The following is a 72089-nucleotide window of genomic DNA, read 5'->3' as shown; positions in this document are numbered from 1 at the left end:
ACGTGTGTGTAGGTCGATATGATCTAGAGCACGGTTCGTGTACGTACGTGTAGGTCGACATGATCTATACCACGTTGAGTGTATGTACGTGTAGGTCGAGATGATCTATACCACGTTGAGTGTACGTGAGTGTAGGTCGATATGATCTAGAGCACGGTGAGTGTATGTACGTGTAGGTCGATATGATCTGTACCACGTTAAGTGTATGTACGTGTAGGTCGATATGATCTAGAGCACGGTGAGTGTATGTACGTGTAGGTCGAGATGATCTATAGCACGTTGAGTGTACGTACGTGTAGGTCGATATGATCTAGAGCACGGTGAGTGCACGTACGTGTAGGTCGAGATGATCTATAGCACGTTGAGTGTACCTATGTGTAGGTCGACATGATCTATAGCACGTTGAGTGTACGTACGTGTAGGTCGAGATGATCTATAGCACGTTGAGTGTACCTATGTGTAGGTCGACATGATCTATAGCACGTTGAAGATACGTACGTGTAGTTCGACATGATCTATACCACGTTGAGTGTACGTACGTGTAGGTCGACAGTAGCGTGATTGTTAAGCGTACGTGAGGGTCAAACCTGTTCCATTGCTATACGTCCATGTAGTTTGATGTGTTACAGGGGCTGTCGGGTAGCCTAGAATTTAAAACGTTCGCTCGTCACGTCGAAGACCCGAGTTCGATTACCGACATGGGAACAATGTGCGAAGCCCATTTCTGGTGTCCCCCACCGTGATATTGCTGGAATATTGCTAAAAGCGGCGTAAAACCATACTCACTGTATCTCTCACCCGAAGTGTTGCATCGCAGTTTGAGCTTGCATACGTGTAAGTCGATGTGTTCCTTACCATGGTGATCAGACATAAGTATATGTCGATGCGTGTTATAGCAGGGTAAGTAAACATACGTGAAGGTCGATATTATCTTTACGGGGGTGTTGGGCGGTCGTGAACTTTCTATGGTATCTAACGAGAATGAGTGTAGTATTCTCTATTTATTACCCACGTGGTGAAGATACAGATGGTAAGATACTGAATCCGTACGTTACACGTGTGTCGTACAAGGTTGACCTCGTTTTATTCGTTTTGATTGGATAATCGTGACCTCAGTCACACCGGGACTACTTTTTTCATTCATAAAAAATCGCGAGACGTCATTCATTTTGCAACTACAAGGCAGAACTGAAGCAATCTCATGAGAGCGAGAGATATTTACAAACACTTTATTAAACCAAACAAGATAGTCACACGCATCAAATTCGGTATGCACCCTATATAGGTTCAGCCTGGTTCCCTTGGTATGCTGCGCTGGCGCTACACTGACCCAGACAATGACTGCACAATGGCCGCCTCCACAAGTCGAACAAACATGACGGACACGATATGTATTTACTATAGAAAAAACGCTAGAACGGATGGTAATATTTTTTCTTAGCATTTTCAACACTGCTCTTGCAATGTATACGTCACCAGAATAACGTCCATTGTTACTTTTAGTGAAGGAAAACATTATTTAAGCTGTTTCGAGACTCGAAAGTGGTCGTCACATCAGTGAAATGTAAACAATGACACATACCCCATTTACGTTAATATTTCGTGTCAGCTCACTGTAGTCACGAAACCGTATACATAATACATTGAATTAAACGACCACGTTAATACAATACAGTTAGCATCTTTGTTTCAACAAATCTGTTGACGCAAATGTCGCCCACAGCCCCGTTTTCTCCACACTGTAAAGTGATGCTGAACGCCCAGTATGATAACTAGAAAAAAAACCAAACACTTTTGATCCGTAATAATGGTATTTAATGATAGGGTCTGTCATTGGTTCTGACATTTGGCCTTTGGATGTTATTCACATGAAAAGCCATATACGAGGCATTTGTTTTCTTATTACACAATGAAATTAATCATAAATAGATCTAATAAGTTTGGAAATATATTGGATTAATTTCAATCTAGTGTTTCTGAACTATAGTAAATACATCTTGTGTCCGCCATGTTTGTTCGTCTCGTGGAGGCGGCCATTGTGCAGTCATTGTTTGTTCACGACTGCATTACCAGATCACTCAAAGTGAACATTTCCGATACAAATCAATCGAAACTCCGTGGAAGTGTGCCTGATTTCTGGTTATGTGTCCCCAAATATCCCATGTGAACAATAATTCTGGTGGTGACCTTGCCCTTCGTTAGAAGCTGTCACTGACATGCATGCAGACTTGAGTTTGTTGATCACGTCTTCAGTATGGGGTGGTGCAGACGTGAATGGTACGGACATGATAATAATTCAGCTGATAGATCAAGGAAACCGAATCATTTTGATTGCACAGACGGGACACCGGCAGCGCGAGTGACCGACTGTTTGTCCGATATTCAAAGCGCGGCCCTTATGTGACTTTTCAAATTTTCTTATAGGTGTCCTGCGTACTAACAATATGGCGCTTGAATTACCATAAGTTGAAGAAATTCTTCCAAAAGGATCTTGAGCGTCGGAGCTGTTATGTTTGCAAACACAACTGCAGGCTCATGTCAATGTGTATGCATAGAAATGTCAACAATGCCCATATTTGGGCATATATTAATATTCATGCGCAACCAGATTTTGCAAACGATTTCAGTTTGGATTGTCAACGAACGAAAGTTGTTATGTTACACTTAAATATATATTTAACGTGGGTAATAAATAGACTTTCTAGTTACCATAGAAGGTCCACTCGATTCGTAAAAATGGTATCTAACGAGAATGAGTGTAGTATTCTCAGGCTATATACCCAGCGATATGAGCAAACGCGTTAAGCATGGCAATTGCGGTCATTTACGAGTATCACTTGAAACACCCACGTTTCTTAGAAGTGTCATGTTTACAGGGAATACCTTATAGTCCCAACGCAGTAAGCCCAGAAACCCCGCCTTCCGGTTTTCACTGCTGTGAATGTGCGCAGTACGTGAAACCTCGTTCGTCCAGGTCCCGATACTCAGGACACAACACCTTCAAGTCCATTACTGGTACGAATATGTAAAGTGAAACCTGGCTAGTTCGGATCCCGATACTCAGGACACAACACCATCCAGTCCATCAATGGTACACATATGTAAAGTGAAACCTTGCTAGTCCGGATCCCGATACTAAGGACACAACACCTTCCAGTCCATTACTGGTACAAATATGTATAGTGAAACCTGGCCAGTCCGGATCCCGATACTCAGGACACAACACCATCCAGCCTATTACTAGTACAAATATGTATAGTGAAACCTGGCTAGTCCGGATCCCGATACTAAGGACACAACACCTTCCAGTCCATTACTGGTATGAATGTGTACAGTAAAACCTGGCTAGTCCGGATCCCGATACTCAGGACACAACACCTCCCAGTCCATTACTGGTATGAATGTGTACAGTAAAACCTGGCTAGTCCGGATCCCGATACTCAGGACACAACACCTCCCAGTCCATTACTGGTATGAATGTGTACAGTGAAACCTGGCTAGTCCGGATCCCGATAGTCAGGACACAACACATCCCAGTCCATTACTGATATGAATGTGTACAGTGAAACCTGGCTAGTCCGGATCCCTATACTCAGGAAACCACTCCTTCTGGGTGGTATTGCTGGGGACGTATATGAACACACAAAGGATCATAACTTCGTATCCGTGGTTCCCTGTTCCGGAGGTTTAACTCTCAACCGTACCATCCTGATCAACAGGAGCTCGCTGTATAGTTACTCCAAAACTCTTTATATCATTCGTTTATATGTTGTTTGTGCCGGTACATAGACGAGCAACGAAAGTATGTACAGTAATGCGTACTTTCTTTCTCGATCATGTTCTATTCTAACCTTACAGCACAGCAACTCGTGTTATATCTTAAAAAAATAAATTAATCCAGCTAGGTAAACATGAAATGGAAAAAATTAATGGCACTCCACTTTGAGATAAAAATAAATAAATCATCAGATGAAAGCTGCGATTCTTAATGCAATACCGATGCAAAAACATGTTTCACCTTAGTGTTTCCTCAGAAAACTTAATGTGTCGGAAAAAATACGAAGAACATAATTAATAAAAATTATAAAATGGGTATTGATTTCTGTCACCTTTCAAGTTAAAGACTATTTTGAAGACGAGTCAGTTCTTATCAAAGCGCTTGTTCTGCCCAAATCCACAATAAAACACCTCGATTATGCTTGTTACAAATGAACAACAACCTGTTCATGCATGCAGACTTCCCCTTAAGCTTGTTTCAAGCATGTGTTTAAGGTAAAGTGGCTATTAAACAGTCTTAAGTTTGTTCTAACATGTTAAGCGTTACAATAGGCTCTTTCAGAAAACCCTAAGGGTTTAATTAGACAGAGGTGTCTCCCCGGAAAACTGTCACTTCTAGCGCGTATATTCGAAACAAAACATGACAGATGATGAATACGTGCCACTTGCTTATGGTTATCTCTTTATTCTTTGTATCGATGTTTCAGGGTCCCTTGGTTAGATGACCCGTAAAATGTATACATGTTGGTGTGTTTACATAAGGTGGAATTAATGTATAAAAATATCAATTTCATGACCATCCTGACCACGATATTCCCTGGCAACAAATACAACCTATTCATGCCAATATCAATCACCAGAAAAAAAGGAATCTGCAAGAAACTATTAAAATATAAACAAAGAAGCCAACCATTTACTGAGAACAGTGCCATTTTAATGTCATTTGAAATAATATATTATGAAAATTATTATCATCAATATCATAAGCGGGACACAATCATTAACTACTGAAATTTAGCGCAACATTTAGTTTTCTTATTTTTTTAAATTCATTTTTAACAATTTCCATCGTAAGAGTGAAATGAACGCTGCTAAACACATGATAAAACTAAAACTAAAATATCATCATGTCGAGGAACAAATGAGTGTCAAAGGACGAAAATGGCGTGACTTTGTATTTTCCCCACACCCCACTTTTGTTTTTGCAAGTATTAATAAGAGAACGTTGATGGGGGTTCAGGATATCTTTTTCAGAGGGTGTACCATATACCACCAATTACAACACGACATGGGAAATACATTGGACTATGGACTGCCATGTCGTCTAACCGTTGATAGGATTTGTGATGATAACAATCACCGGATATAATCATGAACACACAATGCCATTGAAAGTGGTCAAATGTAACAAATGTTAGATATTGGGATAACATTTCTTAGTAAAAGTACACATTCTAGTACTTTATAGGTACACTCAGGATCTCATAAGGGTGTGTGGTTGTAACAAGTGTAAATGACCATACAGAAGGTGGCTTTGGAATACCAAACAGTTTATTATCAGGGGCAACTAAGAGTGAATTATTTTGATTCCAATGTATAGACGGTGTCTTTTTTATTTTTATTCCTTTCTTTCCCTGTGGGGAGTCACTCAGCCAGTTTATGCATTCTATGTCAAAGACGACCAAACTAGACAGGGTTTATTATTTGTTTGTTGTTTAACGCCGCACTCAGCAATATTCCAGCTATATGACGGCCCAAAATTTTATAATGATGTATTTTAATATTCATAGGATTATAGTTTGCTAAATTGTTAATAAAACTGTAATATGACTTATTCTTATATTCAATGTGGGAAATGGATCATGAGGAATGTATTATTTTGCCATGTCAACATTGTTGTTCGAACCTTAACTTGAATAAAACTTCACTTTATTTCTCATGTTTGTTCTCACTGAACTTGGCGATGAATATTTTTCATTTCATATTCAATTTTTGTTGCACTAACAACAACACAAGTAATTGAATACCTTGTGATAAGAGGTGGTTGCAAATCGCACAAATAACAAAAAAACCGTAACATTCTTTGTCAGTTGGTCACACAGCAGTACTATCTACCACTCGTGATACACCAAGGTGTATTCTGCATCAGTTCACTTCTACACGAACAGCCCAAGACAAGGGATTAGAAGAGAAGTGATGCAAACTCACATATTGATGATACATGTGATCAAACAGGTTTATGTCTTAGAGAGGCATTTAGAAGTTGGAACAGTAATGTATTTATGTGTATCTAAAAGACACAAGTGAAAAACTTGATGCCGATGTTGTTGCTAGTTTAAATTTCCCTAGATGCATTTAGTCAGTTTCCAAGCGAGAAAAAAATCATAACATGTCCATTGAAAGTGCTGGAATCACACGCTCCGTAATCGGCTTCCAAAACAAAAATATTTGGGGGCGTGGCCTAAAGCTACCGGCGCGTCGGTAACAAATATTTTCATTGGCTGATATGTTTACCGTGTTTATCTATCTCGTGATTCTTAGTTGTTACTGTTTCTGCTATTTCTGATAGCTTCATTCGCGTTACGCCGACTTTCAGAAAAAAATTATTCGCGTTACGCCGACCAGCGGTTTTTCTTTGAAGATATGGGCGTGTTATGTTAACACACGAGGTTGTTACAAGCACGCAATATATGGTGTTCAGGACACATTCTAACAGTAGAAACATGATTTATGATTCATTTGTGTCGTTTATTCCACACATTATATTCCACACACAATATTGTATCAAAAATAGCGACATGATCAGGCAACAGTTTATACATTTCAATCTGGTACAACGAACAGAACATGATTTACATGAATAATAACATTTATTTTTTTTAACTTGATTAGAATGACTGATGCAACATCGGCATAGTGGATGATGTCGATTTCTTGCCTCTCGAACTCTCACCTTCAAATTTGCGATCTTGCGGTCGACTTCTAAGTATTTCTTCTTCTTGGGAGGTCTTTTCTGTCCTGCTTCGTACTGCACTCTGTGAAGTTCTGATGATTTCTGCTCTTTGGAAAGGAAGGTAATCATCTCGACAATGTTGGGATGTGCCTTTCCCACGATCTTCGACTGTGCCACCCCTCTAGGTGGTTGTTTGTACATGGCCCACCATTGTTCCACGACTGTGCCACCCCTCTAGGTGGTTGTTTGTACATGGCCCACCATTGTTCCACGACTGTGCCATCCCTCTAGGTGGTTGTTTGTACTTGGCCCACCATTGTTCCATGACTGTGCCACCCCTCTAGGTGGTTGTTTGTACATGGCCCACCATTGTTCCACGACTGTGCCACCCCTCTAGGTGGTTGTTTGTAGATAGCCCACCATTGTTCCACGACTGTGCCACCCCTCTAGGTGGTTGTTTGTAGATAGCCCACCATTGTTCCACGACTGTGCCACCCCTCTAGGTGGTTGTTTGTACATGGCCCACCATTGTTCCACGACTGTGCCACCCCTCTAGGTGGTTGTTTGTAGATAGCCCACCATTGTTCCACGACTGTGCCACCCCTCTAGGTGGTTGTTTGTACATGGCCCACCATTGTTCCACGACTGTGCCACCCCTCTAGGTGGTTGTTTGTACGTGGCCCACCATTGTTCCACGACTGTGCCACCCCTCTAGGTGGTTGTTTGTACTTGGCCCACCATTGTTCCATGACTGTGCCACCCCTCTAGGTGGTTGTTTGTACGTGGCCCACCATTGTTCCACGACTGTGCCACCCCTCTAGGTGGTTGTTTGTAGGTAGCCCACCATTGTTCCATAACTGTGCCACCCCTCTAGGTGGTTGTTTGTACGTGGCCCACCATTGTTCCACGACTGTGCCACCCCTCTAGGTGGTTGTTTGTAGGTAGCCCACCATTGTTCCACGACTGTGCCACCCCTCTAGGTGGTTGTTTGTACTTGGCCCACCATTGTTCCATGACTGTGCCACCCCTCTAGGTGGTTGTTTTTTACGTGGCCCACCATTGTTCCACGACTGTGCCACCCCTCTAGGTGGTTGTTTGTACGTGGCCCACCATTGTTCCACGACTATGCCACCCCTCCAGGTGGTTGTTTGTACTTGGCCCACCATTGTTCCACGACTGTGCCACCCCTCTAGGTGGTTGTTTGTACTTGGCCCACCATTGTTCCACGAATGTGCCACCCCTCTAGGTGGTTGTTTGTACGTGGCCCACCATTGTTCCACGACTGTGCCACCCCTCTAGGTGGTTGTTTGTACTTGGCCCACCATTGTTCCACGACTGTGCCACCCCTCTAGGTGGTTGTTTGTACGTGGCCCACCATTGTTCCACGACTGTGCCACCCCTCTAGGTGGTTGTTTGTACATGGCCCATCATTGTTCCACGACTGTGCCATCCCTCTAGGTGGTTGTTTGTACGTGGCCCACCATTGTTCCACGACTGTGCCACCCCTCTAGGTGGTTGTTTGTACGTGGCCCACCATTGTTCCACGACTGTGCCACCCCTCTAGGTGGTTGTTTGTACGTGGCCCACCATTGTTCCACGACTGTGCCACCCCTCTAGGTGGTTGTTTGTACTTGGCCCACCATTGTTCCACGACTGTGCCACCCCTCTAGGTGGTTGTTTGTACGTGGCCCACCATTGTTCCACGACTGTGCCACCCCTCTAGGTGGTTGTTTGTACGTGGCCCACCATTGTTCCACGACTGTGCCACCCCTCTAGGTGGTTGTTTGTACGTGGCCCACCATTGTTCCACGACTGTGCCACCCCTCTAGGTGGTTGTTTGTAGGTAGCCCACCATTGTTCCACGACTGTGCCACCCCTCTAGGTGGTTGTTTGTACGTGGCCCACCATTGTTCCACGACTGTGCCATCCCTCTAGGTGGTTGTTTGTAGGTAGCCCACCATTGTTCCACGACTGTGCCACCCCTCTAGGTGGTTGTTTGTACTTGGCCCACCATTGTTCCACGACTGTGCCATCCCTCTAGGTGGTTGTTTGTACTTGGCCCACCATTGTTCCACGACTGTGCCATCCCTCTAGGTGGTTGTTTGTAGGTAGCCCACCATTGTTCCACGACTGTGCCACCCCTCTAGGTGGTTGTTTGTAGGTAGCCCACCATTGTTCCACGACTGTGCCACCCCTCCAGGTGGTTGTTATCAGGACTATTCTGGCATTCGAACCTACAATGTATGAAATTCTGAACTGGGGCGCCTTAGAATGCTGACCTACGAGGGAGGATTGATAAGTTCCGAGCCTCACACAGAAAGACTTCACCTGAACACATTAAAACGATGAATGTTTCAACGTAATACCCTTCCACAATGATACACTACAACGATGTTGGAGGGGTTTGATTCCAGTTTCGTAAAAGTCTTTCTCTTGGCTGACCAAAAAGATTTGACGTCATCGTTCGACTCGATATGGATTGCGGCTAGAGCTTTCCTCATCTTTAAGGAACAGATGGCAGTCTGGCGGAGCCAGATCAGGGGAATAGGGTGGGAGCTTAAGAGTTGAAGGCCACACTCGTAGATTGTAGCCATGGCACTGACTAATTTTGCACACTGCCTTTGTACATTGTCCTGATGGAAGAGCACATATTTTCTCAGTTTCCCACGTCTCGTAGTCATAATATCAGCCTTGAATTGCCCTGAAAAGTGCAGCATGACATGCTCTGTTTATTATCTGGTCTTTTGGAAGATAGTCCACCATGATGACACCATCGGCATCCCAGAACCTTTCCATAACCTTTCCAGCTTCAGGGACAGTCTTTGCCTTCTTTGGTGGTGGTGATGTCAAATGATTCCGCTGTTTTGATTGTGTTTGGACCCAGGTTTCATCCATAGTAATAAATCGTTGCAAGAACCTTTTCGGATCAGCTTCAAACATAGCTTTATTATCACGAGACAGGTTGTGCCTGGTGCGTTTTCGATCATATGTCAGAAGCTTTGGAACCCACAGAGCTGATTTTGGTTTTCATTCCCAAGGTTTCTGGGACACTGGAATGAACTATCTCCTGGGAAATGCCTACTGAACTAGCGACATGCCGCCCAATCATTCGACACGGTCACCACATCGTGGATTCTCTGGATCCGTTCTGGTTTTGCTGACATGACAGGCCTTCCAGGAAGGGGTTCGCCTTCAAAGCTCTCCCTGCCAAATTTAAACCTCTTTACGGTGGAGGGGGCATCCTTTCCCCGTGTTATCTTCATTGGATGGTTTTTGGTGTTAAGCCTTTTTTTGTACAAGTATTTGATCACTGCACGTTCCTCAAGCTTTCCATTGTTCCATGGTGACAGGTCCCTGCTTATTTCACTGACGGGTCACAGCCAAAGAAATTGCTCAGTTGACTCAAGATGTTGTTGTTATCTCTATGGCATCATGTAATGTCCACAACAACCGATTTCACTATTTCAAAATACCTTCTGTTTGAATACGGAATCCCGAATGTGGTACGTGTTTGGTTTCACCAAAGTGCTAAACATCCAAATTGAATATATAAACACATTAAGCTGGCAGGGCGTGATATAGATAAAATACTGGTCAAAGAGGCGTTAAACGCAACTCACAACACTATCAACACTTTCAGTGTATAGCTTTATCCTTGAAATATTCATGTTGGGTATTTGCGATTAGACATATTGCTATTTCTAGCTAGAACCCGCTGGTGCGAATAAACGTTCTGTCCAATCAGCATTGATACTGTCTGGAAGCATGACACTTACATATAATGTGAATCATTTCTTATAAAATCATATTATACATATGTCACTCAAGATAAAACCAAATAGTCTGAGGACATATGTTTGCTGAATATAATATCATTGTTACGAAGAACAACCTTCGAAGATCAGAATAACATGTTTACCAGACTATAAAAACCCCCGGATCAATCAAATGTGTAACAAAATCCACAGAAGAAGAAAAAGATCAGACACGCGCCCGCAGTGATTCAGTGCAGCTTTTTTCAGAGGTACATATATATAGGACAGTTTCTGGGAATAAAGTTATCATGTTGGAGGCGCCGGTTTAAACCAATTTTTCACATTAAAAAACAAATACCTTAACCAAAACACAACAAACAAACCAACAGAAAAGCCCACTAAGGTGGGCTGAGTCTATATTTCTACCAGAGTAACAGTACACAGAATCACAAGTGAGGATGGTTTTTTTCATCCCGAAACAATAATCTTCGCAAATAACGAAGAGGACACTGTAATATCAACAGTAAAAAACGGAATGGCGTACGAAGGAGCATGTACATCACTTAATCTTTATACTAAAAATATAAGTTGAACTTCAAATACACCGTATAAACCAAGTGAACGAGATGCGTCGGACTTGGATAAGTGAAGAAGTGGAGAGAAAGGACTGACATGGATAAGTGAACGAGTGGAGAGAAAGGACTGACATGGATAAGTGAACGAGTGGAGAGAAAGGACTGACATGGATAAGTGAACGAGTGGAGAGAAAGGACTGACATGGATAAGTGAACGAGTGGAGAGAAAGGACAGACATGGATAAGTGAACGAGTGGAGAGAAAGGACAGACATGGATAAGTGAACGAGTGGAGAGAAAGGGCGGACATGGATAAGTGAACGAGTGGAGAGAAAGGGCGGACATGGATAAGTGAACGAGTGGAGAGAAAGGACTGACATGGATAAGTGAACGAGTGGAGAGAAAGGACAGACATGGATAAGTGAACGAGTGGAGAGAAAGGACAGACATGGATAAGTGAACGAGTGGAGAGAAAGGGCGGACATGGATAAGTGAACGAGTGGAGAGAAAGGGCGGACATGGATAAGTGAACGAGTGGAGAGAAAGGGCGGACATGGATAAGTGAAGAAGTGGAAAGAAAAGACTGACATGGATAAGTGAACGAGTGGATAGAAAGGGCGGACATGGGTATGTGAACGAGTAGAGAGAAAGGGCGGACATGGGTATGTGAACGAGTGGAGAGAAAGGGCGGACATGGGTATGTGAACGAGTGGAGAGAAAGGGCGGACATGGATAAGTGAACGAGTGGAAGAGAAAGGGCGGACATGGATAAGTGGACGAGTGGAGAGAAAGGGCGGACATGGATAAGTGAACGACTGGAAAGCAAGGATAGACATGGATAAGTGAACGACTGGAAAGAAAGGATAGACATGGATAAGTGAACGGGTGGAGAGAAAGGATTGACATGGATAAGTGAACGAGTGGAGAGAAAGGGCGGACATGGGTATGTGAACGAATGGAGAGAAAGGACTGACATGGATAAGTGAACGAGTGGAGGGAAAGAGCGGACATGGATAAGTGAACGAGTTGATAGAAAGGACAGACATGGATAAGTGAACGACTGGAGGAAAGGACTGACATGGATAAGTGAACGAGTGGAGAAAAAGGACAGACATGTATAAGTGAACGACTGGAGGAAAGGGACGGACATGGGTATGTGAACGAGTGGAGAGAAAGGACGGACATGGATAAATGAACGACTGGAGAAAAGGGACGGACATGGGTATGTGAACGAGTGGAGAGAAAGGGCGGACATGGGTATGTGAACGAGTGGAGAGAAAGGGCGGACATGGGTATGTGAACGAGTGGAGAGAAAGGGCGGACATGGATAAGTGAACGAGTGGAAGAGAAAGGGCGGACATGGATAAGTGGACGAGTGGAGAGAAAGGGCGGACATGGATAAGTGAACGACTGGAAAGCAAGGATAGACATGGATAAGTGAACGACTGGAAAGAAAGGATAGACATGGATAAGTGAACGGGTGGAGAGAAAGGATTGACATGGATAAGTGAACGAGTGGAGAGAAAGGGCGGACATGGGTATGTGAACGAGTGGAGAGAAAGGACTGACATGGATAAGTGAACGAGTGGAGGGAAAGAGCGGACATGGATAAGTGAACGAGTTGATAGAAAGGACAGACATGGATAAGTGAACGACTGGAGGAAAGGACTGACATGGATAAGTGAACGAGTGGAGAAAAAGGACAGACATGTATAAGTGAACGACTGGAGGAAAGGGACGGACATTGGTATGTGAACGAGTGGAGAGAAAGGATGGACATGGATAAATGAACGACTGGAGAAAAGGGACGGACATGGGTATGTGAACGAGTGGAGAGAAAGGGCGGACATGGGTATGTGAACCAGTGGAGAGAAAAAACGGACATGGGTAAGTGAACGAGTGGAAAGAAAGGGCGGACATGGGTAAGTGAACGAGTGGAGAGAAAGGGCGGAAATGGATAAGTGAACGAGTGGAGAGAAAGGGCGGACATGGGTAAGTGAACGAGTGGAGAGAAAGGGCGGACATGGGTATGTGAACCAGTGGAGAGAAAAAACGGACATGGGTAAGTGAACGAGTGGAAAGAAAGGGCGGACATGGGTAAGTGAACGAGGGGAGAGAAAGGGCGGAAATGGATAAGTGAACGAGTGGAGAGAAAGGGCGGACATGGGTAAGTGAACGAGTGGAGAGAAAGGGCGGACATGGGTAAGTGAACGACTGGAGAGAAAGGACGGACATTGGTATGTGAACCAGTGGAGAGAAAAAACGGACATGGGTAAGTGAACGAGTGGAAAGAAAGGGCGGACATGGGTAAGTGAACGAGTGGAGAGAAAGGGCGGAAATGGATAAGTGAACGAGTGGAGAGAAAGGGCGGACATGGGTAAGTGAACGAGTGGAGAGAAAGGGCGGACATGGGTAAGTGAACGAGTGGAGAGAAAGGGCGGACATGGGTATGTGAACGAGTGGAGAGAAAGGGCGGACATGGGTAAGTGAACGAGTGGAGAGAAAGGGCGGACATGGGTATGTGAACGAGTGGATAGAAAGGGTGGACATGGATAAGTGAAGAAGTGGAAAGAAAAGACTGACATGGATAAGTGAACGAGTGGATAGAAAGGGTGGACATGGGTATGTGAACGAGTGGAGAGAAAGGGCGGACATGGGTATGTGAACGAGTGGAGAGAAAGGGCGGACATGGATAAGTGAACGAGTTGAGAGAAGAGCGGACATGGATAAGTGAACGAGTGGAAGAGAAAGGGCGGACATGGATAAGTGGACGAGTGGAGAGAAAGGATTGACATGGATAAGTGAACGAGTGGAGAGAAAGGACGGACATGGATAAGTGAACGACTGGAGGAAAGGGACGGACATGGGTATGTGAACGAGTGGAGAGAAAGGGCGGACATGGGTATGTGAACGACTGGAGAGAAAGGACGGACATTGGTATGTGAACCAGTGGAGAGAAAAAACGGACATGGATAAGTGAACGAGTGGAAAGAAAGGGCGGACATGGGTAAGTGAACGAGTGGAGAGAAAGGGCGGACATGGGTATGTGAACGACTGGAGAGAAAGGACGGACATTGGTATGTGAACGAGTGGAGAGAAAAAACGGACATGGGTAAGTGAACGAGTGGAAAGAAAGGGCGGACATGGGTAAGTGAACGAGTGGAGAGAAAGGGCGGACATGGGTAAGTGAACGAGTGGAGAGAAAGGGCGGACATGGGTAAGTGAACGAGTGGAGAGAAAGGGCGGACATGGGTAAGTGAAGAAGTGGAAAGAAAAGACTGACATGGATAAGTGAACGAGTGGAAAGAAAGGACGGACATGGATAAGTGAACACTATCATACCAACACTATGTAAAACTAAATAAAACAATTAATATCCCGTATTAACACTCAAATATTATTCCCATGGGTCATAATCACTTCAACGGTGTAAAACTTGATAAATGTGATCTTTAAACAAATAAGAAGTGGTGATTTAAAAGCCTACCGGAATACTCAAGACAAATAAACTTAAACATGATGTCAGTACTGTGACAGCTTCTAATTGAGGTCTTACCACATTTACTGATTATAGCTACCGTACGTATGAGGTCTGGCTATCGAATCCATTATATGTACATTGAGGTTGGCAGCAAAGTAAATTCATCTTTCATGGTGATGTTTGTGTATACTGACGGAAAAAACTGTGCTTCATATCAAGTGGTGTAAATGATATGTAATAATATTGTAAATAACAACATAATATTTGGATATTCGTCTGATTAGAGGTTTATCATAACAACTTAATTGACAAAAGCCATACCTGGTAAGGCCGTAATCAGTTACAACCACGTCAGTATCGGGTGTGACCGCCATACATGTCTGCCTTGATACAGGCGGGGCAGCGGCGGCGCAGTGAAGACGAATGATGACAGAAAACAGTATTGCGGATGTTGTTCCAAATGTCAACCAAAGAGTGGCCCAACTCAGTTAATGTTTCCGGCTATGAGTCTTAAATAATTCCAGTACATTTAGTCCATTTTCATTTATAGTTCCGAACGTTCGTGTGACAGTAAAAGGCAAAGTCATAATCTTAAACAGATTCTTTTAGGGCTTCTTTCTCAAAAGGAAAACAAGGATGTAAAACAGTAAAAAAGTGTAATAGACCTAACTGTGGCACTTGTCCTCGTGTCTTACAATGATGTTCTTTTATATTCAAAGACGGAAAAACTTTCTAAGTCCGTGAAAATATGAATTTTGCTTCCAAAAACTTTATTAATGTCCTACACTGTGCAGATGCAAATCCGAATACATTGTATAGACGGGTGACACCCTAAGAGCGAGAGTGAGAGTCCACCACCAACAGATACAGGACCCCTCTTGCCGGTGTATCCCACTCAGATAACACATTGATGAATGTTCCGGAAATAAAGCACCACCCTAAGAGCGAGAGTGAGAGTCCACCACCAACAGATACAGGACCCCTCTTGCCGGTGTATCCCACTCAGTTAACACATTGATGAATGTTCCGGAAATAAAGCTCCAAGTTTTGTGATATTCCCCTTTCGCAAATGTGAAAATGATGCACTAAGAAAGATAACAGAATACTATTTTATTAATATTTTCAAACCAAAATAAAATGGCCACAAATAACTGAATAATTCTATACAATTATTGAACATTTTCCTGTCACTACAACACTTTTGGCCAAACAATTGTAACACTTGACTGATTTAACTTATAAACGCTGACAAAAAAATTCTTGCAGATATATTTATCACATAATGTTGAAAATGCATAAATTTAACATCGAATGCACTCGATCGATTTAACTTATAAACGCTGACAAAACAATTCTTGCAGATATATTTATCACATAATGTTGATGCCTTAAAACGTTAATATGTAAATGCTGACGATCACATTCTCAATTTTTTTTTGCCCTTTAAGATGAAGGTAACGTAACCGATCAGTCACAACACAAAACAACATAATTAACCCAGACCAAAGCGGTTTCACTCCTGGCCGCTCAACCTTAGATAACCTCGCCCGATTAGAGCAGGCATTAAAACAGGCCAACTCAACGAACAATATACAACAGGCATCTTTCTAGACTTCTCCAAAGCATTCGACATGGTCTGGCACAACGGGCTAATACAAAAACTTTAAAAAAATTGACTTAAAGGACAAATAATAAACTACATCCAACAAACCGTAAAATTCCCGTGGGTATAGACCAAATGCTATCGGACCAATGTCCCCTAGCAAATGGCACTCCCCAGGGCAGCATCCTAAGCCCCACTCTCTTCAATATTATGATTAATGATCTCTTCGAGGGACTATCCCCCAAAGTAAACACCTTAAAATTCGCGGATGATGGAGCCCTCTTGATCCGCACTAAAAGCATAAAAATGACCCCAAACTTACTTCAAAAATCACTAAATAAAATTCAACAATGGGCTGACAAATGGGACTTCTCCCTAAACTCAGAAAAAACAACAGGAATAGTATTTAAACACAAAAATATGCAACCAACTAAATAACTCAATCAAATTCCAAAAACAAACCAGATTCTTAGGACTAATCTCCGATGAGCATCTCACCTGGGATGCTCACATTAAAGACCTCGTAACCAGATGCAGCAAAGATAAAAAACCACCCTACTATCACTATACATATCACTAATTCGATCAAAATTAGACTGCAGCAGCGCCATATACAACACCTTAAACAACCCTCTAAATTAAAAACTCTATCTTGTATCAGGCCCTTAAACTCATCACCCGACCTCAACATGGTACCTCCAGCACCTCACTCCAAGCTTCTATGGGAGAAATCCCACTAGAATTACGCAGGGAGCAATTAACCCTAAACTTCTGGGCCGCATCCCAATCTAACTCCCTAATCCAAAACATCTTAAGAAACAACATAAGCCCAAAAAAACAAAGCGCTAGCCAGGAAAAACCCTCTACTCACCCCAATCTCACAAAGAATAACAAACTACTTAAAGGAACACAATCTAAAAAATCACAAACAAAACACACACAAAATCCAATATCTTCACCCCTAAACTTCAAATACCTAAAATAGACACTATAGTCACTAACCGACACACTAACCGACACACTAAATAAACAAACTGACCCCAACATAGCTAAAACTACCACACTAGCATACATACACGAGAAATGGCCAAATTGGTGCCACATATACACAAACGGATCTTCAGATCCGATCTCTAAACACACAGGTTTCGGAGTCCACATCGCACAACCAACTAAAGAAACCAAATCATACCGACTCCCAAACAACCAATCCATATTTACGGCCGAACTTATTGGCATGGCCTCAGCCCTAAACAACCCAAAAACTAAAATCCATAAAAGAATCCTCATCCTCACCGACTCCCTCAGTGGTCTCCAGGCCCTCAAAAATAAAAACACTAAAAACCGCCCCAAACCAATTTAAATCAAATACTAAAAAGCTCAAACGAACTAACTAAGGCAGGAAAAAACATAGAATTTCTCTGGATCCCCGCCCATGTAGGAATCTTCGGCAATGAAAACGCAGACAAAGCAGCCAAACTATCCCTAAAACTACCAGACATAGGCCTAGACCTTCCAATCTCTAAGTCAGAAATCAAAAGTGTCACGAAACAAAAAATCTAAACAAAATGGCAAACCAACTTCCAAAATTCAAATTGTAAAAATCCTAAAAATCCTAAAAAGCCCCTAACCGAACCAAAAGTGTAACACCCATCCAAAAACATGGACAGAATCATGACTAAGCTACAGACAGACCATACCAAACTAAACAATCAACTAAACTTAGCTGAACGACACGTTACAGGAACCTGCCCACACTGCACCCGACAAGAAACCCCAGAACACGCCCTCATACACTGCACACACTACCAGACACACAGAACAACACTACAAACCACTCTAAACTTAAACAAGGGACTGACTCTAGAGTCAACCCTAAACCCCATAAATAACTCATAAAACGTCAACGCCATGGGCTTATTCCTAATTAAAACAGGTCTAATTAACCGTATCTAAAAACCACACAATACACCTATAAAACCAAATCCACATAAACCAGCAATCACACACCACACACTCCCCACCTTGGCAGCTATTCCATATTTCAAAAACTCAAAATAACAATATAAGCAGCCCCTAAAACCCCCCTCCCGGGTTGCACCCTCCTTTTATTTTCCCATTTCGAAACAACACTAAATGGTCTGGCGGGCCCGTGTGCGACATACGCTCACGGTCGGATAGCGCGCGTTAAATCTCTAACTTAAGTAAGTAAGTAAGGTCGGTCACAATATATTATGATCAAGTACACATTCTTGCTAAATCTGATCACGAGAAATACATGAACAACGCATAATTTGATGTGTCGTTGTAGTAGTTATTCATGGGTCTCGGTTCATGAAAGCATGAATCGTGCAAGCAATGTTCTTAATGAGTAGTTCAGAGTTCGGATTTCATGTCCTTGTGTTGAACGTGACAACTTCCGGATGGGCAAAGTCGGAGTGAGGTACACAATACATTTGAAGACCCACGGTGAATAACGTACGTCATGCACATTGATCAGCGGTCAGCGCACAATCTTGCCTCAGATCAGGGCACAGAAGGCAACATTCGTGTTAAAATAAATTGTATTTAATTATCCCTTCTCTCAGTGTGAATTAACCATACCTCCATCTACTGTTATGTGAGTCAGGCCGTGTGGCCAGACACCGTTAAGCTGTGGGGAAGTTTCCAGTACTCTGTGGACGTGAGAAGTGGGATGTCGGTACACTCTTACTTCCGAGCTTAAACGATGCATGCGCTGGTGTTAAGTGACTGAACACATAACAAGGTACCTAGAAGACTATTACAAACACTGGAACAGGCTGTATATTTTCAGTTATCGATGCAGTCACGAAAACAGCGGTCTTGCAATTCCACGAGTAAATTATAACGTGTAAAACATGATTGTGTGTCTGCATTGACCGTGTGAAGATATATTTGTTATGCGATTAATATACTCTTTCTCACATACTGGCCATTGCCTACAAACGTGTTTACAGTATCAACTCGCGTGGATTGAACTCATTCCACGGTATAAATTCTGAAATCATGTTCAGTCACGCTTATCATCGCTTGGTTGAAAGCAAAATTGCTGTTCAATGTTTTTAAAAACTTTAAAAGTAAAGTGGGTGAGACAAAAGGGAGAGTTCAAACGTCCACACTTCTCGAAGATTAATGTAAGGGCCTACCATTTGACCATTTGATATGGGGGAGGGGTTAGTGTGGGGTTGGGGCTGGGGTTGTGTATAAATAATAGATATGTTTTCAGCTACAGCTGGAGAACCTGATATTTTTTATTATAACGATGAGCAAAAATAAATGATAAAAAAACATCTTAAAGCAGTGAACTTTTTATAAAAAAATATTTGTTTATATATTTATTATTTTATTTTTGGGGTGGGGTGGGGGAACTTTTATTATTACGACTGTTATTAATCTAGGGTTTCGAATAGAATCTTGGTAAATGTATGTACTACTCTTCATCGACTAGTCAAAACATATACTTGTAATAGATCCTTTTACTGAGACCGCCTCCGTGGTCTAGTGGTAGAGCGTCCGCCCGGAGAGCGCGCTCGGCATTAAGGGGCTAAAACAGGGACTGGTCGGATCGGAGTCAGTATACTGTGTTTGAGTGGGGTATTCATGTTAAACTGCGGCATGGTATCTCAGTGAGCAAGCACTATAAATCGGCATCAGTCCGGACTAGTACAAGCAGCCACACACACATACACGCGCATGCACCTCACCTCACGTTCCACGTGTGCACCTTTCAGCAACATCCGTAGTCGTGGTCGGACACGATGGAATACCAAAAGAAGTGAATGTTACATGAAACGTTCTGATGCTGTCAGAACCGTCATATGCATAATTTTGACACTTGATAACTTCGATTGAACAGTAGTTTTTAGCTGGTTCCTTTTCATGTTCGATATCAATACCCAGACGTAATTATGAATTAACAGGACAATATCACTGGGAAAAGGGTTCTTTCTTAAAGGGCTTTATACAATGAAATGCCTTGGCTCTTTTAAGATCACATCACGTTTTTTGAACCGCAAAGCAAATTATGTTTTTTTCTGAATCCTGTAGTCCTCATCGAGTGAATATATGTACACAGGATTTTATTCTTTGACGTTCTCACATCCTTTGATTTTGAGCATGGCCCTAATGTACTGGCTCGCAAAAATACCTTCCGAAAAGAGCTCTTTAGTTATGGATTTTCACTGTTGTCGGTCGATGCCGCGCAAAACCGTCCGCCGAGATGGTCAACACTCGTCCCTTTCAGTGAGGACAAATGACAGTCTGTATGATCCCCAGTCTGCAATTTCCGTTGTTCTTGGACATTGTCCGAGGACTATTGTCATATGTGACTAGATGGAGGCCAGGGAAATATTAATTAAAACCAATGAAAAGGAAAGACACAATGATATGAACTTCCATATATACGTGCAACCTTCGTGAACATCGCGACATATGTATCTGACAATTGACATCTCAATTATGACGTGAGCAATTCTTCTCTTTTTTTTCAGTCACCGAACAATATGACATATGCAAACTAATCGGTCGTATATAAGGATGTGATATAGTCACCCAACAATATGACATATGCATATTTATCGAACGTATATAAGGATGTCATATAGTCACCCAACAATATGACATATGCAAACTAATCGGTCGTATATAAGGATGCGATATAGTCACCCAACAATATGACATATGCAAACTAATCGGTCGTATATAAGGATGTGATATAGTCACCCAACAATATGACATATGCACATTTATCGAACGTATATAAGGATGTCATATAGTCACCCAACAATATGACATATGCAAACTAATCGGTCGTATATAAGGATGTGATAAAGTCACCCAACAATATGACATATGCAAACTAATCGGTCGTATATAAGGATGTGACATAGTCACCCAACAATATGACATATGCACATTTATCGAACGTATATAAGGATGTCATATAGTCACCGAACAATATGACATAGGCAAACTAATCGGTCGTATATAAGGATGTGATATAGTCACCCAACAATATGACATATGCAAACTAATCGGTCGTATATAAGGATGTGATATAGTCACCCAACAATATGACATATGCACATTTATCGAACGTATATAAGGATGTCATATAGTCACCCAACAATATGACATATGCAAACTAATCGGTCGTATATAAGGATGTGATATAGCCACCCAACAATATGACATATGCACATTTATCGAACGTATATAAGGATGTCATATAGTCACCCAACAATATGACATATGCAAACTAATCGGTCGTATATAAGGATGTGATACAGTCACCCAACAATATGACATATGCAAACTAATCGGTCGTATATAAGGATGTGATATAGTCACCCAACAATATGACATATGCAAACTAATCGGTCGTATATAAGGATGTGATATAGTCACCCAACAATATGACATATGCACATTTATCGAACGTATATAAGGATGTCATATAGTCACCCAACAATGTGACATATGCAAAATAATCGGTCGTATATAAGGATGTGATATAGTCACCCAACAATATGACATATGCAAACTAATCGGTCGTATATAAGGATGTGATATAGTCACCCAACAATATGACATATGCACATTTATCGAACGTATATAAGGATGTCATAAAGTCACCCAACAATATGACATATGCAAACTAATCGGTCGTATATAAGGATGTGATATAGTCACCCAACAATATGACATATGCAAACTAATCGGTCGTATATAAGGATGTTATATACTCACCCAACAATATGACATATGCAAACTAATCGGTCGTATATAAGGATGTGATATAGTCAACCAACAATATGACATATGCAAACTAATCGGTCGTATATAAGGATGTGATATAGTCACCGAACAATATGACATATGCAAATTTATCGGTCGTATATAAGGATGTGATATAGTCACCCAACAATATGACATATGCAAACTAATCGGTCGTATATATGGATGCGATATAGTCACCCAACAATATGACATATGCACACCAATCGGTCGTATATAAGGATGTGATATAGTCACCCAACAATATGACATATGCAAACTAATCGGTCGTATATAAGGATGTGATATAGTCACCCAACAATATGACATATGCACACTAATCGGTCGTATATAAGGATGTGATATAGTCACCCAACAATATGACATATGCACACCAATCGGTCGTATATAAGGATGTGATATAGTCACCCAACAATATGACATGTGCAAAATAATCGGTCGTATATAAGGATGTGATATAGTCACCCAACAATATGACATATGCACATTAATTAAATGTATATAAGGATGTGATATAGTCACCCAACAATATGACATATGCAAACTAATCGGTCGTATATAAGGATGTGATATAGTCACCGAACAATATGACATATGCAAACTAATCGGTCGTATATAAGGATGTGATATAGTCACCCAACAATATGACATATGCAAACTAATCGGTCGTATATATGGATGTGATATAGCCACCCAACAATATGACATATGCACATTAATTAAACGTATATAAGGATGTGATATAGTCACCCAACAATATGACATATGCAAACTAATCGGTCGTATATAAGGATGTGATATAGCCACCCAACAATATGACATATGCACATTAATTAAACGTATATAAGGATGCGATATAGTCACCCAACAATATAACATATGAATATTAATCGAACGTATATAAAGATGTGACATAGTCTACCAACAATATGACAAATGCACACCAATCGGTCGTATATAAGGATGTGATATAGTCACCCAACAATATGACATATGCACACTAATCGGTCGTATATAAGGATGTTATATACTCACCCAACAATATGACACATGCAAACTAATCTGTTGTATATAAGGATGTGATATAGTCACCCAACAATATGACACATGCAAACTAATCGGTCGTATATAAGGATGTGATATAGTCACCCAACAATATGACATATGCACATTAATTAAACGTATATAAGGATGCGATATAGTCACCCAACAATATAACATATGAATATTAATCGAACGTATATAAAGATGTGACATAGTCTACCAACAATATGACAAATGCACACCAATCGGTCGTATATAAGGATGTGATATAGTCAACCAACAATATGACATATGCACACTAATCGGTCGTATATAAGGATGTTATATACTCACCCAACAATATGACACATGCAAACTAATCTGTTGTATATAAGGATGTGATATAGTCACCCAACAATATGACACATGCAAACTAATCGGTCGTATATAAGGATGTGATATAGTCACCCAACAATATGACATATGCACATTAATTAAACGTATATAAGGATGCGATATAGTCACCCAACAATATAACATATGAATATCATTCGAACGTATATAAAGATGTGACATAGTCTACCAACAATATGACAAATGCACACCAATCGGTCGTATATAAGGATGTGATATAGTCAACCAACAATATGACATATGCACACTAATCGGTCGTATATAAGGATGTTATATACTCACCCAACAATATGACACATGCAAACTAATCTGTCGTATATAAGGATGTGATATAGTCACCCAACAATATGACACATGCAAACTAATCGGTCGTATATAAGGATGTGATATAGTCACCCAACAATATGACATATGCACATTTATCGGTCGTATATAAGGATGTGACATAGTCTACCAACAATATGACAAATGCACACCAATCGGTCGTATATAAGGATGTGATATAGTCAACCAACAATATGACATATGCACACTAATCGGTCGTATATAAGGATGTTATATACTCACCCAACAATATGACACATGCAAACTAATCTGTCGTATATAAGGATGTGATATAGTCACCCAACAATATGACACATGCAAACTAATCGGTCGTATATAAGGATGTGATATAGTCACCCAACAATATGACATATGCACATTTATCGGTCGTATATAAGGATGTGATATAGTCACCCAATAATATGACATATGCACACTAATCGGTCGTATATAAGGATGTGATATAGTCACCCAACAATATGACATATGCAAACTAATCGGTCGTATATAAGGATGTGATATTGTCACCCAACAATATGACATATGCACACTAATCGGTCGAATGTACGTACGAGTCACCGAACAATACGTTAATGTGAGCGCGCATGTAGTGTTTAATACATCATGTAGTAGTAGTACCTGTGGTGTTAAATACCTCGTGTAGTAATGCACTTGTTTAATACGTCATGCAGCAGTGCCTGGTGTGTTTAATACATCATATAGGAATGCGTGTGGTATTTAATACGTAGGAGTACTTGATACATGTTATTGGAGTGCGTCCTTTAGGAGTCACTTTGTGTTTCATGCGTATTATTGAAGTACGTCCTTTATGAGTGCCTGTGGTGTTTACGTCACACAGGAGTACACGTAGTGTTTACAATGCCCTATACGATTGCCTGTAGTGTTTAATACTTCATGTGGGGGCACGGGTGACCCAGTCGTCTAAGGCGCCGCGATTCGCTGTGCAGAGTTGCGTCCCTTGGACACACCAGAAACCTATGATTGTGGGTTCGAATCCCGGTTCGCCCTGACTATGTTTCTAGGTTTGTCAGCACCATACCCGTGCTCGTGGGTTTCGCCGAAGTGGTAAACGTCTGAGACCTGCATCACTTCGGGCTTTCCTCCCACATTAAGCTGACACGCTGTGATAAAACTGGAATATTGTTAAAAGCGGCGTTAAACCCAACTCACGCACTAATTAATACTTCATGTATAAGTTGGAGCGCATGAAGCACCTACGGTTTTTGAATAGTGTCCGAGAAAATATACATCGTTTATTGCAGCGCTGCTAAACCGAACTCGCCTCAGACACCAGCACCAGTAGATGACGTTCGCGGGCGGTCGGTCGTTACCATCACTGCTTGATGCACAAACTTAAACTTTAATGCAGCGGTAAGCCAAGGTATAAATGCATCGTGACTTGTAGCATATGAGATTTCTTACACATTGCTGTATACCCTTTACACGTGTACTATTGGCTGCTGTGCCATGATCACCTTTGATTTCAGAGTTAGAGCCCTGTTGTTTAACTGCCTCAGTTCTTTTCTAAGTACTTATACTGATGAGAAAGAACATCTGACATTTAACCATCGATGAAAGACAGTTGTGTGTGACATGGTACTTGGAGAGCTTTATGTGATCTATCGAAGGGTTATTATCATACTAGATTAGACGGAAGACAAGGAGAGATCAGCTAATGCCAAGACGAGTTATTGTATCATTTGAAAGTATTTGTCTTAAAGGAAGACGGTGGTCGGCGTCTTGAGCTGATGGTTGGTCGTCGCCTTGAGTTGACGGGCAGTAGTCGTCTTGAGTTGATGGTTGGTCGCCTTGGGTTGATGGCTGGTCGCCTTGGGTTGATGGGAGGTCGACGCCTTGAGTTGACGGGCAGTAGTCGTCTTGAGTTGATGGTTGATCGCCTTGGGTTGATGGGAGGTCGACGCCTTGAGTTGATGGTTGGTCCTCGTGGTGTTAACGATGTTGTTGGGTTCCTAGCTGTCCCTGCTTGAACGCCCTATTGATAGTGATGCTGATGTAATAGACTGTTGCCAGGACCCAAGGTACATACGCCTTCTGCTACACGTTCACCTCCTCCAAATAAGCCTATGCATTTGTATTTCATTGTGTTACTCCCAGATGAACTTAAGTTGCTGAGAGTAATTTCATCCTTATCACGGCGAATGTGCTTCACACATTGCATCCACGTGAGGGATCGAACCCGAGACTTCGGTATGACATAGAAATGACAAGAAATTATGGTCAGGAACATCTCGGAATCGATGAAAGATAAACTGCTCATGAAACAGCTGCTTACTTATACCACACATGAACCCATGTGCTTGGGTCAGACGCATGGTGTGTTTTATACATGTAATGTCTGACACGTGTTGAGATGAGTTGATCCCGTACTCCTTAGAACAAAGAATCAGAGCTTAACGTCATCATACAATTTACACTGTGCATTAATGACGTAGCGCGCTCTCTCTCTGTATATCATAAGGAGAATTCCCACACCTCAGTGATAGTAATGAAGTAGCTTCTCTTTAAAACAAGGTACCAAGGATCAAGACATTAATTCAAAATTGCAGAATAATGGGCCAAAGTTGGGTTTTCATCGTGGATGCGCTGAGGCATTGTCATGTGCAAATGCCGAACTTTTAAAAAGCCGTGGGAAATCGTACATACATCACGCTGTCACAAAAGCTGATCAGTCTGTCGGGATGGTCAGATATAGGTCGCAGTAGCAGCCTTGTGGAAAACAGAACCTCTGGAATAATGTTGGATGTCGAGACAATCACAGAGAAGCCTTGAAGAGTGTCAGAGTCGACCTGTTTCCGAGAAGAAGGTGCTAGCAGTCAAAAATGCATCTGGAGAGAAGAGGATTACGTAATCAGAAGGCGGAGGGTCAAATGTTAAACTATGACAAAACCGAACATCTCTAGATGTTGAAACCATTTTGAAATAATTAACAGATCTCGGTGCCATACAATTATGTGTGTACGCTGAAAGCACAACGGTATTCCCTAAGTAACCTGGAGATCAACCTGATGGTACCTACCGTTTGGCCGCCTCGAAGTTATGGAATAAATAGAAAATATAGTTATTTTAAATATTTTGTGGTGTTTGAAAAATAGAGATGTTTTGTAACACATTCTTACAAGGTCGGTGAACTTAAAATAGAAATAAGATATAGATAGAAACGTGATTGATTCAATCAGCTGATATATACATCAGTACACCACATCGCTATACAGGTGATCACGGGGAACTCGTTGAAGAGGAACGAATGAATCACATGTATTTCGGTCGACCATAAACCTATTTAAGAAAGGCACACGCACCAGCAGATGGAGGACATATGTCACCTGTCGTGTTATTGTTTACGTGCTACGCTTTCGCGGAATACGCTTTTCCAAGATGTCATAACATGACGTCACCGGTTCCTGCGTACGCCACTGTAACGCAGTCAGAAATAAACTCTATGAACGGCAAGACGTGTTTTCACTGAGTTAGCTGGAAGTAGATTTTCAACACATAACATCGCCCATAAAACCTTATACTGGAATGGAGAAACCGCATGCTAACTTTCTGTGTAGAGGGCACAATAAATTAAAGAAGAAGTAAACCTCAGTTTGAAGAGACTACTACAACTACAACAACTATTATTACTACATCCGCTGTTGGTACTACTACTACTACTACTACTACTAATACTACTACTACTACTACTACCACTACAAACATAATATATAAATTGTTTTTTGAAAATATGTTGATCATGCCGTTTTTATGTCAAGGAGAAGAATTAAACCTCGGTTTAAAGAAATGCCATTTAAATAAAACATGGACAAATTATGTCTATCGGAGCCATCGTTTTGAAGGTATTAGTAAGCGTTGGGAATCTATTCAGTCGGTTAATAAAAATGTAAATGCTTGGGTGTAACGTTGCTTGGAACAACATTTAGTCACATATCATGGCGTTCTGTGGTGGTGGACACAAATTATGCACAAAACATAACTTACGTGAGTGGGTCAGATTTTCGCCGCTTAAAAGGTAGTTCAGTTATAAATATTCACAAAGTGGCGGTTTATGTGGGAAGAGAGCAAAATAACGCCGTTGATATTGACGTTTACTATTTCGGTGAATACGGTGCTGACAGACCAAGATCTAACACGGATTCGAACCCTCAACCAAAGTACCCTAGAAGATAAGGGAGACAATTCTGCGCAGCACAGTATATTGCGTTAGGCTATAATCAAGGGGTCCCCGGTCACAACTCTTATATCACCACCCAATGTATACATTATTGTGTTATCAGTCTATAAGTTGATCATAAAACTAATTACGCAATGTCGATATGCCAGTTTTCGTATTTAATAAGATAGAATATTAAATGTACATGTTCAGTAATTTAACAATTATCTTGTTAAACCGTCTGTGAGCGAAATGAAACGGCGGTCAAAGGGAGGCTACTCTATTTCTTGGACGGGAAGTTGAGAGGCAGCCATTAGAGGCAGGGAAAGGTCGGTGTGCAGGGTGACATAATTTGACATGGGTACACATCCCTCTCCATCACGATTATTTCGTTAATTCATTGCAAACTGTTGAGCCGTGTTTTTGTCATGCTTCATGCAAAGTATATTGATGTTTGAGTGGAGTAGTGTTTACTGTGAGACGGAAGATCATGCAGTCGTGAAGGTCGTCACGATCCTCAGACATGAACATATAATTTCGTGATAATAAATTATGGAGGGAAGATTCACATTGATAGTGTTGACAACATTTAGCTTGGAGTCGTCCTAACTGCAAACAATACTGCATATGAAGCCTGAGTGCGTCAAATATACGAGGAAATTGTAGAGATTTGCTGTTGTCACAGAGTACGTGAATCATCTTACCGGTGTATTTATAGCGATGATCCTGATATTGTAAAGACATTATGAGTTTACTGTAGAGTCTTTGCCCTTTTCATATCTAATTGTCATTGGCTATTTACATACTCCACTATGTACAATGCACCGCCATATAACTGAAATGTTGAGCGTGCAGCGTTGACTAACAAACCCACAAACTCCAAGTGCCATGTGATCACGCATACCTCTTAGCAGTACAGTTATACAAATGACATTTGTTTTATACTCTCTGGTGTCATCAGTGATGACCTTAACATATTTCAATCTTTATTGTGAATAAGAAATTTTATTTTTGAATTTGTTGCCTATTGGCAGTTTCGCAGAAATATGCAGCCAGTGCTTTCTGGCTGAACTATTGGAGCACCTTTAGAATACAGTACCACAACTTCTTGTGAGGATGATTACTTCTGTAGGTCACATGTCTCAAAGTCAAGCAACCAGTTTTTGTGAGAATCTATTGGACGCGAACTTGCGACCTTCGGATTGTTAGCCCAACAGCTAACTGACTGAGCTACGTCCACACTGTGAAACTAACTGCAAATTTACCTAGTGATGCCTATGACGTAACGGAACTGAACGAAAAGAGTCGGTTGACAGACACAAAGGTTATGAGTAGGCATGGTGTCTCGTAACCTTAGTCTACGGACACTTACGAATGATCCCGATGCCATTTGGCATACTCGTTCAATTCCGTATATATCAAAAATAAAAGTGCTTCCGTAAACTAACGCATGCTCTGAAATGCGCGGCTGCAAGCTATATTTAGTAAACAAATAATAAAAACTCTCCACACAGCTGGGTGTATTCAGTAACATTGCGTGTAGAGATGATAGATCACTGGGAGGAGCTTATGCACACTGGCAACAAAATACTGCAAATTACGTCATAGGGTATTGTCACATGTTTGAAAAGTAGGGAGTAGTGCACTTTACCGGGTTCACTTTTTCAGATCCAATTAGCGCTGTGGGGGCTCGAAAGCGCTTCACCGGCTCTGCTAATTAATGCGTTAATTAGCCGACGCTCTACCACTGGACCACAGGCGCTATCACATGTAATCAGTGCTCGTTTAACAGGTCATTAGAATCCCCATTGACATGCATGCGTAATTCAGTAAACAATGAATTGCGCATGCGTGTGACGTCACTGCCCGCACTCCCATTCATCTTTTCTTGAAATCACACCCGCAATTGTTTATGTCAACATGACCGACCAATGGGATTAACTGGATTAACGCTTGAAAGGTAAGAATTTATGGCTAACCCTTGCCCAAAGCCAGCTGACCCTAATGACCGAAAAGGGGTTTTGGATCGTAAAGACGTGTAAGTTTCCCTAAGACCGAAAACGGGTGTTGGATCGTAAAGACGTGTAAGTTTCCCTAAGACCGAAAAACGGGTGTTGGATCGTAAAGTTGTGTAAGTTTCCCTAAGACCGAAAAACGGGTGTTGGATCGTAAAGTTGTATAAGTTTCCCTAAGACCTAGAACGGGTGTTTGATCGTAAAAATGTGTAAGTTTCCCTAAGACCGAAAACGGGTGTTGGATCGTGAAGCGAGAGTCACCAGAGCGTGAGGCACGGTAATGGTATAACGAGACAGCGGTGGCACTATAGCACGGTAATTGAGCGGATGGTAGAGCTCGGGCCCCGCTCGGTAAACTGCATTGTTGCCGTAAAGTATGTGGTACTGTATTCTAAAGGTAGGCCGAACTATCCTAGTGCATCGATAGAAACTAACATTTGTAGTCCACTAGGCCTTATATTGATAACATATAGCAAAACCCTTAAAAAGGTCAAATTTCTACTAGTCCTTGTGATACCTTAACTACTGGGCACTTTGGCAAGTATTACAGGACTAGTGCCAATTTCAAACACTGGCCTAGTGCAATCCAAAGGTTTTTAAGAAGGGACCTTTCATCTAGTTTTGGATGATAAACAAGAGACTTTATAAGCTATTTCCCTTTAACTGATATGGTAAATAATTGTTTCACTCACCAGGCAATTTTGTTCGTATCAAATCCAAGAGCAGATATGATAATACTCTTGACTCTTACTGGTAGGGATGAAAGTGAACAGGTAGCATGCCTGTAGCATGTTGTACACAACTGAATTTATGTTACAGCCAAACTGAAACCGGTTTCATGCATTGTTAATTTAGATTCCTAACTCCCATGCTGTACATATTGCCAAGTTGGCTTGCATTTGTGTTAGGGCTGGGACGAGTCCAAATTTACTACCCGGGTACCAGGCCACCTATTACCCATGATCCCAAAAGATAAGGGGTATGGGTTGGTAGGTAGGGTGTACAGTGATATTTGAACACCTGAAACAAGGGTATCATTCACTTACTTTACTTTACTTTCATGTGTACTGTACATGCTGTAAGCAAGTTAGAATGTATGGGTGAAATGTTCCCCCCAGTGTTCTGTGTAGTGCTTGCTCTGCTTGCAGGTGAAGCAGTGTTGTCAACATGAGCAAGGCTTGGCTGATAGAGGAACCTGCTACACTCTGACTGAATTCTAGGTAATTAAGGTGAGACCAAACAAAACAGTAATATTTCCAGTATTTATCTTGTTTCAGCACTACACTTTCTAAGGGGTGTTGAGATGGCTGATTAGTTAGGGTGTTTTTTTATCATAACAGGAACACTGGCATGTCTGCCAATATTAGTATCCCTGTTGAGGTAGTGCTGGTGTCCTCTGTTGAGGTAGTGCTGGTGTCCTCTGTTGAGGTGGTGCTGGTGTCCTCTGAGGTAGTGCTTGTGTCTTCTGTTGAGGTAGTGCTAGTGTCTTTTGTTGAGGTGGTGCTCGTGTCCTCTGTTGAGGTAGTGCTGGTGTCCTCTGTTGAGGTGGCGGTGGTGTCCTCTGTTGAGGTAGTGCTGGTGTCCTCTGTTGAGGTAGTGCTTGTGTCCTCTGTTGAGGTAGTGCTGGTGTCCTCTGTTGAGGTAGTGCTAGTGACTTCTGTTGAGGTGGTGCTGGTGTCTTCTGTTGAGGTAGTGCTGGTGTCCTCTGTTGAGGTAGTGCTGGTGTCCTCTGTTGAGGTAGTGCTTGTGTCCTCTGTTGAGGTAGTGCTGGTGTCCTCTGAGGTAGTTTTGGTGTCCTCTGAGGTAGTGCTGGTGTCCTCTGTTGAGGTAGTGCTGGTGTCATCTGAGGTGGTCCTCGTGTCCTCTGTTGAGGTAGTGCTGGTGTCCTCTGTTGAGGTGGCGCTGGTGTCCTCTGAGGTAGTGCTGGTGTCTTCTGTTGAGGTAGTGCTTGTGTCTTCTGTTGAGGTGGTGCTGGTGTCCTCTGTTGAGGTAGTGCTTGTGTCCTCTGAGGTAGTGCTGGTCTCTTCTGTTGAGGTAGTGCTGGTGTCTTCTGTTGAGGTAGTGCTGGTGTCCTCTGTTGAGGTAGTGCTGGTGTCTTCTGTTGAGGTGATGCTGGTGTCCCCTGTTGAGGCAGTGCTGGTGCCTTCTGTTGAGGTAGTGCTGGTGTCCTCTGAGGTAGTGCTGGTGTCCCCTGTTGAGGTAGTGCTGGTGTCTTCTGTTGAGGTAGTGCTGGTGTCCTCTGTTGAGGTAGTGCTGGTGTCTTCTGTTGAGGTAGTGCTGGTGTCCTCTGTTGAGGTAGTGCTGGTGTCCTCTGTTGAGGTAGTGCTGGTGTCCCCTGTTGAGGTAGTGCTGGTGTCTTCTGTTGAGGTAGTGCTGGTGTCCTCTGAGGTAGTGCTGGTGTCTTCTATTGAGGTAGTGCTGGTGTCCTCTGTTGAGGTGGCGCTAGTGTCCTCTGTTGAGGTAGTGCTGGTGTCCTCTGTTGAGGAAGTGCTGGTGTCCTCTGTTGAGGAAGTGCTGTCGTCCCCTGTTGAGGTAGTGCTGGTGTCTTCTGTTGAGGTAGTGCTGGTGTCCTCTGAGGTAGTGCTGGTGTCCCCTGTTGAGGTAGTGCTGGTGTCTTCTGTTGAGGTAGTGCTGGTGTCCTCTGAGGTAGTGCTGGTGTCCCCTGTTGAGGTAGTGCTGGTGTCTTCTGTTGAGGTAGTGCTGGTGTCATCTGTTGAGGTAGTGCTGGTGTCTTCTCTTGAGGTAGTGCTGGTGTCCTCTGTTGGTGTTTTCTGTTGAAAAAATAATCTTTAATCACTGTAATGGTCTACCAAGCACTATCATCAATACATATCTATGAAAATAACATATTAATACATTAATTCTTGCACTAATGTAGCAAAATAAAAATGCATTGCAAGTCATTACAATCAAGGTTGCCTTTGTGTGAATTAATCACACATGTAAGCAATGACTGCATTTTGATCAGAGAAGAAATACTGATACCCAGAGAGTTAATAAACTATTGTTAGATAAAGTATGCAACTGAGTCATCTTATCACCATGATAGAAAAAGTACCATTGTTCCACATTTACATCATGTTTTGAAGAATTCATCCCTGACTCTTCTGATTATCTACACAGGTATTGGATGAGGATTAACCTGCCGTGATGAACCAGAGCCAGGTGTCAGAGTCCCTCAGGCAATACCTGACAGTCAGTGATGGGGGCAGGCAGGTGCTCTATGTTCCCGAGGGCTCGTACAAGGGATGGATTCCCCGAGCTCTGTACACATTTGATTTGGACGAGCTGTACCTTCCTTTCCTGAAGCTCCTGTCTTTCCCAGTAGGACATCATGCCCTAGGTACACTGAAGGATATGTTGGTGTTCCAGGCCATTGGGAATTACCTAATCAAATTGCCTTCCTCATTTGCTGAATGTACAAAGCTGGTGCATCTGAACCTAGGATTTAACCATTTTGTTGAAATTCCTCATGCTATATACAGCCTGGTGAATCTTGAGGAGTTGGACTTGGCAGAGAATGACATTCAATCAATGTCTGAAGACATCGGTAATCTTGGAAACCTGCGTGTATTGAACCTCAGTGGAAACAACCTACAAAATGTCCCAGTGCAATTATATAGATGTAAGAAAATTCAGAGACTATACATGTCTGGCAAGTTTTACCCCAGAGGACAGCTAAAGATTGTTCCAGAGGGGGTGTATCGCCTCTCTGAACTGCTGGAACTGGACATGAGTTGGCAGTCTATAGAAACTATACCAGATGGAATTGGTAATCTCCACAAGTTGAGAAGTTTCAATCTGAAGGGCAACAGCCTTATCTATGTATCAAAAGACATTCAGTATTGTAGGAAACTTCACACACTTAATCTTACTGGAGCGCTAAGGTATTGCTCAGTTGTACCCAGTGCAATATTCATGATTGAGGAGCTTCAGTGTCTGTATCTAAGTGGCAACTATTTTACTGAGATCCCCAGTGAGGTATGTGGTTTGAAGAAACTCAAAACACTGCATATCCAGAGGAATGCATTGTTAAGACTCCCTGAAGAACTTTTTAATTTAAAGAACCTAGAGCATATAGACCTAAGTGAGAATTACATAGACAATATTCCTCCTGGTATATCTAAGCTACATAGGCTGTTCTACCTTGGTCTTGAAAGAAACAAATTAACTTCGATTCCAAAAGAGTTGTGCAATTGTAGGAGCCTGCAACATCTGTTGCTGGGTTCAAATCAGCTGACCAATATTCCTGAGAAAATCTGCAAGTTGATGAACCTGACAGAGCTGACCCTTGATAACAACCAACTCACTGAGATTCCTCTGTTGTTGGACAACCTGCAGGGGCTGCTGCAGTCAGGAGTTTTGTATCTGTACAACAACAACCTGAAGAAACCACCACAGGCAATCTGTGATCAAGGAGTTGTCCCACTCTTTCATTTCTTGAAAGAGTTAAGGATCAGTGAGGCTAAGCACAGAAGAAAGATGATACTCATTGGAGCAGTGAAAGCAGGGAAAACAAGTTTGAAACACGCGCTGGTTCTGGGTCATTCCAAGCTGACCCTAGAGCATGAACGGACATGGGTACTTGAACGACATTTATGGGAACCTGAGTCACAGCTGAGAGTTCAGATTCTGGACTTTGGTGGACATCATATCTATTCGGCAGCGCACCACATGTTTCTTACGCCAGAAGCCTTACATGTTCTGGTCTTTGATTTTACTAAGTACAACATGGACTTGTATGATGCATTGATTGGGGACTGGCTGGATGCTATCATGGACAGAGCACCTGGGGCAACCATCATGGCAGCAGGAACTCATGCTGATCTGTGCAGTGATGAAGACATCAATGACAAAACTGAAGATATCCTGCGGAAGATGCATCGAGATGAGAATGCAAAGATTGAAGAGCTGACACAGGAGATTGAGAAGATGAGGAAGATCCTTGAGAAGCCTGAAGTCAAGGATGGAGGAGGAGGAAAGTTCAGTGATATTGGAATTGAACGTCTTCAGGAAAAGATGTACCATATGCAGAAGATGCTGAACACCAGGTCCAAGCTGCCAAGTTGTATCTTTGCTGTCAGCTGTGCTGAAGATTTACTAGGTATGGAAGGATTTAAAGAAAATCTCATAACTCGGTTGAAGGAGACTGAAGAGAAACCTTTACCTGAATCTTGGCACAAGTTCCTTTTGTCTATTCAAAATCATCCAGATAGGATTTTGCCCTTAGAAGAAGCTCTGGACAAATTCATGAACATCATGTCTTCTTTGAATCAGTCAATGATAAGCCTAGGAGGCTCACCTGATCTCAGTCTAGGCATGGTCCTCAAGTACCTCCATTCCACAGGGGAGATTGTTTGGTACCATGAAAATCAGAAGCTCAAAAGTATAGTCTTTCATCGACCAGAAACACTGATTGAAATGCTGAGGGCAGTATTTAGACATGACTTTGAAGAAATAGTCGTCTATGTTGAGGAACATGGCAAAGCTGCAGGTCTGTCACCGAACAAATTTGATATTCTTAAACAAGACTTTATCAGAAAGGGTTTAATGGCATATGAACTTCTCCACTACACACTGTGTCATTTCCAGCTGTCTGCTGATGCACTAGATACCTTTGTGTCACTGATGCTTAAGTTTGAACTTTGCTATGAGGTTCCTAAATCACCTTCTGCACCCTCCTTGATTGGGTCCTCCCGGATTCTCCAGTTCCCTTGGTTTTTCCCAGCAGAGGTTCCAGATTCGCTTGCTACAAGATGGCCAGCAGTCACGCCGCCTAACCAGTTTGAACTTCGTTACACCTTGTCCTTCCCGAGCAAAGGTCCACCTTACTTCTTTGAAAAGTTCTCTGTACGACTTCAGACCCATGTTTCCGATCGCATCAACTGGAAGTTTGGCATTCTTGCGCGGAAAAATCTCAGCAGGTTGTTGATACGTAAAGAGCGAATCTTTGAGCAGGATGTGGTTACCTTGGCCTTCAGGGGGACTGACCTTCAGGAGCTGTGGCAGCTTGTGATACAGACACGGTCCGATCTGCTTGGTCTCCTCCAGGAGTGGCCATTCATCCGGTTTGAGCTGCTGCTGGTGTGCTCCCACTGTATCCTCAAGAACTGTGATGATCCCTACCTGTTCCCAGGAGAGGTCCTGGAGTTCACAGTGCCCAAGGACACTGTGTGGGAGAACTGGTGCCGAAAACACGAGGATGAACTGATGCCGGCATGCTTTGTCTACCCTCTTGATCCAGGTCAGCTAAAATATTATTTCTCCAGATAAACTTTATTGACAAGAATTAGCTGTTTTGTCCCAAATATTTCATGTTGATAAATTGAAACTGTAAATATTAACCTTTGCAAAATCACTCATGAAATAACCATGCTATTAAACTGTTATGGTCATCTCCCACACAAATCTCTCCCCATTTACCAACTTTGACCCATCTCAATGTCTTTTCTCATACACCCTTCCTTCCCCAACAACCACTTCCGAAAGTAGCTTCAGGTCTTTTCTGAGAATGTGAAGTTGACAATGAATTATCTGTGGGGGAGTGGAAGCTTATGATTATCTTCTGTTGCAGACTACCAGGATGACCTGCCTCGTCACATGCAGGCTGCTACAGAGTTCCTGCAGAACTGTGGTGATACAGTGGATGGGGGAGGTAATCAAGCAGTTTGTCATTGCTTCAACGTGGTCAATGTAGTCAATGAGTTCCATTGTTCTGTGCTTCTGTTTATCATACTTCTTAGTCTTAAACTTATGCATGGAACCAGATCTGGGACAGCTGTGTTGGGTCATTGCACTATCGAGGACAATCTTCCACACATGTTTCTCAATTTAAGACTGCTATCGCATGCAGATAAATGCAGATAAATTCCAACCAGACGGCACGACAGAGTGGCAAGTCTAATATGGTGCTAGTTTGGTTTGAAAAGTTGTTAGGCCAGATAATTGGGTCATGATCTACATGCCACTCATGCTAGAAGTTTACGTCCTTTATTTTATGAACTACCCCCTCAAAGTAAATCATCTGTCCAATGATTAGACATGCACTTTTTAAAAGCTTACCTTCCAAGACAAAAAACAGCCCATCTTGGAATGTAGGGCAGGTAGTTATTTTATACACTTTAAATACTGAAGCTTTTTATAGTAACTATCCTATCAAAATATTGAAAGTAGGTGATAGAAAAATTCATTGATTCAAAAGAATTCTGCTATATATTAGAAATTAGTGTTTCATCAGTAGTTTCTACATGTTGTGTTTATATTTATGGGGGGGTACAGAGGATATTTCATGTGTCAAGTAAAATACCATGTTTCTCTCTCGTCGAGTGACGAGGGGAAAGGAGGTATGATATCTCCTTTTCCCCCGTCATGAGATAACATACAGTTCATACATTTAGATATGATTTTATACAAAACCAACTTTAACAAAATAATATTCTTGATAACTAGGAGACCGCTGTTTGAAGTGAAAGAATACACGCTGGTCAAGTAACAAAAATTGCGCTTTGCGAAATTAGAAATTTACAGTTTATAATGAAACATTAGAGAGAATAACGAATGGCAAGAAGTGATATCAACTCCACAAATGACCATCTGTCATTATTTTGCTTTGTCAATGTGGAACTAACATAAAAAGGATGTCAACAGTTGGTGTACATGCTACAGGTTACACATAACCAAATGTTTTTCCATAGACTTCTATAGTAGTGTTATATTTAGAAAAAAATTAACTAAGCATTTAACAGCTGTTACCTGTACATGTGTGCACAGTTTGGCCTTAGAGCAGCAATAAAAACCAAAAAAATGACTAGCTTAGGCAGCTCCTTTTCCGAGTACCGGAAGCTAAACACACCACCCTCAGTTCCGCACCAAATGTCACCTACTTGAAAATATCTGTGGTCACATTCAGCATAAGTCATCATGTTGAAAAAGACAGTACTAAATATAGAAAACATGGTCAGTTTTAATAACTGGATGGATGTACATTTAAAAAACATAAAAATCTTACACAATATGCTCCAATCACAGCCTGCAAATATCTCTCGATCTGCACTGAAGGCTCCCTTTGAAAATGCACTGTCCCAACTGGATCTGATTTGGTGTAGTGGAACCTAAACACTTACGATAAAGGGAGACTATTTAAGGGGAGGTAACTCTTGTATGACAATAGTTCTGTGAAAGTGTTATGTTCACTGCAGTGAAATATCAAGAGTTATTTTCATTGCAATGAAAATATCAAGTGTTATGTTCACTGTAATAAAAATATCACTTTTCTCAACTTCAGAAAACTCAGTTTTTCACACTAAAGTATATAATGAGTGAGTGAGTTTGATTTACGCCGCTTTTAGCAATATTCCAGCAATTTCATGGTGGGGGACACTAGAAATGGGCTTCACACATTGTACCCATGTCGGGAATCGAACCCGGGTCTTCAGCGTGACGAGCGAACGCTTTAACCACTAGGCTACCCGACGGCCCCTAAAGTATATAATAAAAGAGTCACTTGTTTACCCATCCAGGATCTGGCATAAGGGGCATGGCAGGGAAGAATTACTCGTTTCTCTCAGCTGACAGAATTGTCTGATCTTGGGTTTGAGTCCCAACTTCACCCTGATTACTGCTCATGGACTGGGTCCCATTCTAGAGATGCATTCCACCCAGGCATTCAGCTTGTCCACAGACACTTAAAATACAAAAATCTAGTTGTTTTACATTTTCACATACCAGAGTAGATGTATTAAATGCAGCAGACATGTGCACAATGAGTTCTAAACACAGGTTCTTCAGAGAAGATAATCTCTACCAGTGCTAGTCCCTGAACATCTCATCGTCTCTTTCAGGTTTACTGTCTGATGCTGGCCTGGGCTACATTGCATCTCGTCTGGGCTTTGAATGGACACTGATAGCCCTACAACTTGGTCTGAGTCAGGCTCAGATTGAACAGATCCAGATGAAGCACCCACAGAGGCCCTACCACCAGATACACGAGGCTTTGTCCACATGGAGGAATAGGGAGAACGTGGGCAGTGTGGAGGACAGGCTGGCCCAGCTGCTCACTGTGCTGGAGAGCGAGGAGATCGGCCGCAATGACTTAGCTGAGACTCTCAGAGAACGTTTTCATCTATGAACTCCACAATGGCTAGAATAGAAACAATCTCCTCAAGTCGTCTGTTGTACTAGGATCGCAATACTTATCCGGGTTTCTGTTACAAGGATAAGGAGATAACAGTATTCCTCATAATCCTAGATTTGATAGAGTTTTATGCCAAACTAGCATGTATCACTGCCCTGATGAAAGTTCTGTGAGACTGTGTTATTTATTGTTTTTCATTGCATGTATGGTCCTGCTGCAGCATGACGGGTTCATCAGGGTGATTTTACACCACATGGACAATGACAGTTGGACATTCGAGAGATGTCTTGGGTCGTTGTCGGCACGGGTACTACAAATATGTACCCCAGGTATGTTTCTGTATACAGAAATGTACCCTAGCGATCATCAGAATACATAACAGTACCTGGTGACCTATACAGCGGACTGGTCCATATTCCTCAACCCCAAAACAAAACCGGTTCATGTTGTAGTTTCGGTTCGTCAAGTTAAGAGTGCATGCTGGGTAATGCTGTGCGCAGCGGAATATAAGAGTACTATATGTACTTCACTGTGTATGCTCTGTTTGTATATAGTATGCTGGAATGCATACAAGAGTATTACAGTTCCTATCCACAAATTGAGGAAAATCTTCCAAGCTCAGAGAATCGGTTAAGCGCACTGCGCTGTGTGGAATGGTCTTGTCCAGGGGTACCTTTCTATATTCTGATTATCGCTAGGATACATTTCTGTATACAGAAACATACCTGGGGTACATATCTGTAGTACCCGTGCCGGCCAAATTCAGTGACATTACTTTAGTATCCCGGGATGGAGTCTGCATAATATCATTAATGACAGAGCTGTATTGAAAGTGGAAAGAATTGTTAGCCATTACCTTGAGCACACTCTCTGTGCTTTATGTGCCTGGTCATTGTTCATTCAAAACTGGTTGAAATTAAAGCCTGTCACAGTACATAGACACGCTCTCACTCTCTCCAGGGACAGACTGTGCACAACATTGATCCATCAGCCATGTTATAGCTTAGGCATGTCAAGTGAAAAAATCATGCTATGCTACAAACTGGAATGATTAGAATGGCTGGTTCATATAGCTTTCTTCAAATAGAGATTCGACCAGGTCATAATTCTGTAATTGCTCAGACAGAATAAGCAGTGGTGTTGGTGCTTGTATAATAATGTGAATCAAAGGTGACAAGGGGTTTGTGCCTGGACCTTGTGTAGTGTTGGCACACCAGTGGATGGACACCTCGTGCCCCAAGCCAAGGCTTGCTCATCATGCTGCCATGGTGCTGACAGAGGGAGGCCACTTCACTACTTCCAGGTTGAATCCATGCCATCTAAATAGTCATGTACAGAATGGAATTCACTGTGTCTACTTACAAAGTAGTCAAGGTGGTTTGCAGTATGTTACTATGGGCATTCGTTTCTAGTAGACCAGATCTTTGATTTGTAATTCCCTCATGCTGTTTGTTTTCTGTTGATATTAGCACTGCAATAGATGATGCGTTTATTTGTTTGTTTGACGCAGCATACATCTTACTGGTATCTTTCTACTGATGGAAGTTTTTTTGACTGTCATTTAAAGTCAGTGTGTGTCTAAAGTTTATTGTGCAATGCAACAAATAGTAGTGGAGCAGTAAGGGAGGATCATGTGTGAATTATCTCCCTTTGAGTATGTCCTTATCATGCCTTGAACAAAATTCCCTGTTCCATATTTTCTGTTGGGTTGTTTTCTGTACATATCTTTCTTGCTTCCTGTAATTGTGTTGTCAAAATTCACTGCAGGCAGTTGTCTCATATTTGTCACACTGAAAGTGGGGGCACTGGTAGCCCAGTTGTCTATCTCACTGTGATTCGCTGTGCAGAGTTGCGTTCCTTGGGCCCGCCAGAAACCTATGATTGTGGTTTCGAGTCCCGGTTCGCCCCGATTATGTTTCTAGGTTTGTCAGCACCATACCCGTGCTCGTGGGTTTCACCGAAGTGGTAAACGTCTGAGACCTGCATCACTTCAGGCTTTCCTCCCACATAAAGCTGACATGCTGAGATTTAACTGGAAAAAGCAGTGTTAAACCCAACTCACTCACTCACTCACACTGAAAGTTCTTAGCTTTAAAGTTGCTGTGTTGTAAATAAACACAGGTTCTTTTTAGTAACTGAAGATGGTTAATTGCATCATATCTGGTGTCAAATGAACAATATTTCTCTTATGGAGACTTAGGAACACAGCTGTATTCTGGGAATCAACACTGGATCCAACATCACTTGTCTGTGTACTTGTAGATCAAACACCTGCTTTTGTCACCCCTGTGTTAGGCTGCTACTTTTATGTACAAACTTTGAATTTGTAATGTCACCAGTTCATTGTTCATGTAGAACATACTGCCATATCTGCCAAAGTAACTGTGGTCCAGGCAAATGATTGTGATTGTGAATCAACGTGTACAAGTTCATACTTAGCATAAGTATACTGATAGAAATAAATAAGGGAAAACTTTGTTTAAGACACAGTAAATGTTATGGTGTGGGTTCCCAGCCTTGCCTACCAAATACATGTTGGAAACAATGCACACAAACACATCTCAACTTTGAAGTTGAATTTGTATGACACTATTTAAAATGTACTCACAGTAAAGCTTATTTCCTTATTTTTGTTCCTTTTTCATTTTCATCAGTAAACTACATGAGTGAGTATTTGCAACATTATTTTTATATGTTTGTATGTGTGGAAAGCAAAGTTACCTTTCTTAAAATTATTAGACTACTGAAAATTCTTTTCCACGCATTTGATATCAGCAGATGTGCTTTTTGTTTATGATCCAAACAAAAAGGAATTATATTCTTGATTACATAGTTTACTGATCTTTTTTCCAAAATTGTAAGCATGTTAAGGTCTTTGGTCAGAATATCTCACAAACATTTTTTAAGTACTCTCTTTAAAGATTGTTGGATGACATGAAGAAAAATATTAAGAATATTCTGATACTTTTACGTTTCTCCAAGCACATCCGTGTACCAAGTAATTAATCAAAAATGGCCAATGCACAAAAGAAGTGTAAACGAAGAACTTCATAAATCATGATTAGTGCTATTGATAGATATGCCATAATAAAATGCTGTTGTAGAATTATTGATTTACCGATGTAAGAGATCTTATGTTCATTCCACAAGACAATCCTAGCTTCACAATGACTCCTCTACTTCACATGGACACATGATATTGAGTGCCGTAGTGCTGTGATCCCTTTGTCGGCCGACCTGAATACTGTAAATCTTGAAATTAATGCGAGCGGGAATTAAATGTGCAAAATGCAAGTTGTCTTTGCTCGCATTATCAAACATCGCATTCATATCAACAATAAGACATTTTGGATAGCAGAAATACCAACTTAGACATACACTGAAAACAAACAACTATGTATTCCACATCACTGTTTATTCAGTTTATTAATGTAAGGTTGGATTAAGGTGAGGATTCTCCTTATTATAAACCGGACATAAATCCACTGATGCTTGAGAGAAGTGGGTGTCGCAGTCATATTGTCGCATTTTTGGCAAGGGGGCAGTGGTTGCATTCTTTTGGAGATGTATTTATTTATTATAAGTATGCAACCAAGCAGAGGACTGAGTAACACAGTTGTGTCAGGGGCTGCTGGAGTATGTGAGGTCAGGAGGATATGGTAGCAACATATTGACTGACCTGAATATGCAACCAAGCACAGGACTGAGTAACACAGTTGTGTCAGGGGCTTGGCAGGGTCCTGCAATCTTGTTTTGAATGCTAGATTTGCCCTGTTTTCCGTGTTTATCTGCACCACACCTGTGCTCAGGGTGTCTCACCAGTTGTGGTGGCATGGAAGGCCCAAACATTTATATGATTCTTAGGAAATGGGAGGGAGTCCCAGATTCACCAAGATTGTGATCCTTGCTTTGTTGGCAACTAGCTTCCATATAAAGTCGACCTGTGATGTAACTGAAATACTATTTGAAATGATATCAAGTCAACTCACTCACACACACAGTCAAAATGCAAGAGGACATCTTGGCAGTTTATTGAGATTCCCATCATATGTAGAGTACCACACCTCCCTTTGCATATGTGGATATTTTACCACATTTTTCATCTGTTGAGACTGTCAATGTGACCCATCGCATTCACTATCTCTTTGTGTAGTCATTCCCAGAGAATGTGTGTGGTTTGTAGCACTATCTCTGAAGGAGTGTTGCACTGAAGGTTGGCAAGGAATGCTGGTGTTAAGACTTGATGAGATTAACATTTGCTGACGACACCTGTTTGAGCCAGTCACAATGAGGATTCTTATGTATAATTCCTGACCACATTCTTTTCAAATTTTTACCAAGTATGCTGTAGATTTACTGCCTTTGAAATCGTGGTAGATTGGACAAATGTTGCTTATTGAATCATGGTCTGTGCACACTATGATAGCATGTAGAAACCTTTAGGAATAAAATACAGTTGTAAGTATTAAGCTGATGTAGGCAGATTAAGGTTCTAAAGATTTGTCTGTCTGCATTTGTCAGGTGTGAAAGTGTCCAACCAACACTTGTCAAGTTATTTCCCATCTCAAAAGCAGACAGTCTGTGTAACCTGCCTGGGGGGGACAAGTTTGTTGAATCTTCAACTCTGATACTGATCCTAGCATTGGCTGTATTGTCAACAAAGAATCCACTCCCATAACAAGCTGGCTGCATGCTGATATGATTGTAATTTGTAGTGGGGGTAATGCAGTAGTCTCTTGCTTGTTTTCTACATGTAGTTTATGCAATACCAGTTGATAGGTATAGATGTATCATGTTTTATTGATGGAAAGACTTTGTTTTGTGTGTTTTCTACTCAGTGCTGGTGATATTGTTACGTGTGATTTCCGACCGAGATTTAACCCAGTAGTATTTTGTCAGCAGGTACATGTTACATAGTGTACATAAGCATAATGCTATAATCTGAATAAACTATATACATCCTCATGTCATTGTGTCCCTCCTTGATGCACACTCCGGGCAAGTGACATGTTACATAAGGAGCCATTGTCAAGCCAATAAAATGGATTCCCCTCAATATATGTCCCAACAAGAAGTAAACCTCTTTCCAACTCATTCTGGTCATAGGAACTTATCACCTTTGATGAAACCCTGTAGTGATACTATATTCTCAACATCCTATAGGTCATGAGAGATTGTTTTGTGTACATGACACCGGCAATGGTACTGTTGTTGACACACATACCTGGCCACTTTGGGTCAGTCTTACCCTGCATAAGGAGTTGGGTGGTCCACAGTACCCAATGTTTGTACAGATGGGGATAGGGTGGTCCTCGGCACCCTATGCTTGTACAGGTTAAGATGCGGATAGGGAGGGCTCAGTACCCCATGCTTGTACAGGTTAAGATACGGATAGGGAGGTCCTCATCACCCCATGATTGTACAGGTTAAGATGGGGATAGGGAGGTCCTCATCACCCCATGCTTGTACAGATGGGGATAGGGTGGTCCTCAGCACCCCATGCTTGTACAGGTTAAGATGGGGATAGGGAGGTCCTCATCACCCCATGCTTGTACAGGTTAAGATGGGGATAGGGTGGTCCTCATCACCCCATGCTTGTACAGGTTAAGATGGGGATAGGGTGGTCCTCAGCACCCCATGCTTGTACAGATGGGGATAGGGTGGTCCTCAGCACCCCATGCTTGTATAGGTTAAGATGGGGATAGGGTGGTCCTCATCACCCCATGCTTGTACAGGTTAAGATGGGGATAGGGTGGTCCTCAGCACCCCATGCTTGTACAGATGGGGATAGGGTGGTCCTCAGCACCCCATGCTTGTACAGGTTAAGATGGGGATAGGGAGGTCCTCATCACCCCATGCTTGTACAGGTTAAGATGGGGATAGGGTGGTCCTCATCACCCCATGCTTGTACAGGTTAAGATGGGGATAGGGTGGTCCTCAGCACCCCATGCTTGTACAGATGGGGATAGGGTGGTCCTCAGCACCCCATGCTTGTATAGGTTAAGATGGGGATAGGGTGGTCCTCAGCACCCCATGCTTGTACAGATTAAGATGGGGATAGGGAGGCCCTCAGCACCCCATGTTTGTACAGGTTAAGATGGGGATAGGGTGGTCCTCGGCACCCTATGCTTGTACAGATGGGGATAGGGTGGTCCTAAGTACCCCATGCTTGTACAGATAGGGATAGGGTGGTCCTAAGTACCCCATGCTTGTACAGATTGGGATAGGGTGGTCCTCAGCACCCCATGCTTGTACAGGTTAAGATGGGGATAGGGTGGTCCTCATCACCCCATGCTTGTACAGATGGGGATAGGGTGGTCCTCAGCACCCCATGCTTGTACAGATGAGGATAGGGTGGTCCTCAGCTCCCCATGCTTGTACAGGTTAAGATGGGGATAGGGTGGTCCTCAGCACCCCATGCTTGTACAGATTCAGATGGGGATAGGGAGGCCCTCAGCACCCATGTTTGTACAGGTTAAGATGGGGATAGGGTGGTCCTCGGCACCCTATGCTTGTACAGATGGGATAGGGTGGTCCTCAGCATCCCATGCTTGTACAGATGGAGAGAGGGTGGTCCTCCGCACCCTATGCTTGTACAGATGGGGATAGGGTGGTCCTCGGCACCCTATGCTTGTACAGGTTAAGATGGGGATAGGGAGGTCCTCAGCATCCCATGCTTGTACAGGTTAAGATGGGGATAGGGTGGTCCTCGGCACCCTATGCATGTACAGATGGGGATAGGGTGGTCCTCGGGCACCCTATGCTTGTACAGATTAAGATGGGGATAGGCTTGTCCTCGGCACCCTATGCTTGTACAGGTTAAGATGGGGATAGGGTGGTCCTCGGCACTCTATTCTTGAACAGATGGGGATAGGGTGGTCCTCGGCACCCCATGCTTGTACAGATGGGGATAGGGTGGTCCCCGGCTCCCCATGCTTGTACAGATTGTGATAGGGGGTCCTCAGCACCCCATGCTTGTACAGATGGGGATAGGGGGTCCTCGGCACCCTATGCTTGTACAGATGGGATAGGGGGTCCTCAGCACCCCATGCTTGTACAGATGTGGATAGGGAGGTCCTCAGCACCCTATGCTTGTACAGGTTAAGAAGCGGATAGGGAGGGCTCCTACCCCATGCTTGTACAGGTTAAGATGCGGATAGGGAGGTCCTCAGCACCCCATGCTTGTACAGGTTAAGATGGGGATAGGGTGGTCCTCAGCACCCCATGCTTGTACAGATTAAGATGGGGATAGGGAGGCCCTCAGCACCCCATGCTTGTACAGGTTAAGATGAGGATAGGGTGGTCCTCGGCACCCTATGCTTGTACAGATGGGGATAGGGTGGTCCTCAGCACCCCATGCTTGTACAGATGGGGATAGGGTGGTCCTCAGCACCCCATGCTTGTACAGATGAGGATAGGGTGGTCCTCAGCACCCCATGCTTGTACAGGTTAAGATGGGGATAGGGTGGTCCTCGGCACCCTATGCTTGTACAGATGGGGAGAGGGTGGTCCTCAGCATCCCATGCTTGTACAGAGCGAGAGAGGTTGGTCCTCGGCACCCCATGTTTGTACAGATGGGGATATGGTGGTCCTCGGCACCCTATGCTTGTACAGGTTAAGATGTGGATAGGGAGGGCTCAGTACCCCATGCTTGTACAGGTTAAGATGTGGATAGGGAGGTCCTCATCACCCCATGCTTGTACAGGTTAAGATGTGGATAGGGAGGTCTTCAGTACCCCATGCTTGTACAGGTTAAGATGGGGATAGGGAGGCCCTTAGCACCCCATGCTTGTACAGGTTAAGATGGGGATAGGGAGGCCCTTAGCATCCCATGCTTGTACAGGTTAAGATGGGGATAGGGTGGTCCTCGGCACCCTATGCTTGTACAGATGGGGATAGGGTGGTCCTCAGCACCCCATGCTTGTACAGGTTAAGATGGGGATAGGGTGGTCTTCAGCACCCATGCTTGTACAGATTGGGATAGGGTGGTCCTCAGCATCCCATGCTTGTACAGATGGGGATAGGGTGGTCCTCAGCACCCCATGCTTGTACAGATGAGGATAGGGTGGTCCTCAGCACCCCATGCTTGTACAGATTAAGATGGGGATAGGGAGGCCCTCAGCACCCCATGTTTGTACAGGTTAAGATGGGGATAGGGTGGTCCTCAGCACCCTATGCTTGTACAGATGGGATAGGGTGGTCCTCAGCATCCCATGCTTGTACAGATGGAGAGAGGGTGGTCCTTGGCACCACATGTTTGTACAGATTGGGATAGGGTGGTCCTCCGCACCCTATGCTTGTACAGATGGGGATAGGGTGGTCCTCGGCACCCTATGCTTGTACAGGTTAAGATGGGGATAGGGAGGTCCTCAGCATCCCATGATTGTACAGGTTAAGATGGGGATAGGGTGGTCCTCGGCACCCTATGCATGTACAGATGGGGATAGGGTGGTCCTCAGGCACCCTATGCTTGTACAGATTAAGATGGGGATAGGCTTGTCCTCGGCACCCTATGCTTGTACAGGTTAAGATGGGGATAGGGTGGTCCTCGGCACTCTATTCTTGTACAGATGGGGATAGGGTGGTCCTCGGCACCCCATGCTTGTACAGATGGGGATAGGGTGGTCCCCGGCACCCCATGCTTGTACAGATGGTGATAGGGGGTCCTCAGCACCCTATGCTTGTACAGGTTAAGATGGGGATAGGGTGGTCCTCAGCACCCCATGCTTGTACAGATGGGGATAGGGAGGTCCTCGGCACCCTATGCTTGTACAGATTAAGCTGGGGATAGGGTTGTCCTCGGCACCCTATGCTTGTACAGGTTAAGATGGGGATAGGGTGGTCCTCAGCACCCTATTCTTGTACAGATGGGGATAGGGTGGTCCTCGGCACCCCATGCTTGTACAGATGGTGATAGAGGGTCCTCAGCACCCTATGCTTGTACAGGTTAAGAAGGGGATAGGGTGGTCATGGGGAGAAACCCGCAAAATGGGAAGTTATTCTGATAAATATGGAGCAAACTTATCTTTATTTACTGTCGTATCCATTTTGCCAGGCCGAATGAAAGAATTTTTAGATTTGGGATTTAATCATGTCTTCAACCAATCAGATTGCAGCACAAATTCTTTCATTACACAATACCCACTACATTTGTTTGTACGACAGCTGTCATGTGGATGACTGGTCCACACATTCTCCAGCTTGTCATCATTATTCAAAGAGCCTTTCTCTAGCCCCCCAAACTTACCAAATAAACACTTGTATATTGTTTAGTGTAGTCTGCTATATCACACTGGCCTGTTAAGTATCAAGTCTTGGCCAGGCAAAAGAGTGGTCGATAGTATGATAAATGTTCCACACCATTTGTGGTCCAATGGTTGAAGTAAGTGAGAGAATATTGCACCACAAAGCAGTGTTCAAGCTTTGGGTATCCTGGAGCAGTAGGGTGTATCACAGTAACCTCTGCCAAGCCAGTGAGTGGCTGATGACACAACCAATGATCAAGTCCATAAAGGTATGATGACTCACAACTCGTTATTCAGTCATTGTGTCCACATTGCCCTCACTGTATGTAACTCTTCAGACAAACATGGGGTGTGCCCAGGGTGGCAGTAACCACGGTGCAATAGAAATGTGTCAATAAGCTACCAGAATCAGCTGATGGAGTGCCAGCCTTTGTTCAAAGGCCTTGGACAGCAGAATGGTGGTGGTTCAATCCCTGGACAAGTCAAGCCAAAAGACATTAAAAGATGGTACTTGTTGTAACCCTGTCTGACACTCAGCATTATGGTGCTAACTCATTGACTAGCACTATACAACTGCCACTATAAACCAGACTTGTACCAGCAGACACACACTCACACACACAGGTATGTCCATCGCCATATCACAAGTGTAATAATCTTGAAACACGATGGTAACCACCAATTCACCTTTTCGTTCATTGACCTAAATGGGAAAGTATATTGATTCTATTTTCAAGTTTTCTGGATATTATTACCAAAGCTTCACATAGAAGATCAGGTTATTTATTTAATTAATTGAGCAAAGCATAATTGAAAAATTGTAACAGAATAATGTATTCTCAAGATATGTACATTTGTGCCACATTTTGTGATTAACAATATAAACAAAGTGATATAGATTGATGTACCTCATCAGAAACCTGGGAATAGGTACATGAGGAGACAAATAAATACCTCTCCAGCCAAATATTCAACATATACCCAGTCAAATTCATAGCATGTGTCAGACCCAATAAGACCTAACTGATACACCATAATAATAGATGATCCATAAAAAAATATATCCTTTGTCAGATGGTCCATAGGACCTATAGATTCTACATACCTCACCATGACAATATGCCATTTGAGGACATATTCAGCTAATGAATAAAACATGTGTATCTAAGATTCCCTATCGAGATCTGAATTATACCTTTGTAAAGTAGGTATTTAATCAAAAGAAAAAATCCAGTTTCCAATACGCAAAAACTCGTGCAACCATTTAATGTGATTCACACACTCCCCTGAAGACCCTCAGACGTTACCTTAACGTTGTTACACAGCTGTAAACAGAAGAACAGATCAATAACAAAGCAGATAGTACATGGAGCCAAAATACGCTGAACCATTTCCCAAGGCATCGATCACTTCATCGAGGATAACAAACTAAACTATTGGCCAATTTTAATGTCCTCTGTTCAGAGTTCAAAGTTCACCTAGTCTATCTCTTTACCACCGCAATTTTCCGGGACAAAACTTCTCGACAAGTTCGCTGTAATATGGCAGAATACTGTCAACATCTGGCATGTCTGGTGACTTTGTGTACAGGTCGAACTGGTTGAATTCGTTGACCCATTTCATCATGTCAATGTCCTTGTTGCTGCACAGGTGTCTGTAGGCACCGCACGAATGCCAGGGATAAAAGGAATGAAAGCGAATCATGTACAGCGCTTCCTCGGGCAACGTGCATCCGTTAGCTTTGAGGACACGATACAGATATTCGTCGTGGCCCCATGACATGGTCACGTTGGCTAGTCCACAGTTTTCAGAGTAGATTCCAAGTTTCGTGTTCAGCTTGTCATTCTTCATGTCGGGGTTCTTGCTGAAACTTTCTAACCCGAACACAATGGACTCGTCCGGTAAACATCCAACGGGAAAGGTGTCCCCCACCACCGCCCACTGAGGCTCACCCCAGAGTGCCATCATCTTGCCGAGGTCGTGAATCAAACCCGTCACTTGGAACCATGTGTTGGTCGGGTGCTTTTGTCGTATTGCCTCGGCTGTCTGAAATGCGTGTAGCGAATTTGGAAAATCAACATCAGGATCGCTCTCATCGACCAGTCCATTGAGAGCCTCGATCGCTTCTAAGATTGTCATTTCTGCATGGTTAAATTTTGTCCAGCTCTCGAGGCGGTTTTTAGCATATTCAAGTGTCTGGTTTGTGTGCATCAAATCGTAAGTCCTGAATACTCTTTCGGGGACGGTGTGAATACGAAAATCTCTGAAATCACTTTCCTTCTTGTTCTCAGGTCGATATTCAGAGGGATCAATTAATGGAATAGGCTCAACTGCGACCGACATCATGAAATATTCCCACGTTATAGTCTATACACAATATCAAGCTCTACTGGGTAGGTCTTGACCGAGCGACAGTCCGTAACCAAGTGAATCATTCTCGATTACGTGCCAACTTTTATACCTGCTGACTAGATCTATATGATCCAGCTGGAACTGGTTTTCGTGGGTTTGAGAGTACCACCGATGCACGACCCCTTGTGTATCGGAACTAAAGGACATATATATATATATATTGGCTGGCGCTTTCAACGAGTCTCATCAGGCCATAACTGAATAAAGGACATGAAGTAGTAACATATATATAACTTTAGGTGACGTCATAACATTAAGGAGATCTCTATATATTATAGGCCATAATATGTGCAAGAAATGATTTGCTGAGACCGTATTTATATTAAAACATATTCTTATTTATAAACAATTTGGAACATAAGTTTCTTTTGACGCGTGGACAAGAAGAAGCTCAACCGCGTTTCTGTTAATTGTGTATGGGATATTTCCGCTCTCAAGCATCACGCACCATTGCACCCTCGCACATTGCGCTTTCGTACTGACCTACTTTAGGTGTTTACAGTTTGGAGGGTCTAAATGGGTAGGATTGACATGTTAGGGTGTTATTTTTAAGATTCATTTCGCTTGTTGGCTGAGCGTACACACAATAAATAATTGCAAGTCATCCCGTGGCATTTGGTTGGATAACAATGCAAAAATAAAGAATATTTCAGGCCACCGTTAACAAACAATACTGTTTCCTTACAGATAACAGAATGGCGGGGCTTGTGTTCCATTATTGCTAAGTAAGGATAAGAATGTATGGGTGACCAACTTCTTTATTACAGTAAGAGCGACGTTTCGGTGTAGGTTCTAACACCGTTATCCATTATTGCTCTCAACGATATGTCACTGATTTTGTATTGTTGTCAACAGCGTTTTTGTTCGTGTTAATCATTCAATGTGCAGTCCGTGAAGTTATTAGTGTTGAAATATTTATTTATAAGAATTGATTTCAATATGTTTGGGTAATGGAGGTATGAAAGTGCGGTATAAAAATGTAAGTATTTATAGCCTAACGCAGCACATGTGAAATGTTTATTCACTTTCTCTTTCCTTTTGCATGAGAGGTGCTTGCAAACTGCACAAATAACAGCATTATTAATTGAATCCCTTGTCATTGTAAATTGAGGTAATTGATGTGATGTGGTGTTGCAAATTGCACAAATAACAACACGCGTTAAATACTTTGTCAATCGGTCACACAGTACTGTTTACCACGCATGACACAACGAATGAGTATTTGCATCAGTGAACTTCTACAGGAACAGCCGAAGAGAAGGATTTATAAGACAAGCGAAGGACACTCACATTCCTATTAATTAACAGGGATATGGGGTCAAACATATATTTGTGTCTTTGTGAGGCATTTGGAAGTTGGAACAGTAATCTGTTTTTGTGGATCTATTATCTTACTAAAAGAATTGTTAAGATTTTAAGATAAGAAAAATACATTAAAAAAATACAATTAATACCTAAATGTGGCAAGGGATAAGCTGTGTACTGGATCATTGTGTTGTTTAAAGCTGTCATTTTGGCAGACAAACAGACAGACAGTTTGTTTAAGTCTAACTTTAGGTATCATAAGCAGGTTACAACATATACAAATGTACAGCCAGGTATGGAATACTGTAAGTGACATTCTCGCGATCTCGACCTTTGGAAACGAGCTAAATATGCCCAAAACACGTGAATGCGCCAAAATCTCGCGTTCTCCCGATCTTGCATTCTCGTGTTTTTTTGATACATAGCACAATTTGTCAAACGTCGACAAAAAGTCGACAAAAGTCGTAGTATTATAAGGTCAAGGCGCATGCGCACTTTAGTAGTCCCGTCCCGCTTCGTTCATGGTCTTCATTCTCCAAGTAGCATGTAGCAAACTTATGACTTGAGCTTGAAAATGCTATGTACTTTACATACACAATGTCTAACAATGTTATATTTGGGATAACACTTTCTTAGTAAAGTACAGATTCTCGTACTTTTTTGGGGTTGAGTGCAGTCCGGGATTCGAACCCACAGTTGCCAGAGTGAGGCACCTAATCGCCAGCACACAAAGTCAGCGATCTAACCAACTCAGCCACCGCGGCTTCTACAAAATGAAAGTCCGACAACTGGTAGTCTAGATCACCTACTTTGAGTACCCCTCTGACAAGTGTAAATTGGCACGGCTCCCATGGCCGAAAGCTATGAATACACAATGCCATTACTAAGAAAGTGTTATCCCAAATATAACATTGTTACATTTGACCACTTTCTAAATGGCATTGTGTATTCATACACAAAGTCCTAAGTAGTGAAGAGTAGGGTACTCTCCCTTTGGTACAGTTTCTTATGTACTTTAAGTTAAAACCCTTAACATGCTCAATATAATTTAACAAAAGAAATTGTGTACATGGATGTCCTGTGATAGTGACAACATTAAAGTGTCCGGAAGGCTGGAAACAAAATATCACTGAAAGCTAGAAAGTAAATATTGCTTAAAGCCACATCAGCACTATTGCAGCTATTCTGGGCTGCACTGTCAGTTACAGAAATAATCGTCCCCCGCCGTGATATTGCTGGAATATTGCTAAAAGCGGCGTAAAACCATACTCACTCACCCACTCACTACTACAGAAATAATCACAGGCCAGTTATTTTCTCCATGAGGCAATATTATATACACGAATATTATATTTGGGATAACACTTTCTGAGTAAAGTACAGATTCTCTTACTTGTTTTGGTGAGTCACGTCCGGGATTCGAACCCACACTGCCAGAGTGAGGCACCACATCGCCAGCACATATAGTGTCAGAGGGGTACACAAAGTAAAATAGTTACATTGACAATTGACACAAAAGCGCGAGATCGCGTCATTGGTCAAGTGTCGCGATCTCGCATTTTCGCGTTTTTTACAAAGGTTACATATGACAGTTTGAGTCGAAACATGCAGCGCTTGCCAATCAGAATTCGCGTAGGAATTGTGGTATTTTGATAAATAATTTCCCGCAATTAATCAGTTTAATACTCAATTTGATAATTAATTGAAATTAATCACCACTTGAAACAATTTATTAGGTACCTCTCTCAATATAAAACCCAATGAGTTCAGTTCATTTGTGATTTTTACACATTTGTCTGTAATGTACAAAGGTAAATGTTCACGAAATTCAACTATTTGTCTGTTTGTAATAGTTGTCTGATAAGTCCATGGTTGCTACTGGTAATCCAGGATAAGTTGAACCAACTCAAAAAGCGCATTTGAGACAAGTAGGCGGTGCACAGAATTTGTGCAAACATATTTGGTTTGTTACAGTTAGAGAGGGTGCACGCATGTTGTGCACGTGCAGGCCATGACCTTGAAATTGACTACGCTCCCGTGGACACACGAGTTGCTCATAAAATTATTACGAGGTCGGTTTGAGAAGTCGATAACAGGATTCTCTATAGTCCTTTGATAGAAGTTAATTACAAACAAACATGTCAAAGCTTAGTAAGCATGGCCAAATCATACATTCTTCTACCGTTTTTACAGTCATCCGGTATCGCACATCAGCACGTACTAGTATGTGCTATTGAACTGGCCGCCAGAACTCGTTGTTAGCCGAGACAGGACACGTCATATCCATCAGACAACGCACCAGTAATCGGGCCTCATACATAGTCAAACAGGACTAATTGTCAGGTCACTAAACTTATCCAGGCTTACCATTATGGACATTGAATATGGGACATATGGGTAACTGAAAAAAAAGTACATGCATTTCTATTATTAGTTCTAAAGATTTTCGATGTGTTGTTAGCTGTTCAGTTTTATTTAAAGCCTGAAATGCATGACATTGGTCAGAACATTTACCTGAATGATAAGCGGGAGAGATGTCACAGTGCCGGTCTTCACAAGCGGCTGGAACGGGTTACTGCACTCATTTACTGTGGAAAGACATTGTTTATCAAATTCAGTTTGTAAGGTAATCGCATAGTAGTCAAAAACTTGGTGTGGGATGTAAAACGGAATAAATTGAAACAAATGTTCATATTGTTTTAATAATGCCTGTGTCGATTAAACATTTTGGGAATATATTATATTGTAAATTAATTTTGACGAACATAAAGTTTGCCGCGATATTGATGCATCGCATTGAAGGTTTCTTGTTTTCATATACATGTACTGTACGTGTATGGGGCCTGGTTTTGTGTCTCCGGCAGTCATATTGCAGATTCGCCTGTCATGCCGAAGGCCCGGGTTCGAATCCCCCATATGGGTTCAATGTGTGAAGCCCATTTCTGGTGTCCATCGCCGTGATATTGCCGAAATATTGCCCAAAACGGCGTGACACCATACTCACTCACTCATATTGCAGAAGAATTGCTATAAGCGGCGTAATACCATACACATGCACTCACTGAGTGATATTTTCAACATTTTCACAACCACTGATATAACATTGATGTGTAACTTATGCTTTAAGAATATAAACGCCGCTTCCTCTCTACAGACAAATGTCATGAAAACTCTTGTTTATTTTCACATATCATATAGTATTTGTGGTTCTGGTATAATATTTTAAGCAGCATACTGAGTTCATCCACACAGTTTTCATTTATAACCCGTTCATCATTTAATATCGCGTTATTGGGGGTCTCGGGATGTTAGTGATGCTCAATTTACGGGTAACGACTATTCAGTACTGAAATACTCGATATCTTTTAATCTTATCAGAAAATGAGCTAACAAATGTGCAAACTTGCATTGACTTTACATCTCAACTTCTTCCCGTAGATTTACACGCGACGGCGATAGAGACTGAGTCCAGCTGCACGAAGCCGGAACGAGATCAGCTTTGGAAATGGAGGCCTGAACGTACGAACTCCCAGCTTGGCGCAAGTTGACGACGCGCGTAGAGTATCAGCTTACAGAAAAAAAAATCTCTAAACTTGGCGTTGTCAAGTTGCGATATTGTGATATCAAGAGACGGGGCTCAACTTATTAAAATCTCAAGCTCTCTCTTGTCCCTAAAAAATAATGTACTCTCTTCAACTTGTTTTATGTTATGCCACGCATACTTTGACTATTGTAGTAACCGCATCTCTGGATTTTGTGACCTGTAATTGTCCATATATATATTTATAAATACCTACTGACAACACTGCAAAGAAGAAAACGTCGTTTTTTCCGTAAGGTCATTGGACCAAAAAAACGACATAAAATTCATTGATATTGATTAATTGATGAGTGTCCAGAAAGTGTCCGGAAAAGCGTCGAGTTTCTTAAGCGTAAAATGGACGGAAAAACGATGCTTTTTGCTCCGTCTTGTACAAATGTTAACAGCTAATCAGATGGCGCTGGTCCCCCGACGCACGCGATGCCTATGGCTTCTTTCAGGCATGCCTTGCTCTGGTATCTGTCGCGCGCAGTGCAGCAAGATTTGCTGGTAAGTCAGTTTTAGGATATGAAACCTACTGATGGAATTCAGACACGCGCCAAGACGTTAAACCAAACCATGTTACCAAGTTTATTGAGATAACATATCCCTCCGCTATGCACAGTCATCTCTTTCGGACAATAGGTTAATGTGTTTTATTTGGTTATAACAGTAAATAGTTTTTTTAATGTGAAGTTAACATGATATAGGGCTTTTCCTTTGGACGAGAGGTCGGTCACAAAACCGCGAAACTGAAGTTCATAAGTGTACGAACCTCACATCTTGACGTGCATGCGTTTTTCACGAGACTATATACTTGAAATGACGCAAACACTGACGGACTACTTATGATTCCTTAGGGAAATCCCTGGGAATTCCATAGCACGAAGTACATAAAAAGTGTCGTTTCTCACCATTTAGACCCTTTAGTTTTGAACTTAGCGTTCTAGCAAACATTATGATACGTCGGAGAGGATATCCTCGGTACAACCCATCCTAGAGAACAGGAAGAAAAGTACATCCAAACTACTGCTGTTACAGTCTACAACAATCCATGAATGTAGCTTAGTATCTAATTGACACATCGTTACAATCACCTTTCAATGATCTACTACTGCTGTTACAGTCTACAACAATCCATGAATGTAGCTTAGTATCTAATTGACACATCGTTACAATCACCTTTCAATGATCTACTACTGCTGTTACAGTCTACAACAATCCATGAATGTAGCTGAGTATCTAATTGACACATCGTTACAATCACCTTTCAATGATCTACTACTGCTGTTACAGTCTACAACAATCCATGAATGTAGCTTAGTATCTAATTGACACATCGTTACAATCACCTCTCAATGATCTACTACTGCTGTTACAGTCTACAACAATCCATGAATGTAGCTTAGTATCTAATTGACACATCGTTACAATCACCTTTCAATGATCTACTACTGCTGTTACAGTCTACAACAATCCATGAATGTAGCTTAGTATCTAATTGACACATCGTTACAATCACCTTTCAATGATCTACTACTGCTGTTACAGTCTACAACAATCCATGAATGTAGCTTAGTATCTAATTGACACATCGTTACAATCACCTTTCAATGATCTACTACTGCTGTTACAGTCTACAACAATCCATGAATGTAGCTTAGTATCTAATTGACACATCGTTACAATCACCTTTCAATGATCTACTACTGCTGTTACAGTCTACAACAATCCATGAATGTAGCTTAGTATCTAATTGACACATCGTTACAATCACCTTTCAATGATCTACTACTGCTGTTACAGTCTACAACAATCCATGAATGTAGCTTAGTATCTAATTGACACATCGTTACAATCACCTTTCAATGATCTACTACTGCTGTTACAGTCTACAACAATCCATGAATGTAGCTTAGTATCTAATTGACACATCGTTACAATCACCTTTCAATGATCTACTACTGCTGTTACAGTCTACAACAATCCATGAATGTAGCTTAGTATCTAATTGACACATCGTTACAATCACCTTTCAATGATCTACTACTGCTGTTACAGTCTACAACAATCCATGAATGTAGCTTAGTATCTAATTGACACATCGTTACAATCACCTTTCAATGATCTACTACTGCTGTTACAGTCTACAACAATCCATGAATGTAGCTTAGTATCTAATTGACACATCGTTACAATCACCTTTCAATGATCTACTACTGCTGTTACAGTCTACAGCAATCCATGAATGTAGCTTAGTATCTAATTGACACATCGTTACAATCACCTTTCAATGATCGTCCAATTGAGCAGTCATGAAACACCTGAAATGGCCACAGGTTCATTAACGACTTCGGAAATCCCTCCCGCCACGTTGATCGTGGCGGCCATTTTGACGTCTTGTACTTGATGTAAATGAATTACGACGCTCTGCCGTTGTGACAGACTGACTCGGGTAGTTCTTAACATATCTTTCTCATCTAATATGGGGATATTATTGGAATACATTTCTTGAAAACAAACTAAAACAGATGTTCCTGAAAAGCAAGTTGAGCAGACATACGCTCATGTGACCTCTCTTTTGAGGAAAACTATTCTATTCCGCAATACAGCTTCTTGTTGTATGGCTGTCGGTGTAAACAAGAGGGCACACGTATAGATCTAGCCCTAAATCCCGCCAGGTATAAAATAGTGATATGACAATTATAAGAATTGACTTTCACTTTGCGAACGCTCTGACGTTCATACAGTTTAGCCCTCACTCTATGAAGGTTCATACTCCAATGAACTTACGCAGTGAAAGTGAAATGCCAAATGCTGCATTGGTCACTTGTTCCAGACCTTGAAGTGTGTAATTAAGAAAAAGCTTCATTTTCCGCCTGTGAAACCATACAGAGGGCGTTGTCTACATTCGAACACAGTGCATTTTGCCTTCAGTGTTATCAAACCAACCTTAAAGCTACAGTCACGCAGACAATGCGACCGCGATGCAACCTCTTGGCGACTGATTTCCTTTGCGACTTGTCAGTGATTGATCGGCAACTGTTCACCGCAGATACGGCGAAATGTGAGCAACCGGTTGAGACCTATTTGTGGAAATCAATCTGCGATTGGGAATAACACCACTTGGGGACCGCTAGGAGAGCAATGAAACCTCCGAGCGACCAAATCGGTCGCAGTAAGTCTTTTTTGCTTGTTCAAAAGAGTGGTTGCGACCGAATGGGTTTTGCGACCTTCTGAAACCTTGTGGCGACCTCAGTGAAACCTTTCAGAGACCCTTGAAACCTCATTGCGATTGTCAAATATTTTGGTCGCCAGGAGGTTGCATCGTGGTCGCATTGTCTGTGTGACTGAGGCTTAAGCGAGAGGGGTAGGAAATGTGTGCTTCTGCCCAGCGCCGAGCTTGCGCCACACTCTTTATACTGCATGTGGTATAGAGTATATTGCACTTGATATACTGCATGTGATACGTATTTGCGGGAAAGTTACAACTTTCAAGATTCAAGTTGCATTTATTTCTTATACAACAGACCGCCGTCATATCACTGGAATATTCCTGAGAATGGCGTTAAACAGTACACATAACTTGTTTTCAAAATGGAGCGCTGCAGTCATTTAAAATAGAACCATATACATAATAAACTATGCAGTACCAACTCACTCACTCTGTTTCGAAAATTCAGCACAATATATATATTAACCAGCTGTGAGGTGAGATATCGGGCTTTTACAAGCAGTCGTATGAGGATGATACAGGACCCCTCACTGATCAGGTTCTTGTTTACTTAAGAGCACAGTTGGGCATGTTATATGATATAACCAAACCCCAGCTGTTATAACGGACGGGAGCTCCGGCGGGGGGCTAAACTGGACTTGTTATTGTGTGGCATATGAGCTCTCCTAGACCCAAGAGAATGAATTAAAAAATGAGTCCAACTCAAGTCTAGAATGATTGGGAAAGTCTTGATTGCCTTAGCACTACCATGAAATAAAGAATTGTTATGTCCTTATATTTAATTCTATTATTTTTATTTTTTAGACACGGACAGGCCAACCAGGAAAGAAATTGATGGGTCATTGATATCACTTGTTAATTAGCACTGATCCAGTTTAACCCATCACACAATAAAATATTAGTATTTGATATTTTGAAGTGCATGACAATGTACATGTACATTGTGGTAATGTACATACTAGTCAACTTGGTTATTATTTGTATTATAGTGCAGCGTGGCATCAACGATAACTCTATGATATCCTCACTTGTCATCGATGCATTGACATCAATGGACGACACTTCAGCCTGGGTCAGTGTTATCGGATATGGTGTGGAGTCTCCGGTTTGGGCTGTTTGTTGAGTAGAACAAGGGCACACGAACAAGGGCACACTGTAGAGATTAAAGCATTAACACCTCACACAGATCTGTTAAAATCAGATATATGTTTGAACAAATGCGAGTTCTTGTATAGTCTGCTTTATCTCGTCATGGTAGAACATTTGTTATGTTGCTTGTTGAATTATCCACAAATGATGAGAGATACAATTATGTAAACATCTACCTGGAGGTATACAATAATGCTACTGAAGCGCACCTGATAAATGGGACAAATCAACTAATGTTCCCTTCTTAAACACTGCCAGCTACAGGCATTCTAATCTTTACCTTTTACTATTTAAAGTTTAAAAATTGGGAAATATTGCATTTCAAATAATGGCAAATTAATGTCTAAAGCAGTGAAAACACTTTGAATTCATTATAATTTCTGCAATATAAGCGTAACATCAGATAGTGATATACTCATATACTCGGATATGATCCATACTATGATAAGCAAACTATTACTTATTGTTTCTTATTATGGATTAAATAAACTTAAATGAGAAAAGATAGTACAAACAAATCATTTTAATCTGTGTGTGTGTGAGTAGGTAACCATAGATCGAGGCAAATCACTAACGTAACCTTCTGTGAAAAACCAAGTATTTACTCCTGGGCAAAATGTAAGCGATACCATCAAAATCAGGTAATATACCGCCTGCCATATCATCTAGACTGCACAGCTGGACCATGTAGAGCATCAGTCCCCGCCAACCTCCATTAGACAACATGGTTTAAATTAATGCTGTTAGTCAGCACAGAGCAAGAGGCTCAATGAGTTGGGTTTGTTGAAGAAGTTGACAAATAACACTCCAAACCTAGCCCTAAAGAGAGATGTGTTAATTTTATCAAACTGTTGTACACTGTTGTACACTGTGGACTGACTGTCATTTCTCGGAATTTTGCGAGAGAGGTCATTTCTTGGAAATCGATCATGCCGTCATTTCTATTGTAGGGGTGACGGGTTATAGAAAAAGGTTTTAACATGCTAAACGAATATACTTCTACAACAAACTTTATGAATTAACATTCTATTACACATTTAACATGTGTAAGTGTTATTAGATAGTTAGCAATTACCCCCAGTAAACAATAATAAAATCAAAATAAATGTCTCTCCACCCCGAACTTGGATGTGGCAGAACTTGACCCACATCATGGTTACTCACAACTCACAGCTGTCAATGGCTAACAATCTTGTGTTTACATTCTCCGTAACGAGTTATAGAATGAAGCAAGATGACAACCCCGATCTATGATGTGGTTCAACATTAACATGTAGATTATCTGGGATTGATCGAGCCTGCTGGTACATCCATATGATTACCAATGTGACTGAGTATGACTGAACAGCCGCTTTTTAGGCTGCAGACGAGCCGGTTATTTTGAAACGAGGAATCTGCATAGTGTGACCTGTCAATTCCAAGATTTCACGTATCCAAAGCCAAATAGTGATAGAACTTAGACATTTGTGTCCCAGAAATCGTGGATCGTGTTTGATTTTCTTAATTGTGCGAGTTCTGAAATGAATTTCATCAAGTTTGATAAGCTGTCACTTCAGCTGGGACATTGCTTTCGTGGACTTTAGCAGGGGAGTGTTTTCTGATGGACATTCAAATCCCCTCCTGCCAAATTCTAACGGTGGTGGTTGACGGAGATGGCAACGGATGTCGATCAGAAAAAGGTTTGTAAACAACATGTTGTCATGAATATAGTTTTTTCAAACAATTTTTATGATGTTATATTTTACTTTCATTGTCGGTTGTTTCAATGAGGAAATTGATCAGATTCTGGTCACCATAAAACATTTCTCGAACAGTTTCATAAACATTTCATTTGTATGCAAAAGATATGCCTTCGTTAAATCTTTTAATGTCATCATCGAAGCAGTCAGGGTTGCGGCCTAGAACGCCCAAAACATCCGATATCAAACTACCGTATTTCCTCTATTTGACGCTACGCCGTCTATTAATTTCGCGAGAGCCCTTGACTCGGCGTGTATTAGAGGAAATAAAGATTCGTTTTACAGTTCACAAGGGGGGTGATCGATCGTTATGCATCGATATGTAGGCTTTCTATGTATTCATGCGCACGTTTTTGTGTGAAAAGGCTTAATATAGGGGTTTCAGTAGCAAAAAGGAAACCTCTTTTTAACCAATCAGAATCATGCATTCATCAATGTCATGGTAGAATATATTGTACACTGATAGCCCATTTGGTTAAACTGTCTAATGACTTAAATAGTAGTCAGTTCCCACAGAGTTTAGTCATGCACCATGACTGTGAAATATATTTATTTTAAAATCTGAGGAAATGTATTGAAAATAATATCATCACTATATCTCTTATGAAGTGAAAATTGACAAGGGCATTTCACAATCCTTTAACTCCAACAACGGGGTAAGACAAGGATGCATTTTGTCCCCCACATTATTTAATATATTCCTCAATGATCTTCCACTTTGTATCAAATCATAAAGTTATAATATAACACTTAATGGTTTAAACATTTGTCATGTGTTGTTTCCTGATTACTCTTAGTCTTAGTGTATTTTGAGCAACAAATAACCTAAAGATCAATGGTGACAAAACAAATATTGGTGATAGAAAACCACTAGTTACAGATAGATATAATTACTAAGGAATTACATTTGAAGTAAATGTTAAACTTAAATATAGTGCTAAACCTCTCCTGAAAAAGGCCCTTAATTAGGCCAACCACAAGCTTCATAACCAAGATATACCTACAGCTCTTACTTGCAAATTATTCAAAACATTATTCAAGCCAGTGATCCTATATATTAGTGACATCTGGGGTATAGAATCAATCCTCCTGAACAACTCGGATTTATTCATTTCTTCATTCTATCAACTTTTATGGCAAAATAGGAATATAAGAATCGGGAACAATCTATCATACGCTTTATTTTATAAACATAATGATATCACAGATATAATGTCCTCAAAACATAAATGGTTCCAATACAGTATTATTCATAGAACTTTTCCAACAAACAACAATTGTTTCTTTGCAATTTTTTGCAAACGAGAAAAACAAACCTTAGTGCACATGTTCTTTGAGTGGGTAATTGTTAAACATGTCTGGAACAACCTTGCAAAATTGATCAAAGACACGACTGGAATAGAACTAGAATTTTGAAAATTGACAATTTTATTAGGATATCAACAAAAACTAAATGATGTATAAATCATGTTATAACTATAACAAAGCAAAACATATTCAAATCAAACATGTTCGACTCCATACCAAATTTCCAACACATCAGACAAGAAATAACCGATTCATATATTACATCGACCGAAATACATTATATTCACAATATGAATACACACATAAACCTTTGGTCACTGTGTCACCTACTATTCGTGTAAACCCACGAACTTTCACAATCAACTGGAATAGTTTTTGTTTGTTATTATCCATAGATATTATTTGAAACTTGTATGGACTGTATTTAAGAATGCACGTGCACTGTATTCTGTAAACTTATCGTTTGTGTACTCAAGCGGGTGTCGTTGTTGGCTGATCATACAACACGGGAACTAGGTCAGGCATACATAAATATGGCAAGCGGTTTAAACCAGATAAATCCAAACATCATCTTTGGGAAGTAACAAACAAACATATTAAGCTTACAGAAGCATAAACCAGACGTGCCAGTTGAATTGCCTTAAGAAAGGCGCTTGGTGACATAGCGTGAAGCTAATATAATTTAAACATTCACACCTATTGTTATGAATAAACAAAATAGTTGAAAATACTATTCTCATTTGGTAAGCTGCACGGAGCCAAAATGATTTCAATGATAGGGCGTATAATAAAGTCTTAACTGATATTCTAGTCACGGCACAACGACGGACATCAGTTGGATTCATATGCAATGTGACGTGCAGGTAATATCAAGTTTCCTACTCCAAATAAACACTACAACACTTGGGTCAGGACTCACTTGCAAAACGTGATCTAATCTGTCTGCTTATTATTCTCTGCCACGAAGTGAGGCGGGGGACACATGACTAGGTTTGCGTTCCGCCGGCCCGGATGACACGCTGCAGTCATCATGAAGGAATACATGTAGTACTGGAAACCCAGCATCGTGTAATGGTATGCTTTTGATTTTTCTTGGCAACCGCTATGGATACAAGATAACATTGTGCATACATCATTGTTACAGTACATGTTGTAGCTCCAAACTATGATGACAACGGAACAATCTTCCGATTGGTCAATATGTAGATGGTATCCGATTTATTTCAACTTGATATGCCTGTGCTTTTCGGTACATTGGCCCACAGATGTTATATTATAATAGCAACCCATGAAACCCACATGGGACTATGCATTGACATTACTGATTGGCCCTAACTCATTCAAATCCTCAGAAACTATCTCGGATAATCCTGATCTCTTTTGCCAAAATCTCACCTCACCAATTCTTGCCACAGCTAAAGAACAATTCCTAAGAAACCCACAAAACTTGGAGAGTGAGAAAGAAAGCCCTTAAATGTTAAATAATGGATAAACCAGCAGTCATCTAAGTCTAAATAAGAGTCATGGCAGACCTTTTGAAAATATCTAAATGAGAAAACAAATTCTAAACCAGTTTGATCCAAAATACAGGCAATCAGATGTATCGGTAAACATCCTAAAACGCCCATAAGTATGGTGGCCGAGAGGGGACATCGCTTTCTCGCTCTATCGCTTCTTTATCACTTTCTCGCTCTATCGCTTTCTCGCTTTATATAAGCGAGAAAGCGATAGAGCGAGAAAGCGATAAAGCGAGAAAGCGATGTCCCCTCTCGGCCACCATACATAAGTCAATAAAAAAGGCCAATATTCTGGCTCTAAGCTGAACACGTCTTATCTGTCAGCAGCAACAAAAATGCAGCAAAGAGTTCCAACAGGAAACAATGCTTGTGCCTAAGATATATATCCAGCCTCAAAACAATTAACCTATCTCGCTCACTTCAATCATCTGCAAAGTTATGGAAGCCATGGTTACACACATGTATGCATCACCATAAAATTGGCAACCACATCAAACCGGCTTCAGGAAGGGACACTCATGTCCAGATCGTATACTAAGGTCGGTAATGAAATATAAAAGGTCAAGTAAACAGATAATACCTAGCAGCAGTATTTCTCTGGACTCCAGTAAAGCCTTCGACATGGTGTGACATGATGGACTCCTAACCAAGCAAGCACAAAATAAAGTAGAAAAGAACATGGCACAAGTCATAGACAGTTTCCTGCAAGACAGGTCACTATCAGTTAAAATAGGGAAAAATCAATCTGATCCTACGTCATTGGATAACAGCACGACACAAGGCAGCATAATAAGGCCCAACCCTGTTCAACATCATGATGAGGGATCTATTTGATCATTTCAGCTCACCTACCCCAAACGCAGGGGGAAAGACGATATAATACCCCGTCTCTCCGTAAATGGCAATCAACTTTAAAAAATCTTCAAAATTTATTGGCGTGATCCAAGATCATCACCTAACACGGAGCAAACATATAGAATATGTTGAAAACAGACTGCGGGCAATTTCAGGCACGTCTCGGGGTACCTCTATAGACACTCAGCTGGACCTCTACAATTCACTAATCAGATAAAAAAATGGGCTATGGTTGTGAGGCCTGCACCTGTGGCTAGCATAAGGGCTTTGTTGTGTATTCTGTCGAGGCTGCTCAAGACACTTCCCAACAAAGGCATCTTGGATATAAGTACGTGAACTCATCAGAAATCACTTAAAAAAGTCACTTCAAACGGTTTCACCCTCCCTGGACTTTAATAAAACTCCAAACACTACTTCACATCAGCTGGGCCCATTTATACACTGACAACACTGCTATAGTTAATGGATCCATATCCATAACTCCAAACGTGGGACATTAGATCCGCCTGCCTGACGGTCAGTCAGTATTCACTTCTTATTTGGAGGCAAGTCATCATTCACTCAAAGTCACACCGGAACTACCGGAAGCAAAGGCGGTCATCCCATGAAACTCGCTAAGTGCACTACAAGCGGTCATCAGCAGAAACTCAAACTCTTGGCCAAAGACAGCCAATAATATTATATACGATTATACAAAACTATCGAACCAAGGGAAACAGGTGGAGCTGTGCTGGATCCCATCTTACATAGACATTCATGACTATGAAAAAGCAGGCACACTGGCAAAGCTAGCTCTAGACAAGACGGTGATGCATGCACGCTATTCTCGTCAGTAAACTAGAGATAAAATCAAAATCAAAGCCACCATAGCCCACAGGTGGCAAGCCCAGTCGGACGCAAGTAAGATCGACCGAGGGCAATACAAATTCAACAAAAAATCACAAAGAAACCCATACTCATGCTGAAATAAACAGAAAGTTAAAGTAGCCATCTCACGCCTCAGATCGATTCTTCCAGCTCTACTGATCCCACCCCAAATCTTAATTGAACCACCCCCCAGCGGTCCTGTTCGGTTACGTTGGAATCCTGAAATCTTTCTCCTTGCTTACACCACACTCGGGCACGACGACGATCTGTGAAGTCTAGGCAGTATCTCGAATCATCAGGGAAAACTACTAGAGCCCAGGCCTGAACTGTCCAATTAGCATGATCTTCAGCCCAATCCAAACGCGACTGCATGCCCGCCGTTATCGGGGACCTGTCTCGCAGAGACGAATACGCAGTAAGTTGAAAGGTTAACGCCTCTCATTTGTAAGGGGGTGGCTGTCACGACAGCTGATCCAAACGCCTGGTATCGATTCCATGCCCTGTTGATCACATAACAATTTCCAACATGAAATTGTGTTGACCCAGTTCCAAGCATGCCTATGCATCTGCCTAATTCTTTAGTGGTCAAAAGACGTCTTTGACGCTGAGGTAGCAAATGATGTTGTGCTCTCTGATAACTATGTGCAGCGATTCCGTCACAATTCATCCAAACTCAGATATTCAAGCACCTCGTGCACATGGTGCCCATGAGCATGCCTCTGCTCGTACATCATGAGGGGTGACCAAATAATTATGTACCGGGATATTTCAATCTTTATTTGTTGGATGATTTGATATCATCAAAACCTGATCCTTGGCAAAATTTGAGTAGCATATTCAAGTATGGATCAATTAATACACTTTCAGTTTATACGCCAGTCTAAATGAAAAAAAACATGCTTTCACTGAAGATTTATTCCACTGATTCACATGTGCACAAGTGCACACGCTACATGTGTAACGTCATGAAAACACGTACACACGCGTACAGTTCAGTATGACCCTAAGCGGCCGATTATGAGAAAACAACGGAAACGAAAAAGTGACAATCATAACTGATATATATGTTAGGAATGTTGTGGATGTGTTGCATTCCCGACACATTTCATTTCTTCTTTATTTCAATTATTATGAATGTGGAAAGGGTTTTGTCGCTTTTATTCTGAAACAAATGAACCTATTCTGTATGCCTACGTAACGAAATCCATATCATATTGATTATGTGCAATATATCAAATTTCCGAAACACGTGGTGTCTTCGCTGTAAGTTCAATCACAAATGAGACGGAAATATTACATGCTACTGTTTATGCATAATTTGTATGAAGTATGTTCAATACTGTATTAGTGTATTGCACACTCTTTAATCACAAAGTTCATGTTCCTAACTTAACAACACCAACGAATGAAATATAATATATATCATATGTCTAGAGGAAAGGGGAAAGCGAGTAGGTTCATTACATTCAAAACCCAAATGTATAATCCTTATGCGTACACGGATGTAGATGGGTAATGACAAATTATGGGCAAGTCCCTCACATGCCCAGTCAATGTAACTTTTCTAATGAGTCGACTGATTACAGTATGACTGATGTTCAATGCCCGTTTGGTGCATGTCAGTGATATCAGCAATCTTTGATTTTCTGGGATAGTATGCTTCGGCATTTCACGTACAATAGTTCCGAAGGCAGACTTTCAAACTGGTAGAACTTTCCTTCAAAATAAATGGCAGTAAAGATGCATGAACGTTCTGTCATTAAACATGGACTTCTCTTGAGAGACCCCTCAGCTGTGCGTGCACATACGGCTCGCATAAACTTACCTTATGTTCAGCAGGTAAGGTGTCAACACACAGTGTACCATTTGAAAATCTTTGAGTTTATTTATGATATTTATGTGTCATACGTTACATAAACTGTGTATATACAACAATTGAACATAATCTAAACGTAACGTCCACCCATAAGGCTTATGAGACACAATAAGACAATTCTTAATGAACGTCTTCAACCTTTTGCAAATATAGATGAGATGATGCCGGAAGCTCAAGCAGGATTTAGAAAAGGTTACTGTACAGCTGGCATTATATTAAAATATTCACAGTACTTAATTCAGTACCTATTTATTGCCTATTTTAGGAGGATTGGGGGAAAGCCTTTGACTCTTAATACAAAACTTCTCTGGTATGCATTGATGAAAACGATAATCGTTGACGATTAGTTAATTTGATGAAGAATATGTATTCTAAGATCATGACTGCCGTAAGAGCAACTCACACATCAGTCGGGGACTAAGTCGAGTGTCTAAGTAGAGTCAAGCAAGGATGTGTACTAAGCGCCCCCCCTCCTCTTCAAATGCCTATCTCTGAGTTGCACATGGTAATGCAAAACGCCGATTTACGAGGAGCTGATTTGGTAGAATTGCTATCATTATTGTATGCAGATGACCTGTGTGTATTTGACGATTCTGTAATCGGACTTCAGAAGGAAATGGACGTTTTACATAACTACTGTACCACCACGCGGAGTGCAGATTAACATGTGTGATAGCATTGTTTCGGAACGGTGGTTACATGATGGTTTATCTACAATAACCAAGTTCGAAAAGCTACTTATCATCAATGCCAAAGCTTGTACTTATAACGTGTGGTAAATTTATTAAACAGATTTTATGTCTAAGAACTTTCAAGAATATAAACTAAATCTGATAGCTATTCATTGCAGTGCATCGAAACAGGCAAGGTCAACAAATACTCAGCGTACACAGGAAATGGACTGTGGGTCACTGCACAGCAAAGTGGATCTCCTCGCCAGGTGTCACTAAACACATCCTTACCAAAGTAGCTGATCTACACTAAACAGCCCACGCTGAATCCAGTTATATTACTGAACCAATGAATACACGCTAATGTGGGAATCTATGACCTTTGACCAAAACATTTAGGAGCGTATTAAACATAGGAACAATCTACAACTTGTCATACAGGATGTCAAGGACACACACTCACACACATACACACGCACGCACGCACACACGCACGCACGCACGCACGCACGGACGCACGCACGCACACACACACACACACACACACACACCATCATACTCGCAATTGACAACTTAAGGCACACCCGGGCTCGTTGCAATACTATCACAGTAGTAAATAATATAATATGAATGATGTTCTGATACACGTTTTGTCTACTTTAGTTCGGCAAGGGTGCCCGGGTGTCAGGCGGCGGGTTTGCTGTGCAGAGTTGTATCCCTTATATCTTAAGCCTGATCTTTTCCCCTGTCAACAACATACCTATGTCTTCCAACATAAAGCAGGCATGCCGTGATAATTTAGAAAAATGTTTAAAGCGCTGTTAAAGAAAACAATTTCACTCACCCTACACATATTTGACACATACAATGTTTTCTCGGAGGTATGTCCACACTCGTTGTGTTAAATCACGTTACCAAATTTAAAGTGTGAATTGAATGAATAGGAACGGTAGACGTCCGTGTTGTATCGGACGGACAGTCTGTGCTGTATCATTTTGTACGTGAGTACTTTCTATAGTTTTGTTTGCATGAATGTGTGATTGTGTGTGTATGTATGTCTGAATAGTATAGTATATATAAGTGCACTCGTATAATGGGAGGGCGTGGTTTCATTAACGTGGAGGCTCTCCATGATAGAATTGTAGTGAAGCATGTCAATACTCATGATGAAAACAAGGTATTCCACAGTTTTCTTAAAAGAGCCAAGGATGTGGGACATAATCTCAATGTCAATATTAATTTTGTTGATGGTTCTGTACTGCTGGACGATACAGAAATGAGTGTCAACCAAGCGAAGTGCCATATCAAATCGGCCCAGACCCATTTTTTCAAGGAGAGGCTATCTGAACGACCACTGCATTGAGTTTATGTTCACTGTGTTAGGAAGAACAGCAGAGTATGAAGAAATGTAGATTATGTAATGAATTTAACGAGACTGTCCAAAACATTGTCAGTGGATGCCTAGCTTTGGCACAAACACAGTATCTTAAGCGACATGATGGAGTGGCTCGATCCTTTTATTGCCACCTACGCCATGCTTGTGGCTTTTAGGTCCATCCATGGTTTGACCCAGAATATGTCGAGGGCATCATGGAAAAATGATACATTCAAAATTCTTTGGAATAGGCCCGTACACAGCCTCAGGCGTATCCAGGCCAACAAACCTGATCTGGTCCTTTTTGATAAATCCAATGAAACCTTTGTATCTTTTAATTTTCTGTCCCTTATGACACTAATGTGATTGACAAGAATCAGGAAAAACATCGCAAATATGCGGACCTCGCTTTAGAAATGTCACGCTTGCATCCCAAGTACCAACTTGTCCGACTCACCATTGTTCTGTCGACTGACATCGGGAGAGGACCCGGGTAAGCTACCAGGAATACAATCCTTCTGACAATCTGGGTAATGCAGAAGGCTGCAGTGTTGGGGAATCTTCACATTCTCCGAAAAGTTCTGGGTGGGTTTGACTAGGCAGCGCTTCCTGGGAGAAGTACCATTCGCTGTCTGGGCTGCGTGTAGAGGGGGCAAGGGCCCTGAGCTGATGATGACCTTAACCTGACTGACTGTGTCAGGATCACCCAAACCCTTTTTGTAGCATTTGTTCATTTTAATCTGTATATAACAATGACGTGTAACATGTGCATGAAACTCTCAGGAGTGATCCATCCACCTACTCTCCGTGACCTCAGCGTGATAACCAAGTTTGTATTCGGTATTTGTATTCAGGTTATGAACGGAACAAGAGGTCATCAAGATCTTGAAGAAGATTGCCGTTACAACAGATAGTCCAGATGTTGCCCTAATACTTCCAGACCTACATTGGCAGGCACGATAAGTACTTGCTGTCAAAAAGAATACATAATAGTTCATCGCCATTATGACGCCCAACGTAGCAGATGTTTCGGGAATGGGGACATGACTTGAAACATTTGTAAGCACACTCAATATATCAAGAGACATCATATGTGTCGTAATCATTCGCATAATACATAAGCAATAATTATTAAGAAACTAATTAGCGAAACATTGGATGGAGTGTTTTTTAAAAGAAATATGACAAGTCGTGAGATCTAAGTAGCCAACTGTTTATTATCACACGACAGAAAACAAGTTGAAATTGCAAAAATAAACGTCATACACAAAAAACATAAAGATTTTCCTGTCCTGCAAAAGAAACACCCAAAAACCAACAGAATGTGCATCATACAGTGTGAGAGGAAAGGTAGCGTTATATCTCTGGTGAGACGCATTAAATAATCAATAGTTGACCATTCACACACAACTGGAAGGCATCCCCTGTGATGACCTGTAGTTAGAGATTAGAGGATTTGAAATAACGGGACTTGTTTTTGTTGTTTCTCAAACCAGCGCCTGGGACCCGTGAAGAATCGGGTAGAGAATAGGACTTCAGCAACCCATGCTTGTCGTAAGAGGCGATTAACGGGATCGGGTGGTCAGGCTCGCTGACTTGGTTGATGCATGTCATCGTATCCCAATTGCATAGATCCATGCTCATTATGTCAATCACTGAATTGTCTGTTCCATGTTCGATTATTTACAGCCCGCCGTCACGAGGGCGGCGTTAAACAACAAACAACAACAAATCTGCGCCTGGACTGGCATAATTCAGCCATACGAATACGTGAGTTGATTAATTCCCTTAATGTCACACATATATGCATAACTATTTACAGTGCAAATAAACAGAATGTGTCCAGGCAGGCCAACGCTGTCCTCTATCACTATTTGACCGACCGTTAGTC

The 72089-nt window shown here is 41.7% G+C and overlaps 4 protein-coding genes across 9 annotated transcripts in view; 2 read left to right on the top strand and 2 right to left on the bottom strand.

The window, feature by feature from the left end:
- The first annotated feature begins 28208 nt into the window (after positions 1 to 28208).
- On the top strand, positions 28209 to 39242 carry LOC124132193 (malignant fibrous histiocytoma-amplified sequence 1 homolog). 6 transcript variants are annotated; one of them, XM_046495976.2, is made up of 5 exons: positions 28209 to 28245; positions 31080 to 31151; positions 33055 to 36175; positions 36506 to 36586; positions 38772 to 39242. In XM_046495976.2, the coding sequence occupies exons 3-5, from the start codon at positions 33082 to 33084 to the stop codon at positions 39056 to 39058; spliced, it is 3462 nt and encodes a 1153-aa protein (XP_046351932.1). In that variant the 5' UTR covers positions 28209 to 28245; positions 31080 to 31151; positions 33055 to 33081; the 3' UTR covers positions 39059 to 39242. The 6 variants fall into 6 exon arrangements, with proteins under 6 accessions (XP_046351932.1, XP_046351928.1, XP_046351929.1 ...); XM_046495972.2 differs by having other exon boundaries at positions 31080 to 31160; XM_046495973.2 differs by having other exon boundaries at positions 28223 to 28277; positions 31080 to 31160.
- LOC124132210 (mucin-5AC-like) lies at positions 31263 to 33027 on the bottom strand. Its single transcript, XM_046495992.2, has 2 exons — positions 33007 to 33027; positions 31263 to 32702 (listed from the first exon to the last, which is right to left on the bottom strand). Exons 1-2 carry the CDS (start codon positions 33025 to 33027, stop codon positions 31263 to 31265), a joined length of 1461 nt encoding a protein of 486 aa, XP_046351948.2.
- Positions 39243 to 49076: 9834 nt separating the features above from the next.
- Positions 49077 to 50805, bottom strand: LOC124132195 (inositol oxygenase-like). The gene has a single exon (XM_048382529.1). It carries the CDS (start codon positions 50653 to 50655, stop codon positions 49801 to 49803), a length of 855 nt encoding a protein of 284 aa, XP_048238486.1. The 5' UTR covers positions 50656 to 50805; the 3' UTR covers positions 49077 to 49800.
- A 19334-nt stretch (positions 50806 to 70139) lies between these two features.
- LOC124132192 (zinc finger and SCAN domain-containing protein 5C-like) overlaps positions 70140 to 72089 on the top strand; it is a 10688-nt gene continuing 8738 nt past the window's right edge. Inside the window, exons 1-2 of the mRNA XM_046495968.2 lie at positions 70140 to 71257; positions 71888 to 71968. The gene's annotated coding sequence lies outside the window, so the exon portion shown is untranslated. The remainder of the gene's footprint in view (positions 71258 to 71887; positions 71969 to 72089) is intronic.

The sequence above is a fragment of the Haliotis rufescens genome, unplaced genomic scaffold, assembly GCF_023055435.1.
Source record: "Haliotis rufescens isolate VD_foot unplaced genomic scaffold, xgHalRufe1.0.p SCAF_4, whole genome shotgun sequence".
NCBI lineage: Eukaryota > Metazoa > Mollusca > Gastropoda > Lepetellida > Haliotidae > Haliotis > Haliotis rufescens.
This window is presented reverse-complemented; position numbering and strand designations above follow the sequence as displayed.

What these genes read in the sequence shown, in the direction of transcription:
- LOC124132210 (XM_046495992.2), bottom strand. Translation starts at nt 33,027, where the DNA reads ATGAATTCTTCAAAACATGAT. An exon ending in TGAATTCTTCAAAACATGAT is followed by an intron (nt 32,703 to 33,006) that starts GTAAATGTGGAA and finishes TTTTTTCAACAG; the next exon opens with AAAACACCAACAGAGGACAC.
- LOC124132193 (XM_046495976.2), top strand. Translation starts at nt 33,082, where the DNA reads ATGAACCAGAGCCAGGTGTCAGAGTCCCTCAGGCAATACCTGACAGTC. An exon ending in TGTCTACCCTCTTGATCCAG is followed by an intron (nt 36,176 to 36,505) that starts GTCAGCTAAAAT and finishes CTTCTGTTGCAG; the next exon opens with ACTACCAGGATGACCTGCCT. An exon ending in TGATACAGTGGATGGGGGAG is followed by an intron (nt 36,587 to 38,771) that starts GTAATCAAGCAG and finishes CGTCTCTTTCAG; the next exon opens with GTTTACTGTCTGATGCTGGC.
- LOC124132195 (XM_048382529.1), bottom strand. Translation starts at nt 50,655, where the DNA reads ATGATGTCGGTCGCAGTTGAGCCTATTCCATTAATTGATCCCTCTGAA.